The 69,413-nt window shown below is 44.3% G+C and overlaps 6 protein-coding genes across 15 annotated transcripts in view; 3 read left to right on the top strand and 3 right to left on the bottom strand.

Annotated features, from left to right (window-relative positions):
- Nucleotides 1-27,038: 27,038 nt before the first annotated feature.
- cdca8 (cell division cycle associated 8) lies at nt 27,039-30,491 on the bottom strand. Of its 2 annotated transcripts, none has more exons than XM_019883279.1 (11): nt 30,369-30,491; nt 30,027-30,119; nt 29,738-29,866; nt 29,348-29,388; nt 29,195-29,270; nt 28,614-28,681; nt 28,450-28,532; nt 28,148-28,243; nt 27,902-28,031; nt 27,685-27,771; nt 27,039-27,506 (listed from the first exon to the last, which is right to left on the bottom strand). In XM_019883279.1, exons 2-11 carry the CDS (start codon nt 30,115-30,117, stop codon nt 27,477-27,479), a joined length of 831 nt encoding a protein of 276 aa, XP_019738838.1. In that variant the 5' UTR covers nt 30,118-30,119; nt 30,369-30,491; the 3' UTR covers nt 27,039-27,476. The 2 variants fall into 2 exon arrangements, with proteins under 2 accessions (XP_019738838.1, XP_019738839.1); XM_019883280.1 differs by lacking the exon at nt 30,369-30,491 and adding an exon at nt 30,204-30,305.
- Nucleotides 30,492-30,562: 71 nt separating this feature from the next.
- On the top strand, nt 30,563-32,076 carry airim (AFG2 interacting ribosome maturation factor). The gene is made up of 4 exons (XM_019883282.1): nt 30,563-30,995; nt 31,152-31,331; nt 31,409-31,527; nt 31,710-32,076. Exons 1-4 carry the CDS (start codon nt 30,727-30,729, stop codon nt 31,748-31,750), a joined length of 609 nt encoding a protein of 202 aa, XP_019738841.1. The 5' UTR covers nt 30,563-30,726; the 3' UTR covers nt 31,751-32,076.
- A 95-nt stretch (nt 32,077-32,171) lies between these two features.
- On the bottom strand, nt 32,172-33,143 carry cldn35 (claudin 35). Its single transcript, XM_019883281.1, has one exon. The coding sequence runs from the start codon at nt 32,897-32,899 to the stop codon at nt 32,210-32,212; it is 690 nt and encodes a 229-aa protein (XP_019738840.1). The 5' UTR covers nt 32,900-33,143; the 3' UTR covers nt 32,172-32,209.
- A 1,318-nt stretch (nt 33,144-34,461) lies between these two features.
- ago4 (argonaute RISC component 4) lies at nt 34,462-50,557 on the bottom strand. Of its 4 annotated transcripts, none has more exons than XM_019883257.1 (19): nt 50,344-50,557; nt 45,903-46,074; nt 45,683-45,803; nt 45,318-45,499; nt 45,022-45,158; nt 44,254-44,388; nt 43,986-44,073; nt 43,708-43,855; nt 43,482-43,601; nt 43,177-43,338; nt 40,827-40,975; nt 40,491-40,675; nt 40,204-40,363; nt 39,916-40,087; nt 39,675-39,818; nt 38,790-38,924; nt 38,582-38,683; nt 38,230-38,429; nt 34,462-38,139 (listed from the first exon to the last, which is right to left on the bottom strand). In XM_019883257.1, exons 1-19 carry the CDS (start codon nt 50,360-50,362, stop codon nt 38,031-38,033), a joined length of 2,640 nt encoding a protein of 879 aa, XP_019738816.1. In that variant the 5' UTR covers nt 50,363-50,557; the 3' UTR covers nt 34,462-38,030. The 4 variants fall into 4 exon arrangements, with proteins under 4 accessions (XP_019738816.1, XP_019738818.1, XP_019738819.1 ...); XM_019883259.1 differs by having other exon boundaries at nt 43,210-43,338; XM_019883260.1 differs by having other exon boundaries at nt 40,827-40,960; nt 43,210-43,338.
- A 762-nt stretch (nt 50,558-51,319) lies between these two features.
- On the top strand, nt 51,320-64,774 carry clspn (claspin). 4 transcript variants are annotated; one of them, XM_019883286.1, is made up of 25 exons: nt 51,320-51,611; nt 52,117-52,234; nt 52,454-52,833; nt 53,061-53,210; nt 53,298-53,360; nt 53,445-53,517; nt 53,625-53,727; nt 53,907-54,481; nt 54,574-54,762; nt 54,924-55,078; nt 55,164-55,333; nt 55,588-55,637; nt 55,737-55,936; nt 56,098-56,617; nt 56,741-56,774; nt 56,981-57,053; nt 57,157-57,287; nt 57,421-57,488; nt 62,115-62,208; nt 62,326-62,447; nt 62,529-62,659; nt 62,842-62,962; nt 63,486-63,556; nt 63,727-63,888; nt 64,420-64,774. In XM_019883286.1, exons 1-25 carry the CDS (start codon nt 51,585-51,587, stop codon nt 64,543-64,545), a joined length of 3,906 nt encoding a protein of 1,301 aa, XP_019738845.1. In that variant the 5' UTR covers nt 51,320-51,584; the 3' UTR covers nt 64,546-64,774. The 4 variants fall into 4 exon arrangements, with proteins under 4 accessions (XP_019738845.1, XP_019738843.1, XP_019738844.1 ...); XM_019883284.1 differs by having other exon boundaries at nt 63,483-63,556; XM_019883285.1 differs by lacking the exons at nt 62,115-62,208; nt 62,326-62,447; nt 62,529-62,659; ... (2 more) ...; nt 63,727-63,888; nt 64,420-64,774 and adding exons at nt 57,700-57,821; nt 57,903-58,033; nt 58,216-58,336; ... (1 more) ...; nt 59,101-59,262; nt 59,794-60,148 and having other exon boundaries at nt 51,322-51,611; nt 57,421-57,582.
- Nucleotides 64,775-68,759: 3,985 nt separating this feature from the next.
- The window catches only part of c19h1orf216 (chromosome 19 C1orf216 homolog), a 2,549-nt gene continuing 1,895 nt past the window's right edge, over nt 68,760-69,413 (top strand). The window contains exon 1 of one of the 3 annotated variants that reach the window (XM_019883287.1): nt 68,760-68,911. In XM_019883287.1, coding sequence (XP_019738846.1) covers nt 68,775-68,911 — 137 coding nt within the window. In that variant the 5' untranslated portion in view covers nt 68,760-68,774. The other 2 variants (XM_019883290.1, XM_019883288.1) reach the window with 2 other exon arrangements.

Genomic DNA, 69,413 nt, shown 5'->3' with positions numbered 1-69,413 from the left:
GGTAGCAAGAAGCATCGTACTGACCGTTAGCACGGTCCACAAAGACCAGTGGGAACTACTGCATTATATTATGTTCAAAGCAGAGACGTCTGTGAAGGAGAAAGGTGCAAAGCAAGAAGATTGGGAGCTTTCGCATGGAGCTGCACAAGTGTCTTAAACCCCCGTGGGTCCAAATGCAAAGCTCAAACCTTGTATCTGCCTTTCTTTTTGGCAGCTTGTTATGTCCGGTCCACTGTGTAGAAAGGGCCGAGGTGACTATCACGCTCTGACTCAGACACCAAGTGGCAATTGCACTCCCGGATTGCACAAGTCCAGACCAAGCAATAAGCAGCAAGGCCGGCTGACACGTTGATGACCCGCTCATCATTTTTTTTTTCCTCGATGTGAGTTAAGACTGATGCACAAGAAGGTCTGCACTTTACACCTCCTCTATAGCTCGCCTCATCATTCCGGGCCTCGTTTTCCTTGAGGAGAGCCGCATCAGCAATGATCATTTTGCGTCAACGGATTTTCATGCCTCCGCATTGTTTCAGCGCGAATAAAATAAGTCACAAACTCGAGCAAGTCACGACAACGGAGCGGACAATAAAACACTTGATTCAGTTTGAACCAATAAATTAAGTATTTGATGCGCTTTTGAAATTGTTTTTATTTGGAAAAAGTTTGATACCAATCAGAATGTTAGGCTCCAAATAAGGTAGATTAATTTATATTAATGTTGTCAAGATCACTGATCTATTTTCTCATTAATACCACTGCCAATGTTTTTTTCTCTCACATCACAGAAAAAAAAAAAAAATCAATTTTTGCTCACGTATTTCATTTCCAGGAAACCAGCGTTAAAACATACACAGCGTAACCAAATTAAAATTGAACTGTTCAGGCTCTATTGAATCGCGTCGTATCCCTCCAGATGACGTTACATGCCAAATTGAAAAACATGCTATGGAAAAAATTCCTGCCGCATAAAAACGCATCAGTCTCAGTTGGAAAGGCATTCGTTGGTATTCTGTTACCGGGGGGAAAACAAAGCAGCACCCTCGCAAACGCGCACACACGCCCACGCACGCCCACGCACGCTCATGAATATGAAACAAGGGCATCACGATAGACGGCTTCGTATTGCCAGATTGTCCTCCCAACAAAAACTATTTCATTTAAATTATGACATATGCAAACTGAAAACGTCCAGTAGGACAAAATTTGGGGCTGGATTAATTAGGAGCAAATTGACTTTGTTTTGGAAAATCGTTTATGACTACAAGGGCTCCATTTTTTTCAGCTGATTACCTCATTTAAAAAAAAAAACTAATTAAATTTCAAGGTTGATTTTTTATTTAAAAAAAGTGGATCCAGAAATGTATGTATCCATCAGTGAGGGGAAAGGATGCAATTGAGGAATAATCATGCATACTACTGCCACCCACAGGACTGTGGTGGTCCTACAGCAGTTTGTACAAGGACATTTGGGATTTTTTTTTTTGTTTGTTTTTTTAAACATGATTATGTCAAAAACTAAATAAGAATCTTTATCAAGGTTGCGCAGTGTTTTATTATCCAGTGACCTGGTTTAGCAACAAGACTTTGCTAAATGGAGTGAAGCTCCTAACCCTTTATTCCACTTTCATTGCATCTTCCTCGAATGTCAGCATCTGACTGATTCATATGATGAGTTTTATTTGAATAATAATAATATAGCTCGCTTGGTGTTGCTTTCAAGTCGCAGCGGTCCACAAGTGAGATAAGAATGAAGCGGGAGGTCAACAGGTGGATTGCTGCGGCGTCTGCGACGATGCGAACTCCGCATCGGTCTGACGTGGCGAAGAATCACGGACATGAGTGGGCGGAATGAGTCTCTCCCGTCCCCCCCACAGGGTGCCCACGCGCTACCTTCAAAGTGCGCTAACCAAAAAGTCTTGCCGAAGCGCTGCCGTTGCAAAACTTTTCCCAACAAAGTTCAACTTTTTGGAAATGTTCTTCTAGCTTTGCGCTTTTTCCTTGAGCGTGTCTTTAGGAAAACTCCAGCAGCCGCCACGGCACTACAACCATCCACTAAATCGCAATCTGTCTTACTGTCAAAATCAATTTCCAACCACACTTGACAACCTGAAACAATCTTTTTTTTTTCTTCATGACTCTAGAACAGTGGTTCTTAACTTTCTTCGAGGTACCGAACCCAACCATTTAATATTCACCGAACCCTTCATTGGTGAAAAAAAAATCGTGTGAATTCTTCAAAAAATGCAACAACCGCTACAATGTTGAAAGCAAAGGCGGGAAACCTCCTCGCCCTCTTCTTCCTTGTGGCTTCTTCTCTACCCAACGTGATTACCGGGAATTTGTTCATTTTGGCACTACATATTGCAGCGTGTGATTAGGCCTCCGAGACAGACGAGAGCAAAGCACACAGAGCACGATGTATGACATCGGGTTTTTTTCTGCCTGGCTGCCTTTGGCTCTTTTTGGAGAGGTTGTGTTGAATTACACCAAAGAGCTGCACGGGGGCAAGACTTCTGCGATGTAGCTTAGCTCGCTACAAGGTGAGTACACAGCTAAATCTAAAAGGATACTGCAGGGCAACAATAAAACAGCCACGGAGAAAGTGCGTCGGGGCGGGTGGCGGGGGACCGAGCATCGGGGAGGAAAAGGCGGGCGGGTTCAATGAGAAACAACACTGAAGTGTTAGAAAGACAAGGACAAAAGAGTTTCCCTCGCCTGCAGCATCTTCCTAAGACATGACTTATACATCACTTTCAGTCCATCAATCACAAGACTCAAAGCATCGATCCACATGTCTTTATACCTTTGGAAAATAGAGTAGATGCAGTGTTCCACTTGACTAGTGTCATGTATCAAGGAATCATACATATCGGTACTTAAAAAAAAAAATTTTTGTTTGTTTGTTTGGTTTTTTTTGGGGGGTTTTTTTGCCCCTGGTGTCACCATTTATTATCCCGACTCAAAGATACGAGGATTCACTGACGAATCGCCAAATTTCGACTGTAATTTCGAAGGCGAGCGATTTCAACTTGGCATTGTGATTTCAGTGCAGGTAAGTGAGGCTTTTCAATACTTACTCTGCGACTAAATGACTCAACAACCAGCAGACGAATACGGAAGAGGCTAAGGTGTAACATTACAAATGCTTTTTACGCCGCCACGCTCACGACGACATTGCATCCCACATTTCTCGCCGTCAGAAATAAATACCGTATTTTCCGCACTAAAAGGCGCACCTCAAAGCCTTTCATTTTCTCAAAAGCTCACAGCGCCTTCAAATCCGATGCACCTTGTGTATGGTCATTACGGTAATGTTTCGACCCCAAAATGGCTCCTTGCTAGAGACATGCTAACAACGCAGAGTTCAAACTTAAGGCGATCGGGTTACGCGGTTGAACATGGAAATAGAGCAGCGGCAAGAGAGTTCAATGTTAACGAGTCAATGTTATAAACTTGCTGTTGGTTAAGTGAACTGTGTCGCGGGTTTATTAAATAAGTTTTACTGACTTCTGATCGTCGCTATATAAATCAGGGTGTAGCGTAGTGTAGTGTACTGTTGGCATTTCCTTGAGCATAGCGCCATCTAGTGAATGCATGGTAGATTGCATCTTATAAAGCGGGGCGTCCAATATATGAAAAAAAATTACAAAATAGGCCATTCATTGAAGGTGCGCTTCATAATCCAGTGCGCCTTTTAGTCTGGAAAATACGGTACCGTGCTTCGCACATACAAAAAGAAAATCACACATCCACACACTGCGTCAAAGACGAAAAGCATTTTTTTCCCCCCCTCGGAGCCTTCTTGCTTGCTTTCGGATACCTTTAGTACGGTCGATATAGCTCATTTGTAAAGTTCCTTCCGAAGAAAGGAAGGGAACTTTTTGAACCCTGAACTTTTGTTTCCCTCTGGACACCAAGCAGAACATTCTCTGTGAAATTAAGTTACTCTTTGGTGCAATTCTCCCTGCAGCAATGCAGGATAGAGGCATTAGAAGTTTTGTGCCTTTCCAAAATGCCTTCAACTCAGTGGAGGTAAAAAAAAAAAAGAGAAAACATAAAAGTATTTTTGGACACAGAATTTTTCCAAAGCTTAACAATTAAACTGCAGTCACTTAAAAGAATGAACTCGCGGGAGGGAGCCGCAGTTGTCACATGCTCTGCTTCCCTCAACCATGCAGTCCAAAAGCAAACACTTCTGACAGTTGGCATTGAGCTTCAATGTTACGGCTGCGCCGAGCCAAATAAATGTGCGTGTGTTTACGAGAGATAGGGGAAAAACACACATCAGTCTATCAATGATTACTGTTGTTTTTTTTTTTTTTTTTTGTTTTTTTTAACCGAGTATTCTACCGAATGTGTCTTATCCCCAGTGACGGATTCAGCTCAGCAGCGTCCATTTGGAGGGACAAGGCGCAATCGTACACGCAACAGAGCCACAGCGCCACTGCACTCAGTCGCCTGACTGGACATCGGCAAATTGGCGAAAAATCAGGTCCCGCACGGTGAGAGCGATGAGAGGATGTAAACAGTTCGGTTTGACGACGCTCAGGAAGGCACGGAAATTCAAGTGTGTGTGTAATCTCGCTTTGAAAGGCTACAGAAAGCATGTACGGGCATGATTAATGATGTACTAAATATCGTGAGATAAGTTGCTTGAACTTGATACAAAGTCATTCAAACGTATTCGTATAAAATGGTTTTTTTTTTTTTTTTTTTTTAGCATTTGGCCTAGATTTGACCGTTACCTTCGAACGACTTTGCAGTATCTTCAAGCGGCATCGCCCAGTCAAAACTGTTCACTCCAGATTGACAGACAAGCAGTCCAGGGTGTGCCCCGACTCTCGGCCAAAGTGAGCTGGGACGGACGGTTCCAGCTCAACCGGGACCCTAACGAGGACAAGCGTTCTGAAGAACGGATGGAGTGACGTTTCAATTTCTACAATGGGTCAAATGAACGAAAATATCATTTATTTATCAGCATTGGTCCGCCCCAGGGTGTGCCCCGACTCTCGGCCAAAGTGAGCTTGGACAGGTTTCAGCTCAACCGGGACACCCTAACGAGGACAAGCGCTCTGAAGAATGGATGGAGTGACGTTTCGATTTCTACAATGGGTCACATGAACGAAAATATCATTTATTTATCAGCATCGGTCCGCCAAATCATTTCAGGTTTTATTTCATTGAGCTTATGTGCTAAGGTCATTGGCGCGTGTGTGATCACGCAATTTTTTTTCTCCTTTAATTTTGTGAGGCTCTTACATTTTCTCTTAAATTAAAAATAATTGTGAGTTGTGGGTTTTTTTTTTTTTTTGCAAAAAGCCGCCTCCTCGCCCGTCGTGACACTCACACAACACTAGGTTGCGATTGTCAATATCGCCACAATTTTTCATCCGCGCTGAATTTTACTGGACCTGGTGGCGAGACGATAAAAGGACAGTAAAACTTAGTTTGTCAGTTGCTTGCCTCGCGAGGAGACACAAAAACAAACGACGAGTGATCATGACTTATACCGTGGATATAAATCAGAAAGAAAAAAAAACTTGGTTGGTGTCTGTGTGGGGAAGAGCTGTGCTGGATTGAGCTTTTGGGGGTTGGGGGGGCTGCTTCATATTCCATCACTGTTGTGAGAGGATGATGACCTGCTACATCAGGGATAGACTTCCCCGAAATGTATTCCTTCACCTCATTCACTCCTTTCCCCATCTCTTAATTAACCCCCCCCCATTTCTTCACCTTTTTTTCCTCCCTCATTCGTCTCATTCCTCTTTGCGTCTTTCACTCGAGCTCTCAATCTCTCCGCCTTGCTGCGACTCCACACGGCTGCCGCTGATTGATGACGAGACAAATCTCCCAAGGACGGGCACCTTGTTAAAGTCGGACCGCGTGCCGTCTGTGGGACCAAATGGAGACGGAAGGACTAAGTTAGTCTGATTACTTTGGCAACCTGATAACGAGGTTCGAAAAGGAGGCAATTTCCTGAAAATGGATGGAATATTTTCAGAAGCCCTCCAAGTTCAGTTTGGGAATTTTTCAGTTTATGAATATTTGATAATATATGCGAAAATGAACATGCAGGCAAATTCAATTTGGACTTGGGATACGATTGTATTTTGCTTATGGATAGTACTGAATGTGATTTTTGTCCTAGCTGTGGATCAGTTGACCGGCTAACTCAACTTCGGTCCACACAATAGTGTAGACAGAACAACTTTAAACAACACCTCCAATCTTGTCACATAAAATGGACTCCAGGTTGGCTGACATGTACTTTTTTCACCCTGCTTTTTGAATGTTGTGCCCAATAAAAACAGTTCGTGGTCCAGTAGAACTTTAATTATTGTTAAGACTTGGATGAAGATCAGATGAAATGTTATCCCCAATTTGTGCAGAAATCTAGGTAGTTCCAAAAATTTGAAATAATTTCCCTTGCAACTGTATTGTTATGGCACCATGCTCTTGTTTTACACCCTTGTAAGGTCCTTTTTTTAGCACCCCCCGCAGAGGCAACGCCACCAGAGGGCTTGCAAGATGGGCGTGTCAACTGTCATTTGTAGAGAAGTGGGGGCAAAAGGGAATCTGAGGGATCCTCTGTCTGTGGTCGCCCCCCCCCCCCAACCCATGGGGGTGGGCTGAGTCATTTTGGACAAATAGTGAGAAGCTGTGGTCTGATTAATGATGTGTAGGTCGATGTTTTTTCTCTACTTCACATTGGCCCTGAGAGAAAGACTGTTGCCGTTCTGTTAGATAATTTGTGTGGGGGGGGGGGATGACTATATAGTCATATATCTTCAATTGTGATACATACAGATATTTAATTTAAATAAAGTTCATACTTTTACGTTTACAATGGGCAAGTGGGAAGTATTCAGTAGGCATTCTGGAAAATATTTTCAGATGTTGTCATAAATATATCCAAATATATGTTTAACATCATCTAACTTTTTGTAATTTTGCCCTCTTTCCTTTGAGGATTTAGTGTTTTCCTTCGTTTTACCCTGGGGTAAACAGACCATAATTGAGCAGCCGGTCAAACAAATCGAAATAATTGTCGTAGCATTTGTGGATGGGGGAGAAAAGGACAGGGATGAACGATGGAAACAAAATCGGAGAGGCAAGGCGATGCCACGTTTGCATTTACAAAACATAGACGCCTTGTCCAAACAGATGATTTCTCATTGCGTTCCACTGGCGGGATGAATAAAACAAGCACTCAGTCGCGAGCCATGAGTACCTGAACAAATTGTGATGAATTGGTGTCCTCCGCAGTCAAATGAAGAGAGCTTGTTTTGAAATCAGCCAGCCACTCACAAATGGAGATTAATGTAAATCGCTTTGATTTAATGCAACCTATTGAGCACTCTGCGAGTCTGATCATGACTAAAGCATGGTCGTCCAAGGCCATTCGCAACTTTGAGGAACTTTTCCCTCCGCTCATATCAAGACTCCTGGCTCACGACTGCTCGGGGCGATCCGAATTAAGAAAAGGATTTGATCCCGCGAGTCTCAGACGTACAAAACGGAGGCCAGCGTCGTTAAACTGCCTTTAAATCCCCATGGAACACAACACTAGCATCATTAGTGTAAACGCAACCTTTTTTTGGGGGGAGCGGGGTGGGGGGGTCGTGTTGACTATGCAAACATTCAATCTCGCATTCTCGATTGCTATTCTGTCCTCTTTTTTTTTTCCCTCACTTCCTCTTCATCCTTTCCTCTCCTTCTCTTCTCCCCAGGCCTTCCACCGACTCATTCAACATTTATGGCTGTCTGGAACATACGCTAGCAGCAGAAAAACCAAAGGGCGTCTAGTCTTATCCTAACGCCAGCAACCAACACGGGTTATTTGGTATCTGACTAGGCGGGTTTCTTTTTTTGCTACAAACGCTATATTACATCAATTCTCTGGCGGCATCTCACGGCTGAAGACTTTTACTGGAGCAAACAGTGTCTGGAGCTCAAAACAAATCTCCCCCACGGGGGCTTCCTCTTAATCTTGTCAATTTCGCCTGTCATTTGAATGTAAATCACAAGTCTGCTTTGGATCGCTAATGCGGCGCGGGGTGCAGGATGGCGGCTGAAGCTGCGGTGGAGCACTGTGATAATCTTAGAAAACGTGCAACTGCCACACCAGAACAGATTATGACACTTTTTTTTTTCCCTCCCCCAAGCAGGAGTGTTATATGAATGTTCCCATCTTTAGTCACATATTTCTTCTCTGAAATTGAATCGTAGCAGCTTCTCTTTTCACAGATTTGCACTCACAGCCATTGCAGTTTTTCCCTCCCAGCTAAATGACATTCCATTGATTCAAATTGCTTTTTTTTTTTTTTTTTTTTTAAACCAAAGGAATTTTTTTTTTTTGCTTTTTTGGGTTTAAAGTTTTTTTTTTTTAAACCAAGGTACTATTTTATTTTTGCTCTTTCGGGATTAAAGGAAAAAAAAATCTCAATGTGGCGATAAAGCGTCCTGTGGCACACTTGGCGAGGAACACCGGCCGTTTAGTCTTGTCCAAGTGACATTTGAGAGAATGAATACTTCGTACCTCCGGGAAGCCACAATAAAAGAGAAATGTATTTGATTAGCATGATACGGTGTGAGAATGGGCCTCTTCGAAGATTGAAGGAACGGCAATAGGCTTTTTTTTTACGCTTCCACTTCACTGAGCTCTTTTTATGTGGCGCGGAGCCTTAATGGGCAACCATTGACATGCTAAGCACATCTGTAGTTGCAGAAATAGGGATTCAGCAGTTCATATTTCAGAAGTTCTTTCACTCCTATGCCTTCGGCGTGGCCGTTACATTCAGCCAGGTATGTTAATAATGAAAGGTGGTTTTCTTTGGTTGCTAATCTTTCTTATTTGCTTTTTTCAGCCACTTAGGGCAATTTCACTCGATCTTGTGTTTGAATACATGGCCCAGTGGGTATTCAAATGAGATGAAATGGGATTATAATTACGTGAGAACCCTCAAAGAAGGCAATCCACGCGCAGTGCTTTTCTCTCAGGCACCACCGCAATCACTGTGGGGGAATATTAATTACTGTCAAAGCACTGTGAATGTTATTAGGATTTCTCATTATGTATCTTGCAGTCGCTGGTATGACTAAAAGCACAGGAGGGGGAGCTTAAATTTCTGCATGGGTCCTTTTTTAATCGACAGCGGAACGTACAAAGTCGAACGGAATCTATTCTGACACACTGTTTGACTTTCAACCTGTTCTCATTTTAAAAGTACGTTTTCCATAGGAGTGTAAAGAAAGTGACAGTATCACTGAGCAGGAGGAGAGAGGAGCATCGGCGTGAAGCACAGTTGCGCATTTGGACCTGAGAGTCGTCGCTTGGAATTGAAGCGGATTTACACGCGACAGGAGAAGTGAACCAATCTCTTTGGTGGGCGCGAGAGCTTCGTGTTTACTTTCAAACTGAGCTTGTAGCAGACGTGTGCACATTTTGAGCCTCACGTCTCGGACCCACTGGTGAAAAGACAGTTTGATTCTCTCATCTTTCATCGAGAACTGCTTCAGACAACAAGGCGTATGCTGGAATATGCTTATGATTGCATGACTGTCCTTAACGTATTTTCGGTGTTGTTATAGTACCGTATTTTGTTACCACATTTTCCACACTAAAAGGCGCACTGGATTATGAGGCGCACCTTCAATGAATGGCCTATTTCGTAATTTTTTTCATACATTGGGCGCACCGCGTTATAAGACACAATCTACAATGTCTCCACTAGATGGAGCTATGCTCAAGGAAACACCATCAGAATGATCAGATGTCAGTAAAACTTGTTTAATCGCTTTATTACAGCCACAGCTATTGCGAAAGCGCTATCTCAAAGATGTATTGGATGTACTGTATGCACAAATGAACCGGGTTACTGCCAATTCATAAGCAACACTTGTTTTTTTTTCCTGCTTTCTTGGCTTTTGTGGAAATTTCTTCTCTTGTTCAACCTCGGCCTTCCTCCCACTCTGCCCGTCTTTCCCTTCCTCCCACAGGCACAGTGGATCAGGGCTTTTCAGGTGATAAATACCTTGGACCAAGGGCTCACCAGCCACCGATTCCTGCCACTTTACTGTGTCACATTGTGGCCGAGGCCTCATTAAAAAGGCATTAGCCTCCTCTTGGTCCCATGATGGCCATGTCTGGTTCAGTCCCTGCCGCAGGGATTTATTTAAAAGTGGCGGCTGGAATAGATAAGGACAGGAGAGTTAGTAGAAGAGAGAGAAACTGAGAAGGAGGGGGAACAGGGAGGAGATCTAATGAAAGGGAATATTTGGTCGGAGTGACAGAAGAGTGGAGGGCATGGCGTGTCTGACGATGAACCCAAATCTGGTTGTCCAGGGACAAAAAGAAGGTGGGCGCGGCGATAACTAAAACGAACCCTCCTGTGAGTTCATATGCTATCCCATTCTAATTGAAACCAGCCAATTAAAGCCACCCGGGTCTCACCTTGACAGGGTCAGGAGGGAAGGATGTCAGGGGTTGGCAAGAGGATGAAAGGGATGCCGGGGCTGGACGAGATGGGAAGAGGTGAAAAGCTGAGGTGGAAGGAGAGGGAGGAAAACACAAGGGGAAGCATTTGCCGCGCATCATTAGTAAATAAGTAGTCGGAAGGGAGGCGGGAAGGAGAGAGGAGGCGCACAGGGTTGAGAGAGAAGAGGGGGGCCGAATGCGGTGGAACATGGAGGAAGCCCACTAACTTGATCCCACGACTGTAATGCAGGAACTGCGGAAGCCGATGAAACATTCGATGATTAGTTCTTAAGTATATGTGGTATTCAAAGACAATTCTGCCATCGGTTGAAACGTCACCCACCATCAAGTTCACTTCAATCTAACATCCATCCTTTTTTTTTTTTTTTTTTTCATACTACTTGTCCTCATTAGGTTTACAGGTGAAGTGGAGCCTATTCCATCTAAAATCCGGCAAAAGCCAGGACACAGTTTAGTCTGCAATTGACCGAACAAAAGAAGCTTAGCAAAGATTCAAACCAGAACCTCTCGAGTGAAGCAAATGTATTCACCACTACAGTGAAACTCCACTACAACGAAACCTACATGGGCGAAAATACCACCTAGTGTGAAAAAATCTTCATGCATTAACACCATTCCCGCTTTACTGCCCCCCATACAACGAAAAAAAAAACCCTGTTGCGTTAGACGAAATCTTTTTCTCTGCTCTTGCCTCGCGACGAGATTCACTACAACGAAGTCGAATCCAACAGCGACCTCTACTGCTTCGTTCGGAAACGGCAACAGCAACCACCACACTGGTTTACGCATGCGCAGTAGTCCAGGAAGTATTTGTTTTTGTTAGTTTCAGACGCAGCAAAAACGTTGCATTGCTAAAATGGCTACAAAACAGATCTTTGGATGTCAAGCAGCTAAGACGAGAAGAGCTCTGACGCTGGAAGAGAGGGTAAAAGTGATCAAAATGAAAGACGGAGGAAACAAAATAAGACATTATCCAAGAAATTGAGGTAAGTGAAAGTGAATGCTGATCGTAAATTTCACAATTTCTTTCCCTTTTTGTCTTTCTACACTGACTATATGAAGTGTCAAATAAGTGTATGATTATAATTATGCACTATTGGAATAAAAATAAAGAGTGCACATATGTTGGTGTGTGTGTGTGTGTGTGTGTGTGTGTGTCCATCTGAGATCAAATTTGCTACAGTGAAAAACCCCCTGTTGTGAAAAATGTCTTGCTGCAAACATGATTTCGTTGTAGAGGAGTTTCACTGTATCACCGTACTCCTCCAACAAACTAGCAACTAGCAAAAGTTCATTCAGATCTACCACAAGGATAAAGTAGAAGACAGAACAAATCCACTCACACCTTCATCCGGTGTGCTTAAAAGCGCATGCCCGTTGAAAGAGGCAGCCACTGACTAAATGAGAGAGTAAAAGATGGGACGATAAAGTCAAGACAACATAAAATACCGTGACAGTCAGACAAGTGTTGCGACAGATTTTGGGTGGGCCTGACAAGAGATGCAAGCTGACAGACTATTTATCGAAAGCTCCGATTCAAATGACGCTGCCCTCTGCCCTCCTTCCCGTGATGGATGGAGGAAAAATAATTGCGTGGTTACCTGTCACCGCCAACGCATGTGTGTGTCCGTCCATCGGTTGACAGGTTGAGGAAATAAAGCACGGGTGCGGGTGGCTGAAATGCAGGATGGGGTCAGACAGTTGAGCATTACTCAGGTGCTGAAGAATCCGGTCTGGGTGGTAAAATAGCTACAGACAGATGGATCGGGGTGTCAGTTGTCAGGCGCACCTCAATCTATACGCGGTTGGCAGTTCAGAGATCAGACAGGAGGCATTGAGGGAAACTCGTGTACCAATGCAGATCAGAAAGACGGGGTCATGCGCACGCGAAGTCTCAGGTGGAAGATCAGCTTGTTTTTTTTTGTTTTTTTTTTAATGGGGTGGGCGGGTGGGGGGGGGGTCTTTTTTTGTACAGTTACATACAGTATAGACAAACTAGTTTGCAGTCTGTGAGTGGTCCAAAGAAGTTTGACTTTACTGTCCTTCAATTCAATCTGGTCTCACATATTTAGCATAAAGTCAGTGTTGGAATGCGGTTGAGCTCGCTAATTTGCCCATGATCATTTATAGCATGTGTCAAACTCAAGGCCCGAGGGCCAAATCCGGCCCGCCAGGTCATTTTATGTGGCCCGCGAAAGCAAATCATGTGTGTCAACTTACTAAAATCTGGACCGAAATGTTAAATCACGTGTAATAAATAACGTATTTTGTTATCCTGTTTCCACTCACTTGAACAATAATTGAATAAACTATGATCGTTGACTTGACTGATTTCAAAACTCGTAATCTATTCATTTGTTGTGTACAAGTAATAATTTTGTGGTTTCACTGTCATAATGGCCCTCCGAGGGAAGACGTAACTCCAAATTGGCCCGTGACTAAAATGACTTTGACACCCCTGATTCAGAGCATAATTTGGTTCTCTGCCAGTCTGTTACTCTCTGACTAAGGTCTCTAATTGGAAGCAAAAATCAAGCCTTGAAATACTTCATTTTGTTCATCTGTGAAAGTTCTTCAACCGCCAATGAAAACCCATTCGGAACATCAACGGTAACCATCGAATAAACATTAGCGACGCTAAGAACATGCTTCTGGAAAACGTTGACTGCAACCACAGCACATTTAGCCTGCTGCTGTCTAACAGTACGTGCGGCACATCTGTGCTGCCCAAACATCGGACCACAGACCATCCCACTGCTTTGCAATATGAAGCAGTTTTTCTTTTTTTTTTTTTTAAATCCTTATTAATAATTAATCCATCCATATCATGTTTGCTGCACTGGGAGCATCAAATAAAAGGGGCTGCAAACTTAATCTCCTCTTCTCACTGTTATTTCTGTTTCCCGCTGAGAGTTCTTACCCAGAGCCCGCAAACTTAATCTCCTCCAATAAGCTTTTTTTTTTTTTTTTTTAAAGATTATTTCTAATAAACGAATCAGAAATGCGTCCTTTCTGTGAACCGCGTATCGATCGGGTTCTCGTGTGCCAAGCAGCAAGTCGTAACTTTTACAACTTTGACAGACTGTGGAGAACTCAAGACATCCGAAATCCGTTCTTTGTTGTCGAGTTGAACGTCGAGATCACGTCGCGACATGCTAAAATTGTTTAGCAATTGTAATGGGAGTTGTGTTATTTAAGAGAGAATGTTAGACTTGACATAGATCTGATCGGCCGGATCAGACCAGCAGATATTTTGCATTTTCACGCAAAATCGGTGATCAGTTGTCATTTGCCGATCAATTAATCAATGACGGGATCCATAAAATAAGACATGACAGTAAACCCAATCTTATTCATTCCAGGGAGAGACTGTGCTGCTTCTGGTTTATCAGATTTTTTTTTTTTTTTTTTTTTAATAGTTTAAAATATTTTGTGAGGGTTATCAAAACTTAATAACAACCCTCGTCAGCCGAATCGGGTGAGTATAGGAGAAAAACTTAAAACAACTTGGGCCAGTTTCTTTCGACAGACAGTCTGATACTTTATTAATATGAATCAACTTTTCATCATCCATATTCATATTTAACTCGGGATGTTTGTCACCAGAGACGAGCGTGTATGTTTTAATCAGCAGTCTCGCAGTCACTTCAAGCTTACTTACAAATTCATAACTTCTCCTTGTTTATGTGCAACATCTTTTTAATAATCTCACCGCGCATGGAGAACAGGACGGGGACGAGGGAGGATGTTGCTGAAATAGTCGGACAGTAATGAGACGACAAGAGCGCCGACATTTTTGCTGACGCCTGTAGAATCCCCCCCCCCCCTGCCAACCCCCCCCCAAAGTAACTAATAATAGGCTTCCTTACACCCTCTCCATACATCGCACTATTCCTTATTACTTAATCCCTGCTCAGCAGGCATGACGTTCCCATGAGCGCGCTCCTGTATCACCCTCCCAAAAAAAGGTCAAAGTTGAAAGGCAATCAGTTCCCAGCCTTATTCCCTCACAGGTGATTTACTTCCTGCGTCTGCATGCGAGAAGGACCCCCGGGGGAAGGTGGGCCACTTCCACGGCACGATGGTCAGGGGGCTTGTTTACGAAATTAAAAAAAAAAGAAAAAAAAAGATGGTGTGCGGTCGTTATGAGACCCTCATAACGGGGTTAATGACAAAAAAAACCTTCATGGAAATTGTTAGCAGTAAGAGGGGAAAAAAAGGGAATCGATGGCCTCGCTGGATTACAATTCAAGTATCGTCAAGTCTCAATAATATGGTGATTACTAATGTAAATTACAACTGGGCAAGGCTCACCACACTGCAGCCTCGAAGCACTTTATGGTTCAACAAGGCCCCGGTTTCTACTAATTGAGCTGTTATCTTTATTTGCAGTGGTCGCTGGGATATTACAAGATGCAATGAATGAGCATTAAAATGGTAATTGAAAAGGTTTTATTCGTTGCAAGATTATTTTCGTGCGTTTATTGGACGGCTCAACCAGCCAGTAGTATGCAAGTCTGCCTATTAAAAATCTCACACACCAGAACTCCTATCACCCAAAAAAAAAAAAAACCTCCCTCACCAAAAACTAGTTAAAAAATAAAAATAAAAAAAGAACTTTACATACCCTACCCCAAAAAATTGCAACTGAAATACACCAAAAACCTCTCTCAGGCACATAAAAAACTCACACTGATAGAACTCTCACTCACAAAAAAAATAACATGAACCAAAAAATCTGTTATGCACACAAAAACACTCCCACCCAAAAAAATAATTAAAAAAAACACAAAAAAAACAAACAAAAAAAATCTATCACACATTATGAAAAAAAACTCACATTTAACAGTTTTAGATGAGATGGGTAGCTACGCAAACTCCACAGAGGTCGGGCCGAGTGGAGATTCAAACCCGAAAATTTATTTGTGTTATTTGACATATCGCCACACAGATTTCTACAGATTCTAAGCTGCTTGCAGCTGTGACATTGATTGCATTAAAATATTAACAAACAAAAGCCCAGGTGTATATTTATTCATCCAGGAAAGTGAGATAAGTGCTGCGTTTGTGGTCTATGATTAGTTTGTAATGAGAGCTGTGTCCTTGTTCGCCCTCAGCCTATTAAAACGCAGTATTTCTCAAATTCTCCCCTGCAAACTGGAGATGGGTTACATTACGTCTCTTCTAACATCATGGCTTTAATCAAATTCCATATTGTTGAGGAATACTGTTGCTATATTTGAAACTACAGTGGACATAAGCCTCTTGGAGTGGTTATTGCATCCTGGCAGTCTTTTGACTTAAAAGTACAGCCTCTTGTAAAACTGAGCAACCGACTCTATTGACATTTACGAGCACTCCAAAATACCACGAGGACACCTGGTGCCCGCACTCAGCTACACTTTCTCTTCGTCGTAAATATGCGAGCTCTCCTCCATGGAAGTCAGTGAGATTGTAGTGTGATTTTTTTTTTAATTCATTTAACTCATTCACTCCCAAAGATGTATTTAGATGTCTTTTCAGACGCCACACATTTAATCCCGGCTTCTTCATTTTATAATGACTGTACTTGAAAAGGGTCTGATGGCCAATGGCCAGCCATATAAGTTGTCACTTCCAAAAGTTGGATGTTAACCCTGTGCTGGCCAATAGAAGCAACTAAATCCCTCGTGGATGGGTTTTCCATCTCACCTCCAGTTTTCCAATCTGTTTTCAATCTATTGCTGCCAAAATGTAATCAAGTCTAGATCTTGACAATATTGACCAGTCTGTTGAATGATGTCAAATTCTATCGAGCTGCACTTGGCAATTATGTGCACCCATACAAACTCATATTGGTGAAAACAATGCACGTGCGAAGGCTAATAGCTTAGCCTAATGTACTCCTCTGCCAGTTCAATTAGATTGTCAATTACACAAACTCTCCCGCTCTTATATTTGCCTTTAATATGTGCGCGATATCGAACGGGCACAGTGGAAACGCTTTGAAAGTCTCTCAATCCCCGCCGTTGAAAGTAATAACCCTTTTCATTAGTGTGTTGTCACAGAAAGTGCACATTGCGAATAAACCAGACAGATAATGTGGGTCATTATAAACATGTCGGTGCATTTTATCCCGATGGACAATAAAATGGAACATGCCGTAAAATGAATCAACCTACTAACAATTGAATTATTTATTAAATGTATCATATATGCGGTATGTATCACATCATTTGGTCTTCTTAGCAACATGGTGAGTAATGAGCAGTTGGTATGCACTAAGTTGGGAACAAAAAATGTTACATAAGGTATTTTTACATTGTACTTTTTTTTTTGTTCTATCTTCCGTTCTTGCACACCCACGTTTCCCCCGTCTCGGTTACACCTCAGCCCACCCCCTTCTGTGTAAAGCCTATAAATCATATGGTGATAGATTAGCCCCGCTGGGAATGTCCCAACCAGAGGCTCCGGCGGGCCCCGCTCACCAGATACACTTCTTTGTTCTGAACCCACATGACGGGAGGAATGATATTTACATGAAGGCCACTGATCCCAGGAAAGGGAAAAGAATAGGTTCCATTCACAGAAACACCTTCCCGACATGGTTTGGTTTGTCGTCAAGCTGCTTTTGACTCAACTTCCGTGCACTGCCATGCCGCATGATCTTTATTTCCCGAAATTCCTGACGGCCGCCCCGCCCGTGATAGCTATTGACACTCAGTGGAATGTCTAATTGGGGAAGGAATGTTATGCAAGTGGGTGTAGCAAAAGTGACAAACAGAATGGTTACAGGGTGCAAAGGTCAAAGGTTAAAATGTGACTTTTAGTAACCTGGAGTATCATTCTACCTTTTCTCCAGAGCCTTCATTCGTTTAGGTTCAGCCACTCTTGGGGGGGGCGGGGGGGGGGGGGCGATCTCCCGCAAACATGTGCAATTCTTAGTGACAAGCTAGAAGGCTTTTTAATAAATGAAAATAAGAGGAAATTTCTGCCAGCCGACAGGAACCTGGAAGCTTTTCGCCGGTTGCCTGTTAAAAGTGTCTCGGTCTGTATTATACTGTGGCGCTTTTCGGGGATGGCTCCAGATAAGAGTAAATAAAGCTTTTATTGCCTTGATTCCTCCAACGATAGACCTGGCGGTGTAATATAGCCACTGGGATATCAGGGGATTGGTGAAAAATAAGGATGAGAACAAGGTACGATGAATCCCACCCCCCCCCCACCCCACATCCCGCCCCCACGGTGAAGCAGACGGAACAAAAAGCTTGCAGCAATTTAGAACATAATTTCTTATTACACGTAGCACACAAACATTGCAAATTGTTGTCAATTAACATTTGAATGACGCGTTCGTCTAATGAAAAAAAAAAAAAAAACGTCAACAAACCACTTTCTCATCATGAGACAGGCGTTAATCAAACACGAAAATGGCAAGTGAGCCTTGTGGTAAACATGCGGCCGCGTGTTGTTTTCTCTGCGGACCGCCACAACGTTAACACGTGACCCCCCCCCCCACCAATCCCACCAGCCCATTATAATAAGGTCATACGCGACAGAAAAGCATTTCCCTTCATCACCTCCGTCTGCTCGCTCGCATGTAGCACAGATGACACTTATCGATCCAGTATTAAAACTGCTAAAGACCCAGCATTTAATCAATACAGTGCCACCACTCCGAAAATTCCTTTTGTGCAAGAAAAGCTCTCAAGCGGTTTGATTAATGTCTGACAGCACGGCTGAGTGCTTTCTGAAAATTTCTATACACTTTTTTTTTTTTAACGTTGATGTCCAATTAGCATGATAATATGACAACCACTTATTGCTTATCTTGACTTTATTCATGCTTATTTATGACAAACAGCCGGCATTATCCAGCCTCCCTTGGTCCATTTTAGTATTTCCTGCTTTAAATAGCCACTTTGATAGGCAAAAAAAGGAGTCGGTTGTGTTCACTCCCACAATGGCGCAAACCACCCTTTTTTTTTTAATGCACGGGCTCGCATGCCTAATTACCAACAACCAGTCTAAGACGTCTGATCACGTACTGATGTGCCACGCTGGATTTAAGCCGACCCTAAAAATAGGCTTTGTGGAGTCAAAGATTGTGTAAGAAAACAAAACTTTGATCATATAAAACTCTGCTGAACACGATCCTCCCTGGCAAATGAGACGCATTAGCCAAATCAGTCTTGAAATGCTTTTCAGACAAATACAGAATTTATTTACTTAGCGCATGTGAGTGACAGACTATGGCCTCTTCCCACTTCCATCCAAATTCAGGTTACCAATCTTGGATTTTGATTTGCAACAAGTATAAAAAGAATCATCATTATGATGGTAACTATGGCGATCATTATGGTGATCTACAGCCTTGTAATTCCTCTCATCTGATTGCGCTGGAGTACCAAAATTCAGCAGGGGAACAAACTTCCAGGGCTAATTTAGCATCCTGATGTGGGAATGACGGCTGTTTATTTCAATTAATTTTCAATTCACAACTTCGACAGCAAAGAGTATTTAAAAAAAAAAAAAAAAGACGACACCCATCCAAGAGTGCTGTACTCTGACCCTCGCAATTTCCGTGGAATTGTTTAATCCTCCCAGTGCGACGTGCTGCTTGACAAGGAAATGTTAATTACCCGTGTACATTCGACGCATTCTCTTGTTGACTCTTGACTCCAATTTGCACATCAGTGGATTGCGATTTTCAAGCGCCGCAATCTTCTGAAGGCTTTCGGAGGGTGTAAGGACGCCGCTTGCTTCAACACCGCCACAGGCTGCGAGTCACTGTGGTACAAGCCAATGAGGTTTTGTTTTTTTTTTTTTTTTGTCGGCCATGTTGATCTGTTTTCTTATAGCTTCCTGTGCTTTGCGAGGGAAAAGTCCCAGCGATGTTGGTATCCAGGAGGAACAGAGGACAAAACAAGAAAGGATATCAGAGAAGGAAAGAGCGGGGAAGCAAAGCGGCGTGGTGTTTATTCGGCAAAGACTAAGTCTTAGAAAAGATATCCGACACAGATAAGAGCTGCGTGTGATTAGGAATGCGTAATGCTGCAGACTTTGGTTCAAATCTTCCAAAAGAGGGAGCATATGAGTAGTTGCGCTCATCAAATTAACAGCGTTGTTTACATCGAAGGGTCGGCGTGTTTCTTTCAGAATAAACGAAAAGGGCACCACTTCAGGCTGGAGTGCTAATAAACATTTTCCACATTTTAGTGCTCACCCCGGCAAGGATGTGAAGGTCAAAAGCTCTGTGATGTATAACAGCCAAACTGCCAGCTCAGCATTTTTATTTCATTTTTTTTTTTTACACACACGCCTCAGCCTCCCACGAACAGAGATAAACATCAGGGAAAATGATGGGAGCATCGCCTTGACTCGCGCGTCCGTTAATCTTTCCGACACAAGCTTTTATTCGCTTCAAATGTTTTTTTTCCACTCATCCAAAAGTCATCAGTACATCATTCGCTCATTGCTAGCATTTATACAACCATCGATACCAAGTGTCTGTGCCAAGAGCAATTTGGGGATTGTATGATCACTTTTTTTTATTAATTACGGTATCTCTTAAAAGGGAGAAACTGAAAGATGATGCAATTTTTTTTCTGCTTGCATACGTAGTGCTGCATATTGTTTAGTTGGGTCTTTAAAATATCTGATCTCCATCTAGTGTGAAATGTAGTCCAATCCAGAACTTTTTTTTTAATTAGGCATGTTGTGATGACATCACTGTGATGACATCACAATGCATCCAATAGAACAGAAAATATGGCAGCGGGGTGATTTCAGAGTGACATAGAGGAGAAAAAAAACGAATGCAGCATTCCGAGTTCTTTGACACAAAATGCCGCACGACTACCCCCTGCCGATTACTGCCCCAGACGTACGTTTCCCCAAATCGCTTACCCAATGCCGAGTTGAGGTATCCGCAGACCAAAATTCCAGTTTCATTTTTAATTTAACATAAAGGGTTATGCCAGGATATTAAACAGATGGCAAGTGAAGCGTTGGGAGCCAGTAGACCGTTCTTAAGTAAATAATTGTTTGAAATACTCACTGTGCTGTCACTCAAGTTATATTAATTAACAAAATCATCTATGTAGAACGTTATCGTATTGAGAGTGCGCATGTGTGTGTGTGTGTGTTTGTTTTTTTATTGGGAATGGAGGGATCATTGTGTTGTAACTCTTGAGGTAGCGCCCCTAATCATATCACTCACCACTGCTTCTAATAAAAAGAGGAGCTGGGAATGAAGATAAATTGACCCCCCCCCCCCATCGATTTATTGCATCAGAGGTCCGCTGCCACAAATCCAAGAGACAGGTGTTTCTCAAGCTTTCCAAATGGCCGGCTGTGGAATTTTGTGGGTCTCACAGGACCAATACAAACATTACTAGCTCTTACGTGACATATTCCACGTCCAAGCTTCGAAGGGAATACGAGAGTCCACCGTCGCTTTTTTTTTTTTTTAAAGCAGGATGTTATGTTTTTTTATAGAGCAAAAAAAAAAAAAAAGTATGGATGGCACACGTTTAGAGGTTGTGAGCGCTCGCGCATCCAAATGGCACCTGAGGGATGTCTTCCAATAGCCGTAAAGCATTTGATTGACCACGCTGGAGAAATACAATTTTTAAGATGTGTCAATGCTGTACGCCGATCAGTGTTCACGACCGAGGGACAAAACTTTACATAGGAGCAATGGCAGCATCATTCTCCCTGAAAACCTAATTGTTTAATCCATATGCAATTAAATGCGCCACTACCCCCCCCCCCATCCCTTTTTGAATGATTAATAGTTTACAGTTGCTTACGTAAGCAAAATCTGACATCGCCGGCTCTCTTCAAATCAATAAACGTGTTCAGGAATAACTGACAGTGCGGTTATAGGAGCGTTATTTTTTGGGGGGGCCATTTTTGATGCAGCTCTTGGATTGTACATAATGTGCAAAAGAAGATAATGTTGCCGTACGGTCATGAGCAGAAAACTTGCAATTCTCCACACAACATAGCGCAGATGACAAATACAATTCTTTTCCCCCCCCCCCACCCCCCTACAGTGTGAATGGTTCGACATTTGAACTTAAAAAAAAAAAAAGAGGGACCGTTTTGTTCAAGGACAGAGTCTCGGACCCTTTGCGTCCTTCCCAGTCTCCTAATGAATTGGTTTTAGCCGCTTTCGGAGCAAATTATCCTTCCCTCCCCTCCTAATTTTCCAATTTGCTATGTCATTTATACCTAATTGAGGGCCGCACGGGGCTGCATTACTCTCACAAATAGGGCGATATACTTTATTGAAGGTCTGCTTTATACAGAGGAGCTGGTAAAAGCAAACATCAATTGTAAGAAGGTATCGAAGATGGGGATTTTCCCCAAGAGGCTCTTGCAAAGAGGCTTTAATTATTTCTCAAAGGCAATCCCCGGGCTATTGCTACTCGCTACCTACCGCGACTCATTTTATGGCCTCGCTCCTCCTCTTTCTGTAATGGAGATAATTAATGAGGTGAGAATTCACTTTATTTCATCCCTGCTCCGTCGCCTTGCCGGGAATTTGTATCACGTATTCATCGAGCCAAATAAGAAACGAGTTTTCAATCCGCCCGAGTCCGGCCTGAAAAGAATGGAAAAGTTATCTGCCTACATTGGGCATCATCTGTTTGCGTCTTATTAATCATAAAAGATTTTTTTCTCATTTTTACGAAATAACACATTTAATTGGAAAGTGTTTACATTTACAATCAAGAAGAAATTATGATTATTTACACAAAGACAAGTCAGGAACCAGACTCACAGGACACCTCCTTCGAAACAAGATCTGCATCGTACCTTTATGAGGACCCCCCCCATATGAAAAATGGTTAGATATATGTTATGAGGTAATATTTTGGTTGTCTTACTTAGCGCATGCATATTTCCATTTTTATACTATTCCGTCTTCGATATCAAGGCCATTTCCATTGAAGTGATATGAGTGCTTTGTGGTAAATTAATCTGAACTGTCAATCAAATACAAGCATTATAACCCCCCCCCCCAAAAAAGAAACTACTTCATGAAACATTTTACATGTTTGTGCCGTGAAAAACTGTCATGCCTCCAGTGGCTGAAATATGTCTCACCAGGTCATCGTAGGGCTTTCCCACACTCCAACAATGAGGCGCTCTAAAGTGGCCACTCCAGCCCCAAACCCCGGTCCACACTCTGGCTGTCAAGTCAGACAGAAATAAACTCCTCCTCGCTCTTCTGTCTTCACAGCCAACAACGAGGCACTCTAAAGCAACCACAGTGGCCCAAAGAACCGGTCCACAGACATCGATGCAAGCAAAGGCACTCAATTTGTTTAACAATAGGTTGGATGAGGTCAGAAATCTGGTTTCGAGCATCCAGAGGCGTTAACGATGGGGGAGGATGCATATACTTGGACTCAAGACACTCAGCGTCGACGCACCCTTTTAGTTCCAGCCTCTACTGTAATACAAGCTACTATCTGAGGAACGACGATGCATTTCCTGTCATCTCACAACGTTCCTATACGACACACATACACGCCGCAGCTCTCCAACCCCTGCCCCCATGAGTACGATATACACATATGTTGATATTACAGAACAACAATCACCATCCAACATCATGTCCTTTGCTGAAAAATATCTTCGTTTTTAGTGTCGCCAAGGGAGTCCAAGGAAAAGCTTGTCCGTGCGCCATCAGCAACTCTCGCTTCGCTTCCTTCGGAGCCTAATTTCCATCGTTTTTTTTTTTTTTTTTTTTTTTTAATGGCAGCAGATGTTCTTTTCAATCCCACCTGTCATTAGGGACCGCCCATCAAAACACCATCAGGACCCTGCTGCTCACCCCAACAAATACGTGTCTAGAATGCAACACGTGCGGGGGGGCCCCATCCAGTCTGCCGTTTCACCACGTCATCATTTTTAGGTTGTCAAATGACATTTTCATGATTTTTTTTTTTCCTGATGACAAACATAGCAAAAGAAGGGTTGTCAACCCGTGGTTGTTTCACTATGGATTGAGTGAGAGACAGTGGCAGGAGGCGATGTAACTTTGTGAATAAATCGATTAGGAGAGCACTTGACGGATGGGATTTATAGGCGGCCCCGACGCGATGGAGAATTCATTTCTCCGGGAGAACGTGCCCCCAACAGGTTCATCCGTCTTGGCGGGAAATTTGGCAGGTTCCCCAGCGTTGGGAGCTCAATTAACCAAAGGGCTTCGGCCGTCAGGGGGAGAGAACAGCTCTGTCGAGGAATATGCACGGAACGGCTAAAGCGAAAACCAATTGTGAGGTTGAAAACTGTAAGAGGATAAGACACGGAACAAGTGAACGATGTATCCATGACAACATAACTTACTACAATGCTAGAAAAAGCAGCAAAAATCTTCGCTGAGCAAAAGAATCCATCCAGAAATGTGGCGGATACCCGCACGGGTCGAAATGTGATCATTCATTCAACCCAGAAATAAGTGGCTCTTCTGAGCCAAATCCATCCATTTTCAACATCGTTCATCCTGAACAGTATCGCGGGGAGTTACTGGAGCCTATGCCAGCTGACTACACCTTAACTGGTCGCCAGTCAGTCGCGGGGCACATGTAGAGACAAACATTCACACCCACATCCACACAATGCCACTGAGTGGGAACCACAAAAAAAAAAAGTCTCAAACCAACCAAGCATCTTTTACCAACATATATTCAAATGAACGCACAAGCCTGCGCAGAAAACAACATGATGAACAATCAACAACTGATTTGAAAAACCTCCTTCTGCACACAACTAATAAAATGAAATTAAGATGTATGCTCATGCAGACATTTGCATGTCAGCCTACATGTGCACCGCCGGCGCAATTTATTTTTTTTTAAATTAAATCCTATGTAAGTCAATTTCTTGGATCAATTTGAAGTGATATTAGATTCGTGTGGATCACAGTTTGTAGCATATTTACAATTTAAAATACTACGAGAGATACTGACTCGCCCTCTTAAGGTCCTTTTTGAAAGCTTGTTCAGAAATGTTTTAGACACACCCAAATCACGGTCCTTAATTAATTAGAGGCTTGAAATTGTCCTTCGACACACACACAAAAATGGAAATCTAACAACAATCTGCTTCTTGAAAACGTTTAACCCCCCCAACCCCTCGCCACGCAATATTGTTATCATACGACAGATGCGCAGTTTATATTTTGACCGTCGTTGAGTCACATTGTGTCAACCAAAATATTTGACCCCAATTTGCCAAGCTGCCATTTATGATATCAAGCACCTTGATTTGTTAGAGACATTTCACAAAACTGAACAACTTTAAATTTCAAGTACTTCCCCAAAGGCTTAAATTGAGCTATGCTGAGTCAAATCGACGTTCTCGAAAGTGGTTTTAAATATTTTCATTTCGTTTCGTTTAATTGAACATAAAAATATCGTGACGTAACTGAATTTTTTTTTGTTTACCTGCCGTGAGAGGTACTCAAGTTGCGTATCCGGGTATGGTCTCCAGTCGCGATATCTCAGATTCCAATCCTTGATTCCTTACATCACAGCGGACGATTTATGTCATAGGTGTCAAACTCAGGTCCTGGAGGGCCGCTGTCGTGCATGTTTTCCAAGTCTCCTTGTTGCAACACACCTGATTCAAATGAACAAGTTCAATGTCGGGCTTGCGCGGAGCTTGCTGATGATCTGATCATTTGAATCAGGTGTGTTGCAACAAGGGAGACTTGGAAAACATGCAGGACAAGCGGCCCTCCAGGACCTGAGTTTGACACCTATGATTTATGTGGAAAGCGTTGCTCGGCGGCCTCAAAATCTGCCCCGGCACCGCTGCCTACTTGCTTATTGAAAAGCCAGCCAGCCATGCAATACGGCGATCGTACGGAAGGGGATTGGGGCCAATTAAGAGACAAAAAAAACAAGGTTGGCAAATTGTCACTTTTACGTCACTTTACTCTTTAGAAAGTCAGAAATTTCACTTAAACTTAGAATTCTGACTTTTAAGTCTGAGAGACGAATTTCGACTTTAAAGTCACATTTCCGAGATAAAAGTAAGACCCTTGCCAACCTTGGTTTTTTTTTCTTCATTGGTCCTTATCCTCTTCCGTACAATCGTCCACCCAACAAGAGAATTGGGGGAGGAAAAAAAAAAAAGATACGACCCATTCAGAGGCAAAATTGAAGATTCAGATATGTAGAGCAGGTGTGCAAAAGACTTTCGCCAACAAGGGAGTTGAACCGCATGCACTGCTGACCACAACATCTGTCGTTTTCGAGGCTATGGAGGTGATTTTTTTTTTCTTTCGGAAGCACCGCAGTAGTTTGCGCGGTGAGTGACAGCAGATGATCAAGTGCTTAAAGATGAGTACAGATGGAAGCGGGGCCAGGGTTGGTCTCTGTCAGGGGCAGAGTTTCAGTCCCATGCCTTGGTGGCATATGAGGCACGAGAAGCAAGCGGGAATAGTTTGAGAGCATTTGTGCGCTCGACTGCAGAGACTCAAGGTGAGCCCCGGCCTGACCCATTGCCACATCCCAGGTGAAAACCCCAACGAGGTCTTTCGGCGTCATAACGAGCTTCTAATTGGCAGTTCACTTGTCCCTGAAGGTCAGAGTGCGTGTTCCTGTGCCAGCAGCGGGAGAGGCTGCCACTTCCTGCCAACAGCCGTGTTACGCCACTCACGAATATCCCTCTGTGCAAACAAAGTCATGAAAGGACAAGGGAACTTGGATCAGAAGCAAAAAGCAAGAGTTTACTGAGGATAAAGGGGAAAATGCAAAGTAGAAATCTCCAATATATTATTTGTCAATCTAGGAGGTGGGCAAGTGGTTAGCACACCTGGCTCACAGTTCTGAGGCCCAGGGTCTGAATCCCAGCTCAGGCTTTGCTGTGTGAAGTTTGCATGTTCTGCAAGTGCTTGTGTGAAATACGTCAAGCAAACACATGGGCCACATCTCATTTCTGTTTGCAAGCTCCCCACTCTCAATCTTGAGACATGAGACACTCGTTCTTCATGATGGCACTTCATGGAGACGGCAATTATAGACTTGGCTTCCCCTTTTTATACACCCCCCCAGCCTCCAGCACCAAGTCATCTGAGGAAAAAAAGAGCTCAAACTCACCCCTGACCCGAATGAGGGCAAGCAGTGTCGACAATGGATTAACAAGATACCTAAATATATTCATTTTAAGAAAATGAATCAAGCATTGCACGAAGGGTGAATGTTGTGAAATTATCTGAAATATCTATAACTACTCCGAAATGGAGGCATTTGTTGTTTGAAAATATTAAGGGCAGTCAATGAGTCAGCCCTGCACAAAAATAAGTCAATGAATAGATGCTCCCATCTAGTGGCATTTTTGCTGCAGTTCAGCTAATACATTCTAATCTAAAGTGCCCCCTCTTGCGACTAATACAACGTATTGCAATTGCAAAGCTACCAAAAAATATACACTGTGTATGTACAGCTGAACTGTGACTCCTTGACATGTAGGTGAAATAAATACCCACAATTACGAAACCATGATATAAATAATTGTCATACATTCGGTGTTGGTGCTCAGTTCCTTTCTGTATTATGTACATTCAAATGAAAAGGCATACAACCAACAAAGCATCAGTTTAAAAGGACAACTGAGCCACGTTTAAAAAAAAAAAAAAAAAAAAACATCCAGGCTTTAAGAGTGTGAAGCAAAAATAAGAGACATGGTTGAGTGCCCCCAAGGTTGAAAGTAGAAATTACAGATAAGACCCCTGACATTACAAAATGGCTACAGAACACAAATGGAAAAATGTATGCATTTAAAATGCATATTTACACACGGACAGCAGTTAAATGAGTGAATTCCAAAGAATGTGTTGGAAAACAAATAAAGAACAGCACTCTACAACACCAAGACAATCTTTTGAAATAGACATGAGGGGGGGGGGGGCAAATGAAAAGCATCCAATCTTGCTCACTATTTTACAAATCAACAGGAGGCGGCTTGCTGAGATCTAGGATTCACAAAGTGACGTGAGTCGATTCTGTTGGAGAAAGAGAGAAAAACGATTTTAAAACGAATGGCACTCCAATCACTATATATGCATTGTTTAAATTCAATACGGGCTCTTCCAAACAGGCATCGTCCCGCGACGTAACGTGTTAGCTCTTGGGCGTGTAGCGTCAACCTAGCATCATCCAGATATGGTGGCGATACACTACCTGCAAACGGCGAATGCTCCTCAAGGCCGTTTCACCCAGCATGGACAGGTCCACTGAATCCACCTGACTGGCCAGCAGCTGAATACTCTGAAAGGAGCCCCACAGGAAGGTAATCGCAAAAAAAGATTCACAAGTACATGGCAGCCATTTTCTTTTTCAACCGATGTCACCTTTGGAGGCAGATTTTATTTAAGGGCAGGTTCTAAAGTGCACTCACCTCTCCATTCCCAACCGGAACATTGATGACAATTTCTTCATTGTCGGCTGAGATGGGGGAGCCGTTGACGGAAATGCTGAAGACCCTCTCTTTGTGGCGAGGAACTCTCACAGCTGGAGTCTTGGGAAGCCTGAGATCGGGAACATTTGAAAATTGAGTCACGCGTTTGGACCTTTGGCCAAACGACATCCTCACAAATGCAGCCGCGAGCAACGCCAGGTGCGGCGCCACACGTGGAGCAGTTACCTGGGGTCAAAGCGTGGCGTGATGAGGGGAGTTGGGCCCATCAAAGAGGAGTCCAGCAGGGTCCTGGCAGGAGTCACCACAGGATTCCTCGATGATCTAAATTTAGAGAGCACGTTAATCAAGACAATACTATCTTGTAAAATCTTTTTTTTTTAATTGAACCCACCCCCAGGATGTCCTGAAGTCGATATGTGTGTCATTATTATTATTATTGTGTGTGTGCACTACAGCCACAGTTATTTTCCACACCTAACAATTAACTGGAGCACAAAGTCAAAGTCACAAACTCATTCCTGTCCTACCTTGTGATTGGTGCATTTTGTTGGCTGACTGACAGAGCTCTGGCTCGTTTTGATGTCGTCGGGGGCTTCCTTGAAGTTTTCCCCTGAATGCAGAAGAAGTGGTTACAGACAGACACTGTGCACAGATGACGTATGGTGCATGTCAATCAAAATGAGCAAATCACCTTCCTCAACGTTCTGGGTGTGTTTTCATCATTCGGACTGGATTTGGTTGCGGCCTTCTTCTTCGACACTGTGTGTGTGGTGGCAAGAAATAAAGTCATTGCGTCTGCTTTTAAAAAGCATCAAGAGGCTAATTCCATCTATTTTTTTTATAATGATAATACATAATCTCATCTCCACGAATATGATCGAAAGGTGACAAATTATGGAAAAATATCTTTTTAATTGTTTGTCAACAAATACCGGATCTATCTTCGCGACCAGTTCTGCGCTTCCATAACACAGTGAAACAGCGCTTAAACATTTCCTGCTGTGGAGGGAGTCTCGGGGTCTCCAATACTGCCACAAGTCGCTTGATTTGTCACATGACATTCTCCTATCGTCGCTAAAAGTGGTCGACGGAGTCGTTAGGTTGGCAACACTCGATTAGCACCTTAAGTGAACCGTACAGGAAGCAAATATTATGTGCAGCATATTTCTTGACCCTTTATGTATTTATACCTAAGAATGACGGGGACACCAGGGAACTGTTTTAAATTGTGTCCATCATAAAATATTGGGGGGAAAAAAACTACTATCATACTTTTCTTAACTGCTTTCATGAGAACTGCATGGTCTTCTGCCACAACATTCTCCACAATTGCTGCCTCCTCTTGCCTCTGCGAACAGATATGACAGATACTCTAAGCAAGGTTAAAAAGGAAGACGAAGCCCGGGACACTTAATCGCAACTCACTTTAGCATCATCCGCTTCCGGGGACTTGAGTTTCTCAACCTCTGCAGATAGACAAGGAAAACGTTGAATTGGTTTTCCATGTTTAAACCACTGCACTATAGTGCGTGATTGTGTGTGTGTGTGTGTGGGGGAACCGACCCGATGGATGATCCCAGCCGCGTGCAAGTGTTTGATTCCGCACAGCATCTGGTAGAGCAGGTAGGACAGCCTCTCGTGGTCCAGCTCCATCTGAATCACCTGGCAGAGGTTGGCGTGTGTGTTTGTTGGTTGTGTGGTGTTTGGGGGGGGGGGGGGGGGGGGGGCTTGTCTAACTTTGACAAATTCTAACAATGAGCAAACAAATGATGGCTGGCAATAAGAAGTATTAATGAGATGCAGTACTACACTTACTGAAATGTTCCATCCATGTCATTTTGCGAACATTGGCTGGGAGCTTAATGAGTGCCACATTATAGCTGTTGCGAAGATCTCTCAACATCTGGTTCTTCCTCTCTTGCAGCTGTCCAAGTCTTGTTTTTACTGTGAAAACAATATTTCAAATTAACGAAAGAAACATCAATGGACACAAACACTAAAGAACGTACTCAAGTGGACAAAAAGAAACAAAATGACAGTGATGGGTAAGCATGATTCCGAATAACTATGTCTAACTTTTCCATCCTATTCAACACATTTTTACCTTCACTGTCGAAATCATCCAGAAATGCTTCGAGTTTGACCATCTTGGGTGTTTTTTTCCCTTGCTTAGTAGGTCTTTTCCTGGGAGCCATGACTGGATGTAGAAAACAAGCGAAAGCAAAACGTTTTAGTCGTAAAGTACATAGCAAATAAAGAAAACATTGACAAAATAGGCTACCATGAATATGCAGCAAAGTCGTTATGCTCCTTTGAGCCGCATGGAAGTTGCAAGCTATTTTCGACTTTAGCGTTTAGATTCCGATCGTCCAAACCGTTTCATTCGGCCAACAAAATCTACAATGCTCCAACATTTCAAGTGTTGTAGGTTTATAAGCAATATTACCTGAACTCTTTTCGCTCACTTTCCCCTTTTAAATTGCGTTCTTTATGACCAATTCCTCCTTTCAAGGCGGTTTGCAAACCGTAGTGTAATTTGAAATGTCATTCGGGGAGTGGCTAATGCAACAAATGCACCAATCAGCTCTCGATTTTGACGTCACTTCCCGTTGAGAGCAGGCCAATGAGGGTCCAAAACGTCATCTATTTACAGTGTCTGCCCGGAAATCGGCGAAAAACCAACATGGAACCATGTGAATTGTAAAACAGGAGCGACTTGCATTTTTTTTTTTTTTTAAAGGGAACCCGATAGAAATGTGTTGGTGTCTATTCGATGTGCACCAATTGTTCAGATCGATCCCAAAATGTCGAAATCTGCCCTACTAACCATCCATCAAGCATTGAGGAGAAGCTTCCATAGTCTGGAAAACAACCAAAAATTGTGGAAGAGCGTCTTAGCAGAGTGCATCCCTCTGATGGCATCTCTAGAGAACTTGGCAGAGCAGTCGCGGGCGCTTTCCAACGTCCAGATCTCCAACACGCCGCTCAAAGACTTTCCAGAAGTGGAGGAACTGCTGCGTTTCAAGCTCTCGCAAGCTATGGATACGGTCTTGTGCAAACTCCATGAAAATATGTAAGTAGATATGCGTCACTAACAAAAACAAGTGGACAAAGATGGTGGTAAATGGTCAAAATTTAATGCAATTAAAGACATTAGGTGACCTTCATCGTTGTGGTCCATGTGCTAGTTTTACACTCCTGTGATTATTCCCCTGACTTTTTCTCTCAGGGCTTCACTCCAGTCACTGAGAGACTCTCTGACAAACCAGGTCTCGACAGTCGTCCAGTTGTATGAACAAAACACAGACACTCTGGATTTGGTCACAGTAACCGAGCGTTCAGCCACCATCCCATCAGTCGTCGACATGCTGGAGTGGCTGCAGGACGCAGAGCGTCACTATCGACAACAGTATCCTCTTGGCGAATGCTTGGATATGGAATTGTATCACGTAGTCTGTTGTGCCCATCCTCAAATCGTGCATTCAGATTCGTGAGGAGGAAGACTCTGCTGCACGCACTCAGTTCAGGCAACCTCAACTTTTTGGCAACGGCTACCAAAAAATGGAAAGAATTGGACACTCCCGGCGCAGAGGATCAAATCACAGGTTGATGTTAATTATTAGTTCATGCTGTTAACATTGAAAGAATATGTGCTACACTCTCAAGCGCATTGATGTGAGTTCATGTGATGTTTCGTGTGAACGAACGACCGTTAAAATTGCCTTGGTTGAATGTCGGATCTTGCTTGTAAGGCTCATGAACTAATCCCTTCTTTGTCCAATTTCAGATACACTTTGCAAAGTGTCCTTCTTCGTGGAGTCGAGCTAAGCGGAGGGGAAACGGACACGGGCGCAACGCTCGCGCTCTCCGACGGCATCGTAACGGCATGAGTGCGAGTTTCAGAAGAACCCATACAGAATTGGGAGATTTATTCACCAGATCGATGACAAGAGATAACAATAGGGTCTTGTTTTGGAACGATGAGAACAGCTTCATTGTGTTTCCTTTATTGACAAAATGTCTCCCAATGAAATACTGTATATTTAATCATACGGCACACAAAAGGACAGGGACACACCCACATAGAGGCTGTAAATGACAGGAAATAACTAGTTAGCGAAACATAACACATTAAACAATCATCAGAAACCTGAGTGTTTTGTTTTTTTTGTTTTTTGCAGAACACAAAAGTAAATAGGCAAACATCAATATAGTCACTGAATAATTGAATAGCTTATTTTTGTTGTCATTTTGCCATTGCTTCTCGACAGCTGGAATGTCTTCTCTCTACACGTATTCTTTAAGTGGGAGACTGGTCGACGTGATGGTTTTGGGGAGGTTGGGCGCAGGCGCGGGTGAATTAGCAAAGCTGCGACCCGCGTAGCCCCTGCGGTACCTGCCGCCCCGCTGCGCGAGAGGGCACGTGCTGCTTAGCACAGCTCCACCGATCATCAAAATAACCGCGGCGGCCCAGCCCAGATAAATGGCCTGCCCGAGCTCACGTTTATGCATAACGGGCACGTTGGGGTTGTAGAAATCCTGAATGACCGTGTTAGCGGTCCAGGAAACGGGAATGAGAACGCACAGGCCCGTCAGGATGAAAAGAATCCCACCGGAGAGCGCGATGCCCGCCTTAGCTTGGCGGTCATCTCCGGCGCAGGTGGTGCACTTCATGCCGCAGCAGGACACGGTGCAGGAGAGCCAGCCCATGAAAATGGCCAAACACATGAGGGCGCGTGCGGCCTGGATGTCGGGAGGCAAGGCCAGCATGGAGTCGTATGTCTTGCACTGCATGTGACCGGTGGTCTGGTAGATGCAGCTCATCCAGATGCCCTCCCATTTGATTTCTGACGTCAGGATGTTGCTGCCGATAAAGGCCGACACCTTCCACTGAGGCAGGGCCGTGACCGCTATCGCCATGATCCAGCCGGTCACGGCGCAGGTGAAGCTGATGAGTTGCATGCCGGTGTTGACCATGGCGACAGCCGAGGATTGGCCACGGCGTCGGAGCTGAGCGGCAGTTTTGAAGGATGGAAATTGTTCTCTGGTCTTTGTCGGGATTAAAATCTCTCGAGTGTACTTATTGGCTCCCTATCTGCACCCAAGTGACTTCTCTCAGCTCACAGTGTCCCCTTCCGCCTGGCATCCAGTTGCTGCATCGACCAAGCGTAAATCTCCCCATCCACCCCCCATGACTTTCTCCTGGTATCAAGACATCCATCCGGTGAAAAGGATCACAGTGCCACACACTTTCTCCTCCCTCTCATTCCTGAGCTTGACTCAATGCATTATTGAGTAGGCAATAGCTGCGCGGCCACCTGTGGCAGCCCTCGGATGCAGGATTGATGCGGGGCACAGCGGAATTGAAGTTCAGCAGAGTCCGGAAATTGGTCTGAGCCCCGACTTTCCTCGAGTGGAATTCCCAAGCTGCGTTGTGTTTCAAGTTTAACAATCAGACTTGAGTGCGAAACTTTACCTTGATGGGTCCGGCTCGCACCTCATGTCAAGCAAGGTTAAATCTGCTGCCCTTATTTTCAATAAAAAATATCCACGTCGTCTTGTGAGCGATTCCCAAAAGAAAAGATCTTCGAGAAAGGTGAAAACACGCAGCGGGGACTCTTCATTCAACGTCGTCGCTGTGCAGATAACAAGCAATGTGGGCTCCGAGCCTTGATGAAGCCACTTCAGACTTCAGCTGCCGCTCGGCTTTACCCTTCCCCCCCTCCTTCCAACCGCCTCGAATGCTAACAGTGAAGATCTTCCATTCGACCTGCTATTTCAACACCGAATCCGACCCCTTTCGGACAAGTGTGACCTGCCGTCTTCAAATGTGGGGGGCGCAATACTGACCGTGTCCTCCATTCACATGGATGCAGTGGGTAGGGGGTGGGGGGGTCGAAGGGCAGGGGTGGGTAACAAAAGGAGGTAGAAATGGATGGATGGTGGGTGGATCGGTTGATAACAACATTGGGTCCTCCACAATGGGGATGTACGCGCAGTTTTACGTCATGGCGCGTTTCTTTTAAAAAGGAGCAGGTCCAAAAGTTGCTTTTTTTTTAACACCACAATGAAAGGATTAACAGTCATTTTGAAAATAGCAAAAAGCCATAAGTAAAAACGTTGGCCATTGTACCCTGAAAGAAAAAAAAAAAAAGGTTTGAGACCCTGCCGTGTGATTTCTACACGATTGTGATGGAATTGTTTTACGGGTAAAATACCCAACATAAAAAAGGCATTTTAAACTTTTTAAATCAATACTGTTCTTCTCCCCCACTTGCATTATGTACACCCAACCTCCATGTGCTCATGAATTAAATATGTCATGATGAAGATCTGTGTTTCGGGTTTCCTTCTGTCGCACAGCTCACCGAGGGAACAGTGGTCATGACAACAGGTTGGGACAGGGGGGGGGGGGGGGGGGGGGGGGGGTGTCAATGTGAGGTCTCCATTGTGAGATTTGTGGGCAGAAAACGCCCTCTAGTGACAAAATGGATGCACACAGAGGCCTGACAGAGCAAAAATGATCAGAAGACACAATGTTACGGGCATAAAATACCAATTTATTACTTTGCACATTAACACAAGAGTTCCCTGCAGGCTAAAAAAAAAAAAAATGTACTTGAGCATTTTGTAATAGCAATACCGTGTGAATGGCCCAATACGAGGGAGGGGGCTCTACAACATGCCCCAGCTCTGCTCAGAAAGTGTTGGACAGCTCCATCCATTGGATTGAAGAATTCCAATGCTTTCTATTGCTATTAGGGAACACTGACAAAATTGTAGAGTAGAGCTAAAATGACCCCCCCCAAAAAAAAAAAAATTTTAAAAAATACAAAGAACTCCATTAAAGATAAGTGATATAACAAAGTGATCATGGGAATTTGAACAGCTTCTCATGCTCTCTCCCCATTTGGGACAGAAATTTCATTTCTAATATGCGACTTGTTAGGGGGTGGGGGGTGTTGCCATGGAGACAGGAGACACCCCAAAAAAAGGCTCGGCCACAGGTACAAACCAGGAAGAAGACAATGTGGAGGCTCACGACTGTAACTAGGTAAAGAGGAGAAGGGGGTGCTCTTAAACTGGCCCGTATTTGAACAAAGTACCTCGTTTGAATTTGAACGTGGCCCAAAGAGCAGACCCCCCTCCCCCCACAACACGTCTCCGCCTTACAAAACAAAATTGACATTGTGTGGGAATCTTAAACAAAAAACAGATATTGCTAAACAGTTTCAACAAAGTGATCAACATTTACACCCAAAAAGATTGATTTTTTTTTTCTTTATCCTTATAAATATGATTCCAAAAACGTGTTTTTTTGTTTCCTTTTAAGTAGGAGAATAGTTTGGCATGCAGGCAAGCAAAAATCTAGTTAATGAAAAGGATCTAAAGTCTATAACTATATCACCAAATGCACATCCCCACTGATTGATACAAGCAAATGAAACGTGGTGGGGGAAAAAAAAATAAAATACAGGGACGACAGTAGACCAAAAACCACAATGGCAAGAACGACAGCTTTGTTTTTCCTGCATTTTAACCATCCAACTGGGCTATATTGCTTTTGTGCTGCCATTTTACAAACAGCACACGATGGTTAATCCGACTTTGCCTTCGGCGAAATATTCAATCGGCAAAAATGAATATTAAACCACAGCCCCCATTTGCCTTCAAGCGCCTCCTTTCACTTCAAGTTCCGGACAAGCCTCCCTCTCTCTCGGCTTGATGCCAACGCGCACGCCTTCAACAGGTAAGTGCTCAAACTCATTCCGAATAAACCTGCTGCTTTACGGGTGGTTTATTACAAAAGGGTTTTACCTCGAGCTGTACCCCCCTGATGAGGCGTGCGCGGCGACTGCCAGCCCGCACACTGTCGGCTTTCCAGAAGCAACGCTCGGAGGGCGCCGCTTGCGCAACTACCTAACGGCAAACAATGCTTTCAATGGGTGTCAAGGGGGTGTGCTCACGCTAAAGTCGATTCGTTCAATCCAGTGTTTAAAAAAAATAAAAAATAAATGCATGAGAAACTCACACCTTGTATAGCAAAGACTTTAAGAGTTAAAAGGGGTATACATCAAATACAGTCATTGAAACTATTTAATTAGGAAAAAAAAAAATCTCATTGCCTATTGCAAACCGCTTTAAAAACAACCCTCCCCCACCCCCAATCTAGCTCCACTACAAGTACGATCCCTGATTGTCTCCAGCCAACTGGTCAAAAACCGGCACACAGTGACACACAGAGGCAGATCTGTTTCATCACTACGGAGTGCTACACAAAAGCCCCAAATTGCCACAAAGCTTCAAGCTGTCCTTGGACCAACAAAGGAAGCATGAGTTTATCCATCCCAGGGGGGGAGTTGGGGGGCACATCTCCTCGCCATTAGCCGGGATGCTACAACAAAATTCCAACCGCCCTTGACCTGCAGCCCCTGAACTACTTGGAAAAAGATTCACCGCAACTGACTTAAAAAAAATGTTTTAAAAAAAGTCAAAAATCACAACAATTACAACACCGACAACCACGACAACGTCATCAACGGTAGCACTAAATTCTAAACAGTTGGGTTTTTTTAAAAGATAACCACAAAAACATCCTTATATTAAATTTTTTTTACAAATCTGATTTATTGATTCGTATGTATAAATGCATAAAGGTAATAGAGATCGAGAGTGTCCTCTGTTACTTGCCTAGCGTCCCGGGTCAGTGCAATGAATTGGCCGTCATTTGGAAATGAGACCTCAATAGATAACAAAAAAATATATATACGACTGATTTCTGGCGCTAAAAATTACCACTAAAAGATATTAAAAAAAATATTCCAGCAGTCTCATCATAAAGTCTTTCAGATAATCAGGTCCAAAGAAAAATCCAATTCGTCACACCGCTAATACGACCACTGTGCTGCCGTTTGGGTTTTTTTTTTGTCGCCAAACAGGTCCCGACCTCTGACATCACTGTCCCTCAGATGAAATGTCACGCACAACTGGAAATCAATCGTCGCGCGTGTGCAAATCCCGCTCGTCGTCGTCAAGGTGTTACCCGATGTGAATCAATACGTGACCCAGGACTGCTAGAAATCCCCCCACGACGCCTCAAACGAGGCCTGCTGAAGTCATTTCTCTCAAAGCTGCTCTAGAGATGTAAATATACTTTTTATATGTACTGTACGCGTGAATAGAAAAAAAACAACAACAAATCTGAGGCATATACAGCAGTTATCTCCTCAATTTCCCTTTACAATTCAGTGGCCTGCCATGAAAAACATGTGGACACGCAAACGCACACGCACTCAAACCGACAGCACAACGTATTTACAGAGACGCGCACGCATACACCGGCTACTCGTTCGCAAGGATGGGAGGAAAGTAGGAATGGGTATGGACACCCAGGTCACCTCGTTTGTAAAAGACTCACGGAGGAAAAAAGTTAAAACACTCATAAAAAGGAAAAAATATATATCATATATGTATATATATACTCATTCTCAAAAGGTCAAACCCCCCTCCATCTCCTTATTTGGAGTTCCCTCCCGACCACCCAATAAAACCCAAGACCTTGTGACAGATTTTGCCCTGGTGGGCTTTGAGGTAAAAGTAGATCAGAGTCCTGCTTAGCTGGGAGAGCGAAAGAGCTTCGTCGACGCAAGTGGTGCCGAAACACTCCGTAGCTCAGTGTATCTTAAAAATACGAGTGCAGACATTCAGATTCAGAAAATAAAATAAAATCAAACACAAAATAATGGCTCAATTAGTAGTAGTATGTATGTGTGTGTCTGTTTTTTTTTTTTGTTATTTTCCTGTCATTTTCCTCTGCGCATTGGAAACCCCTGCGGGTTTGCAGTGCTGAATTGCTGGTTCGGACGGCGACTTGACTCGGGGGAACACTGGACTGAGCCTCGTTTCATTCGAAAGCTAGTGGACACAGAATCCCGTCCAAAAAAAATGTCGCTCCGGTGCACATTGAGGGGAAATGGAAAAGTGACTGTGATGAGAGGGGACGAGACGACGGGGAAAAGACGAGCGGTGAACGGATTTGAAAAATAATAATGAAAAATACAGACGGGAGTGGAAGTCCAAGTGTGGACGGGCGGATCGGCTCCCAAGTTCAGGCGAAGTACATGGTGTGTTGGGTGTCATAGTGGATCTGAACCGCCTTGGCCAAAGCTTGGGGGTCACGGCCGTTACTCTGGCCTGACACATGGCTACCCTCAGCACTGCAAGACCATAAAAAAAATAAAAAAAAAAGAGATAAATGTTAGTCTCGCGACACCAACGAACAATTTCCAACGTTTTTGCAAGCTCACCTGTCATGGTCTTTGTCCACCAAATGGTATCGGGCGCGGAAAGCCACCAGCCTGGCGTAGTAGGCGGGCGCCGGGATGGAGACGGAGCGCGTGCAGCGGACGTACGTGTGGCAGAGCTGGTAGGTGAGGAGCTGCAGCTCATCGGCCGTGAAACAGTTGTCGTCCCACAGGACGTGGTAGTGGGACGGACGGCTGGTACCCTGATGCGGCAAATGGATTTGACAGTGGTACCTTGACTCAGAGTTGACATCACGTCATCATCCATGAACACAAGTAGCACTGTATCGTATGAACTCAGAATGGAATTGCGCTATAAATTAGTTTTTTTTGGATTTACAGTCGATTGCCTCACCTGAATTCCAGCGTGGCTGCACAGATAGAAATCAAACTCCGACGGATGTGTAATGGTGCTGTCCACTGTGGTGCCAGCTGGCACGTTACCACTCTTCCCAACCTAAAAGTGACACACGGAAAGAACAACTGTTTATCGTGTAGTTTTACATCATAGAATGAATGTTCGACATTTAAAAAAAAAAAAAAAAAATGCAAACACTTCTGACCCTCTCAGCTTTGTCAGAGCAGAAAAGACGCGTGTGGTGGCGTTTCTGCACCACAATGTAGGTAATGCCGGGCCGATAATCCTCCTCCAGACTGATGCACGCCTTCCTGATAGCTATCAACTCCGGCCATGCTACCTGAAAACATTAATTAAAAAAAAAAAAAAAAAAGGTGTAAACAGCTGTTCATAAAAAATTTAAAAAATTGTTAGTAGCAGTGTTAATCATCAAACAATATTTCCCATACACTGTATTTCAATATACAGTTTCCTATGGGAACATTTTTTTTTTATCATGGGGAATTACAATAGGTTCTATAATAACCTGGGAGTTTGTCTTTTTTTTTTTAAATCATAACTAGTCATTCTAAAAATGGCAAAATTGTAGCCGTTCACCAAATTTCCAGAAATTGATCAGCCTGTGGGAAACATTTCCAGGTGTGAGCATCGGTTAGGGGTGGCCGAACTACAGCCTGATGCAAGATCCTGCAAAAAAGGTTCGGACGACTGCAGAGGCACTCGCAATCCCTGCAGAAACTTTTTATCAACTTGTCTTTTATACAATGCATGGGCTGAAAGATTTTTTTTTTTAAACAAATCCTTTTTCTTTTCACATACGCGTGACGCACTCCCCGAAGTTTTCTTGAAATGTTTTCATTCCACAAGGCAATCAAAGCAACTATTTCACTCAGCAGAAAATGATTTGTGTGATTTGCTTTGTAATCTTCGGTCATTTCCCTTTTAAATGCCGCAGGTGTAGCTGATAAATAAACCAGTTTGAGACTCATATAGCAGTGATCTAAAAACAGTCAAAAGGAAAGCATATTTTCTGCACTCCTCCACGCATAATTAGGAACACGACAGACTGAAGATGTGCGCAATGCGGAACCTGTTTCATCTGGCCTTCAGACACACCGCCCCGGTAGTAGATGATACGAGTGGGCTTGAAGCGCGTGGACTTGTAAAACTGGATCAGGAGCTCCCGCACCATGTTGGTAAGATCTTGGATGACCTCCTGACTGAAGAGCTGCTCCTGAAGAGACCAGAAAGTCTTGTCGTTTCCAAAGACAGGGTGACATTGCTTCTGGGGTTTAAAAAAAAAAAAAAAAAAAAAAAAAACGCTTACAAACCTGGGACATGTCTTGACGGGACGTCTGGACTCTGACTGTAGCGCAGTAACGGCTGGGGGGGCCATCCATGCTGCCCACCACCGCCGCAATCGACGGCTTCTTCCCATCACCCGCTGGAGGGTGAGTGACATCCGCACCCAGGAAGATGACGGGCTGCTGGAACACGGACGGCCTGAAAAAGTCAAAACACACCCCCCCAAAAAAAAAAGTCACGGATGAGCAAACAATTCTTTTCATATTTGCATGAAACCAAACCAAGACAATAAAACAAAGAAAGGCTTCTGAGACCTCTGGTGCGGCACGAGGACGTTGTTGATGCCTCCCAGCTTGGCATTGATCTTGAGGCAGAGGTTCGAGAGAGTTTGTGGGGACGTCTTGACCACATTCTTCACCTGAACACACTGGGTGGCCATGCCGAGGAGGGTGTCTCCCACCCGCTTCACCTCAGCTGCGGAGAAGAACCCACAGGTGACCAAATTGCCAAAGCAAAAATTTTTCAGCCTCATCTAGTTTTACCTCATGCAATGGGGCAAAATAATAAATAAATAAATAAATTTGATAAATGGTGCGCTTACCGTAGACGGGCGTTTTGCCCGGCAGGATGACAACAATTAGCTGCAGACCCACATAGGACATCTTGAGGTGCTTGAACATGGGCTCCACACTGTCCGCTCCTTGCGCGTATTTACAGAAACACGGCTGGCCCTGAATGGGCATCCCGGCATCCTTTGAGATCTTACGCAATTGGTCGGTGAAGCTCCTACCAAAATGAAGCCGGGCTCATTAGCGATCAGCAGAAGACAGCCGAGGCTCTCCATCAAGCGCCAACAGCGTCGCCCGGACTAAGCGTGCCTTCAAGCGCACTAAAAGCTGAGCAAGCGGCGTTTGATTTGATACAGTCTGGCACTCACTTCAGCAGGTCCTCTCTGCACTGTTTCTGTGGCGCGAAGCAGGCCACGGCCCAGACCTTGATCTCGATGCCGGCGTAGAACTGCTTGCCCCTCATGTCCCACACGCCCTGATTGGGCGTGGCCACCGTTTTATTCTGCGGAGAGAGTCCCTACCCTCTTAGTCAACCCCCCGGTTGGACGAGCCGATACACGAGGTTGCTTGCATGAAGAACAGAGCGCGCTTTGTTTTGTCTTCCAATCAAATCCAGTCGCATTGTGGGATGACTTGCACACAGAATATCTTCACTAAGGTTGTAAATCCAAAAAGCTTTCTACTTGGTTAACAAGCTTTACCAAAGTCTGTTAAGAGCCTCGTAGGCCCCTGAGCAAATCACCCAAGTTATTAATCGTGGCCATTTGGCGGCAGCATTGGCGAAGCATTTCTGTAATTCTGAAAGAAATACCCGAATACAGACTTGGATTGAAAGTTTTAAAGGACACATGTGGTATCAGTCAAGGATTATGTCGAAATGAAATCATGGAGTATGTTACAAATGAGCCTTTCCTAGATCAAGTGTGTATCCAGTGACTTTAGGCAGTATTGTTTAGGCAGACAATTGAAACAAAACAGCATACATTTTTAAATGAAAATCGATACTATTCATTCATAGCAATGAGAAATTTAAAAAAGGCTTTGACAAGTCCACATTTAAAGGTATTCACTGGAAGCCGATTAGACTTGCTGTCCCAGGTGGCAAACGGCCAAGCGTTCAACTGAGAGCGGAAGAAAAGAACGCCGGCAGGGGTTGAGAACTTCAATCAAACAATTTGAATGACTGCAAATCAAGCGCAAAATAAAAAATGGGGAAATCCTCCCGAACGCTAATAGAGAAATCAGGATTACATTTCGTGTCAGCAGAATGTCAGTTTTATTTCCTGAATGAAAGCCAAATTGACCCTCAAGTGGCTTAAAAAAAAAAAAAAAAGATTTTACTGCTGGCCACGTGCTGGGTGATAACAAGTCTCATTGACATCCCTGTGGCAACGCATTCATCTCACACCCACTTCCTCGCAATCCCTGAATCCCCATTCAGCCTCTCTCACCAAAGAGGAGCATAGTGCTGGGTTAAGTTGACAGGCTCGAGTGTTCAAATATGGATGCAAACATCTCAGCATTTCCACATGGATCAGCACGAGAACATTGACAGCCATTTTTTGTTTCAAGCACGCGATTTAACGACCTCTCTCTAGATGCGGGCCGGATGGCTGAATTGAGATTCGGTGGGTGAATCAGCAGTCTTTTCGTGATTAGACCAAAGCCACCCATATCATAACCCCCCCCCCCCGCCCCATACACGTTAAGAAATTAAACTTTGTGTACATATTAACATCTTTACTGTCTATTAAATCTGTTATTTGCGCAACAGCTTGGTCCTCAATGTGGGACTAATAAAAGGTCATCTTCTGCGTTTACAAATAACATACCATAGCTCCACAATTAGCGCTGTATTAAAACAATACCATTTAATGCATCATATAATAAAGTTAATTAACGTGGAATGCAATTGAGCACATTGGCGCACCCTCGCCAACTGTTAGTTTCTCGCATGGCGCCTTTGGAAAACTAACTCCTGGTAGCAAGGATCTGCACACTGAGACTGCTGAGTTGCACCACAGGATTCCCCCACGCAGGGCTAGTTCCAGGTCTTGCAGGGCAACTTTATTTAATCGCTGCACTCGTTACCGCATTTTCCGCACGATAAAGCGCACCTTCAATAAATGGCCTATTTCCAAACTGTTTGCATATACAGCATATTTGACAATAAAGTTGTGTCCAATCCAAAAAGCCAATCCAAAAATATAGGGCGCACCGCATTTTAAGGTGCAGAGAACAAAAGCCATAATAGTGGCTGCGGTTGCGCTATGCATCCACTAGATGGAGCTACGCCAAATATAGCTTTATTTATGTTGAGCTTTCACAACTGGCCACAGCTGCAACAAAGCGCTTGAAAGAGCTTTGAAGATACTACGCCCAAGAAATCAGAATATCCATCTATTTAGAAGGCACATCGGTTTATAAGGCGCACAGTCGATTTTTGAGAAAATGGAATGCTTTCAGGTAGGCCTGACAGTGCGGGAAATACGGGAGTTTTTTAAGGTGATGTTAGGCCTTTGATAGAGCCATGTGTGTTTATTTTGATTCAGCACGAATAAGGTGAGCATGAATATCGGTAACTCAATACGTTAACTAGTCCTGCAAACCTGGAAAGAAAAGCCCATCGTCCAAACATTCGCACTGACGTAACGGCAACCCAGTTCATTCATCATTTGGCTCGTCTCCCCAAAAGTGTCGCCCCGTCCCGATACTCACCCTGCCACAGTCCCTCCCTGTGTCTGTACTCACCCGGCCCCCATACTGTAGCATGGGCGCTGGGAGCACTCGTCCGGTCACCTCGGTCATGTCATTGTGCACCACAATGCCAAATTCCTTCAGGTACGGGTCCGGGCCCCCGACCATGCTGTTGCTTTTGACCTGGGCGGCGTGAAGAGAAGGAGAGGATAAAGAGGCGGGGGGGAATATACGGTAATGTGGTTACTTTGTGTTCGATGCGCACGCAAAACATTTGACAGAATCCCCCCGCAGATCCAGTGGCAATTCCAAGAATCTTTACTCACCAGTCTGCTGATCTCTTCTTGTCGGTCAGGGGCGGAGCGTGCGGTCGCTTTGATCATGGTGGACGTCTGGTTGTCTGTCAGTTTTTTTATACAGCGTTGTCCAGCTACGATGTTACAGACCTACATTGCAAGCACCCATACAAAAAAAAAAAGTGAGCACTCATTCAGAGGAATTTTTTTTTTCATTTAAATGATGTTTAAAGTGTATAAAGGAACTCTTCCTCACCTCCAACGGCAGATAAGTGTGCTTCTGTTCCTGCCCGACTTGCAGACAGGGTAAATGTGGATACTTGAGCTGCAGATTGTACTTCTGCTTGAAATACTGAGCGACGGTGCACTCCATTGCCTGGCCGTTCTCAAGCTGTAAGGGGAACCTATCCAGAAAAGGACAACGCGGATCAACGGCAAACAAACAACACAGTCCAATTCGTCTTCATGCAAATTCCCAAAACAAAACTGCTTGAGATTGGAAGTTCGAGGTGACGATATCTGGAGGTCATTTACGTTTGGTGGCTGGCTGGCCGGCGCGTAACATTGCACACGCGATACTTCCTCTTCATCTGACCGCAGTGTGTGACCTCCACTTTCAAGCCTGTTCAAACAAGAAAACAGCGCGACGGCAAAGCAAAGGAGCAGGATTCAATTTCCGCAAACTTTCCAGTGTGCCAGTTGGAAATACAATAAAATCTTAACCGGCGAGGATGTAATGTTACATGTGTGCATCTTGCAAAGGTGAAAGCCTTTCACATGACACTATTTAGCCAACGCTCACCTCTTATTTCCTTGGTAAATTTGACACGCTGCGAATCCGTCAGGGGTTTGGTCTGTTCATTGATGTTCTGTATATCCAAAACTTCGCACATGAATTCAATCACGGGCTGAGCACGGTAGAAAGCAGTGGCCGACACTGGGAGGATAAGAGAGATGCCACATCCAAGAGTACCCATTCATTAGTAGCACATCACAAGCAGAACAATTTCGTGCATGAAATCATCGCAGGGGTGCGAGGATGGGATCGAGTGGAACAGGCAAAAAGAGGAAAGCATGATGTTTATGATGTACAGATGCTTTTTTTTTTGGAGGCTTCGAACAGATTGCAGTCAGGCTGAAGGTCCTATTTCAAAAACAATATTTGGGTCGAAATAGTGCATCGGACTTTCCGTAATGGAACCGCCACAAATCTTGTGCACATATCAGGCCGATCCTCATAACAATAGACCAAGAGCAAAAAGACTATCGAGCTGGAGTTACCCGGGAGGTTGCTGGAGTACAACAAGCAACTTTTCGGAAGTGCGAAGGTACAATAATTGTTCACCTAAACGTGAAGCTTCGGTCAAGCTACACTTGGGACTTTTAATTTAATTAAACTGCATTTGTGGGAGGTGTTGAAAAGACGATGTAACACATGATTAAAGAAACTACGTTTTTGCAGAAAAAAAAAACACAATCACCCTAATGAGACATTTAGAAGATTTCCCTTTTTCACAGTAATTGTATTGTGAAATCTGAAGTCAGCCACAGAGTTGCGGCACAGGCTTACCATCGATGTTGAGCATCATGTTCCACATAGCGGGACGGACGGACTGGTGGAAACCAAACCACACTTCCCTGCCTCCGCCCAAAGGATGGTAGTAGCCCTCGGGAGGAGAAAAAAACGAGCGGCCCACTGGAGTGTATCTGTGGAAAGAGACACCCAAAATAAAAGAATTGCAGACAAAAAAAAAAAAAATCCGTTGCATAGTGTGGAATCCAGCTGAAGACTCCTAAACAGTGAAATGCCATCAGAAGTGAAATGTACTGAATGACGTGTTGTAAACAGATAAAATAAATGAAGACCTCATGGAAGGGAGATGCCGCGTGATGACATCCAGAGCCTGAACCGAGTCCTCCGGGACTTCGTTCAGGTGACCGGACAAGGCTTCAAGGAGCATCTGAAGACTGACCACGGACACCCACTGCAGGGACACCTTGAAAGTTTGATCTTTCCCTTCGCCCGGTAGGGTCACCTCCAGATCCACCTAATCGTGACGGAGAAACTTTAAATCACAGAGCAAGGTGATGGGTGACAACAGCAAGACAAGTAATAACTGCCAAAAGGGCAGAGAGGAGGATTAAGAACTCGAGAGTGGTGCCTTATGAGTGCCCCGTTGACTGTGTTTAAACCATTCTGAGTAAAAGGGGAGCTCATTTGAGAAACTAACCCTGTCTCTTCCGATTGGCAGTGGATGTGCTGTGTACATATTCCTCTTCCCGTCATAGCCAGGCTGTCGATCTCCAAAAATTTGCATCTTGAAGTGCCGCACCATCGTGTCCACCACCTCTCTGGAAGGCAAGAAAATGGGTGTAAAAATTACACTGGAAAAATCATAACACATTCTTAAGAAGGGGGGGGGGGGCGGATCCAAATGTATGCAAAGCTACCTGTTGACCCTCCGCGGCCGCTTCTCAGGCTTGATGTCAATATCATAGTGATAGACATCAATCTTGGGAATCTGCACTTGGAAGTGGTTGGCCAGGAGACGGATGGGTTTCCCCACCGTGCCGAGGCCGGGGCGCCGCGGAGGCTGGAACAGAGCGGTAGGGGCAGGCGGGCCTGGAGACAGGAAGGAACAGCCATTATGGGAAAGCACATTGACGCACACTGCCCAGGACATAAGAACGATTGCAGTGCAGATTCTTGGGGGGGGATTAAAATAAGTCATACATTTTTAATCAAGATGCCAAACTTCAACTGTCTCAAAGCCAGGCTTGTTCACCATTTCATCAGGGTGGCCTGCGCTGAAATAGGCACACGCGCACGCACACAGAGGCACGGTGCAAAAGTGCCGCAATTGATCCAGAACTGCGCCCCCCTTGACCATGTGGGTCAAAGAGGGGCCGGCGAAACAATGCCCTCCAATTATCAGTCAGCCCACCCCCAGATCCACCCAGACATACGAGGGCACCCACCTCAAACACCGAGACAAAGCCGAGGCTTCTCTCAGACAGACAGCAGCAATGCCATATGGAGGGGTGGTGTGCAGAGTCTGGGATTACCGTTACATTTTGTACAAGCCGCAGATATCTTTTTTTTTTCACTCCCAGTCCAACTTAGTATGATTTACTCAGCTTTTAGTCACATTCAGCACGTCATCTATGTGAAAAGAAGCCAACGATGTGCCGTATCGCAGCTCCCTCCTCCACACACCGAGTCATCTCCCTCACATCGACGCTGATTTCCAGCCAAATGGGGAGATGAACGCATCGTAATAGTAGTTCTGCCTAAACATGATCACTATGTTTATCTTCACTTTGAATTCATTGGACACGCATGACCACGCAGACGTTCAGTGTCATCAGCTTTGGTGGTAGGAAGGGCAAAGGGTGGGGGGGGGGGGGGGGGGGGGGGGGGGGGCTGCTTAATGCTTTTTTTCAACTGCCAGCCTAATGTGGGGGTCCCGCTGAACTCCATGGAGCCGCACGCTCCAGTTAACAAGTGAGGCGCGAGAGCACAGACAATCAGGACCCCATTGCCTCCCCCAAAACACAGTCGCCTGTATGACCCGATCAAGAGCGGGCCCCCAAATGACGCACTCCTCCAGCATAGTAGCGGTAGTTTGATTGCTGCCTTGCTATTGTTACCTTTGTGTGACTGTCTGCGCGTGACTCATCCTTCTTGACAATGCGCGGTGCCTTTCTTTCCCGACGTGGCCTTGGTCGAGCTGCGACACAGTCTTGTCGTAACATGCGAGTTTAAGTAAGCTCGGCACTCTACTACAAATGCGCCGCACACATCCACATATTCCAAATTTTGCCGGGGTATAAAAACTTCGAAGCCTCAGTGTGCATTAGACATCTTCATTTACTTGAAGCATAAAAAGAATAAGAGCTTCAATCGATCTATAGCTTCCTCTGCTGGTACTTGAAAAACCCAGCTAAGGCTCATCACAAAATATGACCCCAATAACTAGTCGACATCTTTTTTTTTTAGTACTCCAACCTAAGCGACTCCCTATTTAGAATGAAAGTGAAACCCACTTTTCCTGAACACAGTCAATTCGGCAATTTTTCTGCTGATTATGTAGTCAGTGTGCGTCACTCAGCTTGCATTTAAATGGCCACCTAATGTCCAAAGACCACCGGGGAGAAAAAAAAAAAAAAAAGCTACTTTACCGGTAAGTGGCACATTTCTGCTCTGAATCTGGCTTCCATCGCCATCATGGGGAGTGTAGGCGGAATGGCGAGAGCCATGTAAACACGCCGACATTCCGTAGTCCGCTAATGGATTCAACAAATGACAACGGCGATTGAAAGGTGTGCATTTTACTGTCACTAAATACAGCTTCCTATTAATTTGGGAACCTGCACGATACGAGCCGTTTTCCACTTGCATGCCACTGAACTGCACCCAACAGCACTGTTTGGTGGTAATGGGACTAAAAAAAAATTTTGTAACACTTCTGACCCTCCCCCTGCATTTACATGTGCAGTGATGAAGGCACAAATGTATTATGTTCATGTTGATGTGTCCCTGGTAACCACAGCGTGATGAAGCAGTTGGAGAGCCGAGCCTCTACTGAGCATGATGATGATCGGACCAGGTGATGACTCAGAGACTGAAGCGATCTAAGCAGCCAGGGCACTGATACCCACAACTGCAAATACCTGGATTAAGGAATTTCAGTTCATGAGATCCAACAACAACAAAAAAGCAGTAGCCAAGTGCTGCTGCCCTTACACTGACAACATGTTGAAATGTTGTATTTTCATTGCAAATGAAGCCATGACATTTGGAGATGCATTAAACTTCATTGCATGGGGAGGCTTTTAAAGAGCGAGCCAAAAACAGCATATCACTGCAAATCGTCACACCAAAACAGTTAAGATATAAATGTGATATTATTTCGTGGGGCTCGAAAGCACAGCATGAAGCGCCTCTGTCACCGAAATGCACAGGTGCTGTCAGTGCAGGGGTGTTAAATCATTACGTGCAGTGCCTGTCAGAATATTTTGACTTTCTCCTTTATTCTCTCCTCCCATTACGGCAAACTGCTTCTTCCTTGACCGCCGAACCAAATTTTGGTGGTTTGATAATAAGTAATACAGAACAGCATACTGTATGTGGAGCCTCAAAACCCATTAGAGCAGTGGTTCTTAACCTGGGTTCGATCGAACCCTAGGGGTTCGGTCAATCGGTCTGAGGGGTTCGACGGAGACACACCCGACTCAAGATGTCAATTAGGTATGACACGCCCGCTTGGCAATCGCTGGCTGTAGATGATCGCATTAAATTGCTTGTCCAATCAGTGCTGTGGGAAAATTTAGTTCGCTCAGTCATGAGAGTATGTCATACAATTTTTCAAAAAAAAACCTACACTTATGCCATGTAATTTTATTCAATTTTTTTCTGTTTTTAATAAATGTTTTTTTTAATGTCTTAAAAATATATATATATATATATATATTCCCCCCCCCACAAATGAAGGGTTCGGTGAACGTGCATATGAACTGGTTGGGTTCGGTACCTCTAAAGAAGTTAAGAACCACTGCATTAGAGGGTTGCAGGTGTTCTCGTTGCAGCACGCCTGGAGATGCGCGGTGCTCATTTGCTTGGCGTGCGGGTTGCCTACGCTCATTTTATTGTGCTATGGTCCACTTCATTTGCATTCTGCTGCAAGTTTTCTGAAATTGTCACAGTGCATTATCTGGTTTGATTACAATTTTGTGAAAATCTGAATAGTCGAGGTAAACAAACATGATAAAGCTTCGATGGTGTGCGTGTGAATACACACACCTGTGGATACTTGTCCAATTGACTTTTTTTTCCTCCGCATTCCCTTGGACATTCCACCAAACTAGGATCTGTTAATACATTTCCAATTTCGACTGCCCACAAAAAAAGCACACCAATGCATTACGGGCATGCCTCTCTTTGCGTGCTAATACATTTTAGAATTATGTTGATCTGCTCTCAACAAAGCAGTCTATTACAAACAAGAGGAAGGATGTGTTTATGTTACAAAAAAAAAAAAAGTGGGGGGGAGAATATTTGCAGCTTGCAATTGTTAACGCCGAGTGTTAAGGTGCACGCTTCCTTGCAATAACTGCACAGCCGGGAAGTGGCTTTGTTATCATATAGCAGATGAGTAACATGGAGCATGCCTGCAGCCTTGTGATGGTGAAAAGCGCCATCCATCCAGCCCCGCTGTGTCTTCACATGCGCATGGCAGCTGGCCAGGCAGAGGAGCCCGACGCAATAACACGGCCGCTAAAATCTCTTGTTGAATCGCCAGCGAGTTGTTAAACGTCTTAGTTTACCTGGGCAATCTTTGCGTTTTTTTCCTCTTTTTTTGTTGGTGACGGATCTCGAACGAAGGCAGCCCCGGAAAGCAAAGCACGCTGTCCCGATGGCTCAAAAATAAAACGGCTCGAGAGTAAGGGTGGGAAAAAAATATGTGACACGATTGACTGAACGTCAGCCAGACGGCCTGTTGTCACTGTCCAAAAACATCGTGGTGTTAATCGAAATGAAGAAACGTGTGAACACACGACGACGCGGAAGGAAGGAAGGAGGTCCTAGTTAAATCCCCACTCAACACAATACAGGCTCCGACACGACGAGACGTGCGTGCCTCACATAAATAAAACCACACGGGCATGGCCGCAGAACACACACAATACACACGTATTCGACGTTCGAACACCCCACGTCGATAATGTCACGCAGAGAGACACGCGGGGTGGGTCTGTGTTTGTTTTCCGTCAGTGCTTCGAGGCCTCACTGCAGCCGCGGCCCCCAGTGAAGCCGCACACCTGAGCCCGCGAGTCGCAAGCGCGGATCTCTCCGCGTAATAGCTCGCCTCTCATTTGTCTCATTTCTTACCGGGTCCGAGCGCTTCCATTGCCGAGGCCTCTCTCTCCGACTCTGTCCCGGCCTGGCGGCTCCGTACCGACGCTGAAATTGGGGGCGGTATCGCGAAGCTTAAAGTGGCTAATTTAAGAAAAAAATGGAATAAAAGACAGCGAAGAGTGCTGTTGACTGGGCTGGCTGACCCCAACTACTGATACTGCCGCTTCTGGCGTTGGGGATTTGTAACTGCGCATGCGCGAGTGGGAAGCCCTCAATCGTAATGTGCGCATGCGCGAGTTCATCAGGTGCTCATCAAACTTTAATGACGGCTGATAACGCTAACACATAATCGACAATTAGTCGTTTAAATGTTATCATATGTTTAGCTTCATAAATCCTAATATAAAATGAAGATTATCTTAACAGCTGGATTTAATTCTTATCCATTTTACAGTCAAAATCAGATTTATCTTTTCAGCCAAATATGTTAAAACAGGGTGCTGTGCTATCATTGTATGAGTTATTAAACTTTGTAACTCCCTTTGTTGTGGGCTATTTGAAAATAAAAAGATATTTAAAAAAAAAGAAACTTAAGTTTACGCCCATTTTTACCTTAATTATCAAATGAGATTTGTGCACATATAAATAACAATTAGCAAGGTGTCATCTGTGTTCGTAGTACACTGTTATAAAAAGAAATCAGTAATGTAATCATTACTTTATTTTATTTATACAGTATATATATTTAGAGAGAGAGAGAAAGAGAGAGAGTTCCATGTTGTTAATATCTAGGCCCTCAAAATATGTTAATCATTATAGGGAATAATCGTAAGGGTTTTTTTATACGTAATATAATTATTGCTCCTTGGACCTGAATAATAATCACTTTCCACACGCCTCGATCCCGCCCGCCGAAAAGGTCGCGAGATTTAAATCATGCACGCACAGGTTGTTTAAATGTAGGCGGGACATATGTGTCCTAACGGACCAATAGAAAAGCAAAACGACACCGATTGACACCTCGCTGACGAAAACTATAGTCCAGCTGTCACGGCGCGCGAAAGATAAAAATTTGTGCTGTGAGAACGGGCGGGAGGACGAGAGGCAACCGAGCTAAAGGCGATCTCATTGCAGATTAACGACTAAATTTTCCGCCGTTGTTCAGGCATGAACTTTTTTGGATGCTTTTTGACGCTGCCAAAACTTGACGAGACTTTTGATTTCTCGCCGCTGGTTTCTTTGTGACAAGCGTCGAGTAGCAAGCGGGCAACGAGATGAGCCTGGTCCTTTCTCAACAACAGGTGAGGATATAATTTTCACCAGAAGACATTTTCGCCTGTTGTGTAATAAACTAGAATGTATCAATTCCTTTGTGTGATCAACATTTCTTTGCTATTGTTAGCTTCAGCTAGTTAGCGAGCTAGGCGACTTTGTCGCAGCTAGCTACTTGTAGATTGCCTCGGCCGCTCCCTTCATCGTCTTGGTTGAACAATGTTACATAGCAACCGTGATTCAATTGTAATGTCAGTAATATTTCCCTCACCCAAAATCGAAATGGACACCAGACAAGTTTCCTTTCCACTTAATGATACGAGGCCATCGGCAGCTAACGTATGTGCTCATTGTTTGGCTTGCTGCAAGGCGCCACTCATGTCCTCAAACAATCTTGCACGCCAAAACGCATGCATGGTTCAAGCTGTAGCTGAGAGAGTCCTTCTGAACTGGCTAAGTTGTTCTTTAGGATGTACATAGGACCCCATCGGATGTGCAACATGTGAATGTTCTTTTTAATGTATGTCTACTCAGGCTGAAGGTCTTCCTTCCGCGGCCCCCTCGGAAACCGACAGCGATTCAGACAGTGGAATGGGCTCTCCAGCAGAGGAGATTGTGCCAGAGATGACAAATAACAGAGAGGATCATCCAGGTGAAGTTGCACAACAATAGAGGTCGAATGAGCTGCAGATGGGTCAAATGTTTGCGTGAATGGAGGCCGTGAAGGTCTCAAAGAAGACACTTTTGTAGATGGCTTTATTGGCCATTGATGCGTATAGCTTTCATCATGGATGAAGAGTACATATTATTTGCAAAAGAGCATCTATGCTCACAGTATTTGCACTTTTTCCCCCCACTGTTGTATTTACAGACTCTGATGAGGAAGAAGACATTCAAGTTCGCCGAAAGCCTCGCCGTCATGCCATCAGAGACAGCGACAGCGAGGAGGAGGAGGAGACAGCTGGGGCAGAAACATTATTAATGTCTGCTTCTCGTGGAGAGGAGATAGAAACAGATGAGAAACAAGCGGTTGAAAAAAGCAGGAGAAGAATTTCTGCTCCCGTAGATGACGAAGACAGCGAACCCGAGCAGAAAGTGGATGAGAACAGGCGGAACACTCAGAAGGGCGCCAAAACAACTAAAGATCCAAAAAAGAGGGAGAGGAGCCAGAGGCACCGAGACAAAAAGGAGACACATAGTAAAACGGTAGAAAAACTGAAGACGAAAGAGAGATTCTCCGACTTGAACGAAGTGAGTGATTTTTGGCGTACAGTGTGGTTACTTTTCCATCTACAAGGCACCACTTCCCAGTTCTCTCAAACGTGGCTTTCACAGTGACCCTTTAGCTTTCCTTGAATCAAACGTTTGCGCAATCCTGCTTACAAAAATGAAACAACTTCCCCAACAATCTGTACAGAGAGGAAAAACTGCTTCCGGTGTTGCATCACACCGATAATGACAAGCCTCCTTGCGCGCAGGGTACGCATCTCCTCAGTGCCCCGAATGACAGCGGCTGCCTGTTGGCTGACACGGATCTCTTTGACGCCGGTATCGATGACGAGCTAGAGGAGGAAGAGTCACTTGATTCAATTCGAGCAGCTGTCAAACAAAAGATGAAAAAGCAACAGGTATGTTGAGTTGAACATGACTGTCTAGATTTAAATCAGTTCATATTCAGGCCTTCATGTGGTTCTTTTTTCCAAATATGAATCCAGGCACCTTTCCTGGATGAAGAAGAGGTTGGCAGCGGACATGGAGTGGAAAAGCCCCAGCGTGCAGTAAGCAGTGCCGAATCACTCGGAAATCCTAAACGTAAGGAAGACCAAAATATGAGTTTGACTTCCTATTTTGTGTGCTCTTAGGAGAGAAAAGCTGCACGTGCAAGTAAAGAGGCAATGAAGCAGCTCCACAGTGAGTCTCAGAGGCTGGTCAGAGGTCAGTTGACACACATACACACACACACACACACACACACACACAGTATTTGTCATCAATCAACCTGATGCTTCAATCTTTGATATGCGTCTCTTCGTCTGATGTAGAGTCAGAGCTTGGCTTGCCGTACCACATGCCGGAGCCAAAGACCATCAGCCAGTTTTTTAAGAAGAGAGCCAGGCCAGGGGGACCTGCCATGGCTCTGTTGAAGTAAATGCAAATATGTTGTGCATGGGTCAGGTTAGCTTATTAACAGTCTTTTGATGGCCGGCTACTACCTCAGCCTGACCAGTTGGGGTCTTCATTTTAACATTTTGCTGCTGTCGTAATTCGCGGCGCAAAAAAAAAAAAAGTCTTTCTTTTTTTTTTTTTTTTTTTTTTTTTTTTAGATCTCGACAGTATTCTGAAGTCATGTTGGAGAAACCAACACCACCGCTACCTGCAGTCAACCCCACCAGCGAAGCCCAACAGGCGCCCGCAGAGCAGGACTCCGCTCCCACTCCTCACGACGCATCCTCTCAACTCAAACCGTTACCCGAGCCTGCCGCCGCATCGTCGCCGCAGCAGGAGAACCCGACGAGTCAGACGAGCGACGCCGCTGCTGAGATCTTCAGATCCGACGGGGGATTCGCTCCGATGCTTTATCTCTCGGAGAGTTTGCAGGAGTCGCTTTCAGCAGATGCTTCGATGAAACCCACATTCGAAGAAGGGGGTCTTTTGAAACAAACCGAAGCGCCGTCGAACATCCAGCGAGCAGAGGCCGGACCCACAGCTGCGGTCGAGCCTCAGTCTACATCTTTTGCCGATCCCGTCACTGTCGAGCCTTTCGCGCCGCTGGCAAGCAAGCCAAAGATGGACAAATTAGCCCGACTAAAAGAGCTAGGACTGAACCCCCCGCCTGTTGCTAAATTGTGCGCCAATGCAGGAGATTTTATACTCCTCGATCCAGCGTCGCACAACCCAGGTCGGTCATGCTTTTTAAAACTTAACGTCACAGCCGCCGGCCCGTCATTCCTCTTACCTTGCATCACCCTCGCTCGATATTTGCTCAAGCAGGCGTTGAGGCTCTGAAGAAGCGCTACCTTCGTCACATCCACGCTCCGGTCCGGCCGAAGGGAGAGCATACGTTGCAGCTCAACATCATCCGTAAAGACAGCACGGCGTCTGGCAAGGAGGAGTTGTGTGCCGAGTCTGTCACCGTCACCGTTAAAGAAGGACAAGAGGACCCAGCGCCAACCAAACCTGGTATGAAATCAAATGTGGACATCATGCAAGTGATGTCTCGTCTCAAATAGATCTCCAAAATGACACGGGCATGAATGATGATATCGCGAGGGGCCACTGTTTCCTGCTTCGTTTTGGAGCCAGTGTTGTTCTTTTGACAAATAGTGGCCTCTTTTTCACAGGAGAGAAATTGTTGACCCTGAAGCAGCGGCTGCAGCTCGCCATGGCGCAGCGGAGGCAGGAGGAGCGAGTGCGCAAGGCCGAGCTGAATCGCCTCGATAATGAAGACTGTGGGGAGGAAGAGGAGGAGGCCGAAATGACAGACGAGGACGATGAGGTGGGCGTTTTTCTCGTTACCTTGGCGCCAATGTGGTTTTGCCCCTTCTGCTATTGACGTTCACTTCTGGTTTTATGTTTCGCAGGGTTTAGATGAATTGTTGGGAGGCGATGACGAAGAAGAGGATGGCAGCGGGGTGCAGAGTACACGAAGTTTTTCCCCCGTGGCACTGAATTGCCCGTCAGTAACTCCGGACATAATGAACACTGATGGCACCCTCATACTGTTCCCTGGCAACTCCTGCTCTCGCACCGGGTAAGTTGGTTATATATTTGCAGTTCACCTGCGTAGTCACTTTCCGATCCCGACACTTTCCAGTAGCTGAGAGAGAGAGAGAAAGAGAGAGAGAATTATGACTTTGCTACGGCATTCGTGATGGCTCATTGTGACCTCTGACCTTGCCACCGTAGTCAGGGAAATCTATCTGCTGTGTGCAGATTTTATTTTTTTTTTTGTGTGTGTCTACTGGTCACTGTGTACACCTTCAAGTACTTTGTTTTCCCTTTAAGTGATGGTGGAAGGAGATCTGGAGCGGGACAATACAGTGCGAGTAAAATGGGTAAGCTTGTTTGATTTCCAAACTTATTACGATTTTTTTTTTTTTTTAACCCTCAATGACCGAGGTTTGACACGCGAGCGTTGATGCCGTTGTCTCCAGAAGAGGACGACTCGCTGTCATTAATGAAGGACATCAGCCACAACAGCAGCTTCGAACTGGCCGGATCCATGATCACTTCCTATCAACCGATCAGCCATCAGCGTCCAGGGAGGGGCGCTTGCAACTCCAACTCCAGCTCGCTGTTCCGTTCGCCGTCTCCGTGCCTCTTCAGGCCAAGCATCCTCAGCTCCGCTTCCAAGGTGGGACGCCAAACGTGAAATTCTGGGCAACGTTTGTCTTGCCAGAGATTAAAAGGGGTGTTTCAAAATGTTTCACATCAATTTCGAAGATCTAAATTCTTGACATGTCACTTTATTTATTTTTATTTATTTTTTCCTACCCTGTCTTATCTTTCTGGCAGAGCTCTGGTAAACTGTCCGAGCCTTCGCTGTGCCTACCAGTTGAAGACTCCCAAGATTTGTACGCCCCTCCTTCCCCGGTGGACTCTGAGCCCCGCGGTGAAGTCGCCGGACACGGCGGTCTGGGCGGAGACTCTCAAGGTCGCTTCTCTCTCGAGGACGATGCCCACTCCCAGTTACTCGACGCCGATGGCTTCCTGAACGTGGGTCCGCATCCCGGTGCCGTCCACTCCCACAAGAGAAAGTTAGTCCTGGACAACCTGGATGAAAACGCAATGGACGCCAACATGGGGGAGCTTTTAGGAATGTGCTCGGGTGTTTTCGGGACGGCGCCGAGCGGCGAAGCGGCACCGGCCGCCCGTGAAACGCAAAGGGTAAAACTTCTCGGATTATGCTCGGGCGCATTTCCAAGCACACAGGCGGGAGAGAAATCACAGACTGATCAAAGCAAGGAGAATGAAGACAATGAAAACAGCATGGATGAACTACTTGGCCTTTGCTCTGGCAAATTTCCGAGCTCAGGTACCTTCCTTTTCTATAAGAAATATTCCTCCGCTCGTATCATTATCCTGGTAGTAATATTTTGCGCCAAGCACTTGTTAGCACAATTCCTGATAAGGTTACTGTTTTGCTGTACCTTTTTAGGTTCTTCCCACAGGAGTTCACCAGCACGAAACAGGTATTGTCGTTATTATTTTTATTTTATTTTTTTTACCCTGATTTGTCGACTGTTAACCCTTTGAGTGACGCCGGCTACTACAGTGGACAGTTGTTCATGTCATAGGGCGCATGAAAGGGTTCAACTCTGAATTCATGCTCTCGATTGAGAAGAGAGGAAATCGTGTGCGGAAATTGACTCTCGTGACGGGATTTTCCACCTCGCAGGACGGAGACGCTTCAGGATGAGAAAGAGGAGGAGGAGGAAGACGACTGCGAATTTCGGCTTCTCTCCGACGTGGTATGGACAGTTTATCTACCCCAAAAAAAAGAGGCAGAAACATCGCTGGGATTGTTTGAGATTCCATTCAAATCCAAGAACAAATCTGAATTTGTCATTACAGGAAGACGACGAAGGTGATGAGGATGAGGAAACGGATGCTGATGAAGAGGACGAAGAGAATCATGAGGTCGAAGAGGAGGAGCTGAATGGAGTGTTTGCACCCAATCTCGCGAAGAAAAAAAAGAAGAAAATGTAAGTGGAAAATCAAGCCGAGGGGGAAAATGCAACTCGGCTTACAGTGCGATTGTTCGACGTGTCGCGCATACGAATATCGATGTGGATGTTTTGGCTTCCGTTGACCTGCAATTTTCTCCACCTTTTGCAGGCGCCTGACCGACTACGTGGACTCGGAAGCTGAACTGTCAGGCAGCGACGAGGGCAGTGGCGATGAAGATGACGACGGAGGGAGCGAGTACGAGGAAGAGGAGCTCCTGGAGGAGCTTCCTTCCGATGAAGAGCTGCACCACCAGGTCAACAAGATCCACATGTGAGGAAAATGCGACTTTCCGTTCGACTCGCGCGCGCATTCTACAGACCCTAAATTCAAAACTTTGAACTGTCAAGTCAAATTGTTGCGTTTAAAAAAGTTCACGTATCCTGACAGGAAGCAGATCATGGATGATGACAAGCGACGCTTGCGGCTGTACCAGGAACGCTACCTCGCCGATGGCGACTTACATTCCGACGGGCCCGGAAGAGCTCGCCGCTTCCGTTGGAAAAATCTCGGTTTGTGACAGGAGGGAAGCGGACATGATTTGCGAGGCTTCTTCCCTAATTTTCATATCACCGATGGTCATCGCGTTGCAGATGAGGCCTTCGACACAGACAGGACTGGAGCCGAGGGTGAGGAGGAGCACGAGGATGATGATGACATGGATCAGATTGAGATCCAGAGGAGGAAGGAGAGACTGGAGAGGGAACAGTGGCTCAGAGAGCAGGTAGAGTGAAAAAAAAAATACTGTTCCTGCTTATCCTCCCTTCATGAGGGTGAAGTGACTTCAGTTTGTACGCAAGTCAGAACATGCCAGGCTAACATTAGGAGTCTGAATTACTGGAAATATTTGGGGGGGGGGGAGAAAACGTACTCATGTTGACGCTTCATTTCCCCGCGTCTCTGCAGTCCCAACAGAAAGCCAAGAAAGCGGCAGATTTGGAAGAGGAGGACGGCGAGATTGGCGAGGAAGATAGTCAGTTCCTGAAGTTGGCCAAGAAGGTGACTGCGAAGACTCTGCAGAAGAAAGGTCCGTTTGTTCCCGAGCCTCATTACGGTGGTACCTTGACTCACAAACATCCGATGAGAAAGTTACCAGCTGTTGCTTTCCGCAAATGTGTGCGTGTATATATAATATAATTTGATTTATATATTTATTGGGGTGGGGTGATGATCAGGAGAAATACAAAATGAAAACACTGCACCTCCTTTTGTCACTTTCTTGGCCACGCCCCTTAAAGGCACATGTCAGCACACAAATAGATTTTTTTGTTTTGTTTTGTTTTTTTGGTTAAAATACTTTGAGCAAAAAAAATTGTGGTGTGCTGGAACAGATTAATATATCCCCCCCACGTCAATGGGAAATTTGATTTACTTGCATTTTGCAAATAAAGCCTGTAAATCAAGGTACAACCGTATTTTCACAACGATATTCGCAAACACATAGCAGTTGAATCTAATGTCTTGAAGATACAAATCCAGAATTTGGGTGTTTTTTTTTTTTTTTTTTTTCTTCCCCCCATTGAGACTTTTGTTCTTGATTTATAAAGCAGAGCTTCCTGTTGCGCCGCCGCCGCTGCTGAAGACATCATCAACCCTCAATCCCTTCCTGCGATCCTCACAGGTAGGTCATGTAAATAGAGAGGAAAATACAAATGTATGTATTCAATTCCCGATTAGTTTCTTCATCTATTAGCACTATTTCACCATATGCGTTTCGAGGTACGCTGTATATTGTTAATGTTCAATATCAGATAAATAAGAGTGGGGTTTTTTTTGTGTGTCTCCGTGAAGGTTAAAAGAGGCTCCTTGTTGAGTCAGCCGCGGGCTGTCCTTCAGAAATTGGCGTCCATAACCGAAGGAAACCCGCTGGCACCCAGGAACAGTCGTGCGTTCCTCTTTCAGACGTTGTCTCCCGAGAAAGACGACTCAACCCGGGAAGCGTCTCAAAATCATGTGAGTAGACAAAAGGGCACTCCACCAAAAATGTGTCACGTCCTTTTTTTGTTTCACATCATGGCGCAGACAAAGGAAAGCTAGAGACTTGTTTTGGAACAATTGTTTAAAAAAAGAGCCAGACAAGCCCCCAGTGCACATTTGTGGCATGGAAATTCAACAAAGTGAAGAGGTTTATTTTTAGGACGGCGTTCAATCAATGCGATGCACAAAATCACATCTTTAAATGTGGTGACTTGTTTTTGGAGCGTAACGTGCCTTTCAAGACTGAAATACACCGTATATTTGTGTCGTATGAAAGAAGTCGTAATGGAAAAATTGGAGCGTGGTGTCCTTTTTCCTTTTTTTTTTTTCCTCCCAACAAAAATGAGTAAAATAATTTCAGTTTGATCGGTGAACTCAAGCAATCTAACATTTCGCCACAAGGCGGCGCCAAAGCCCGCATTTTCGATAAGCAGACAGCCGCATGAATGTGAACGATTTTTGAGATTTTTCACCAAATTTAAGGACGACTTGCGTTTTGTTCGACAGACAACAAAGAGAAGGGGGAACACGGGAACCGTGAACCCGGCAGCCAAGAGGGTCTGCAGGCAGGACACATCTGCCGGACACACTAAGGGACCCCAGAGAAGCATTTTTAGCTTCTTGGACCACTGAATTTGGAACATAGCCTGATGAGTATTAACATTTCTACAACATGACTAAAACTCGTGTTTGCTTTTTAAATGTTTAAATTCATGTTGTGTTCAATTGATAGTCAGCTAATTGTATAAATGACTTTCTTTTTTTTTTGCTTGTGTGTACATAGGGATTGTTTTTAAAGTCTAAATTGTTGGGTTTTGTATAATGTATTTCATGTAAATAAAATTATATTTTAAGACATTTGTGGAAATGCTGTTGTCTATCTTGGATCGTCACATAGTTTCAAAAGTACTCAAACTGTATTGTTGAATACGCATCACTAATCTTATTGTGGGTGAGAAGCTGAAAACACCCCCGGGGCACCAACCACTGACACACACATTCACACCAAAGCACAATTTGTTTTATTGAGAACAAAAGTAACATCTGCCGCTGTTGTGAAAGCGCTATCTAAATAAAGATGTATTGCATCGTCTCGCAATGTTTGTTTTTGGCTCATTTACTGAATGAAAGAATCTTCTTGACGCCTAAGTATTCTCGCCATTCCAATCCTAATGTTTGAAGTGGCTAATAATAGGCACACATTTCAACAAGACCCTTTTGTCTATCCACCTCATTAGTTGCTATGGCGATTAGGAGACAAGTGGCCTGCGGTTAGGATGCCTTGCAGGAGGGCCCGAGTATACATCATTAGGAGCCAATGCTAAGGGGAGCCTTCACTTTGTTTTTTTTTTTTGTCAAATTTACAGTATGTATCGTTTTATTTAACCTTTTAACGTGGTTTTTGCATCACATGGGTCTATGAAAAAAAGAATAGTCCAGATATGTTATTATTGAGCCATGACTGTGCATTTCATTGACATGAAGCGGATTCCAAATGCCAAGGGTCTTTTTTGTGGGGTCAAGCGAGCCAATCTAATTAGATTTTAATAGGATCTTGAGATTGATATTCATTTTTTATTTCCATGCTTTCTCTTCCTCCATTCCTCCAACATCCCAAACACACCCCTTAGCCCCCACTCCCCAGGAGGGTGAACCGTGGGGTCAAAATCTGTAAAACTTAACACAAAACCTCCGTGAACTCCCATTTCACACAAGAGCGGGAAGGTTACACGTTTTGGCACGGAGGTCCGAGCTTCTAAATATCTAGAGGACACGGATCCGCTTCCATTCTGATTATGAGGATAAGAGAGGACAGAGGGTGGAATAATTGAAGAGAAACAAAAGCCGCAGCACCCAAGGGTGTGTTTTTTTTCTGTCTGCCATGCAGCATCCACTTTATGCATGTGGGATAAAAGTGTAATTATAGTTCAAAACAAGCCATGCTGGATTTCACTTTCGCACGTCCAGGCTAGTTTGGCTCATTTTGTAACTGTGCTGGCTCACTCTCCTTCTCTTGGTCTGTGTTTTTCGCGCTCTCTTATGTGCATCTCTTCTCCGCACTGGCGATCTGACAGTGTGGCCCATGGGTGCTGGCCGCCCTCGGCCGCTGTCACAGCCCGAGACCTCTGCTGGAGCAGATGTGGAGCCGAAGCGGAGGAAAGTGGGTCACGGTGCTGCAGGCTGTGGAAGCATTCCAAAAAAAAAAAACAAAAAAAACAAAGTCTTATTATGCACAAGGTAAGTTAGGTTCCTTTTTTCTTGTGTGGAAAGCGTTAGTGTGAACATTACGGTAACAGGCCTCAATTCCGCTGATATGGCTTTCTCCGCAGTGGAGCTGTTTTGTAACTTTTAAAAGAGTGAGATGGAGAGAGTGATGATTTTGCGTGTGACGAGGCCTCGGGCGTGTGGCTTGTGTTTGATGTATTTTTTATGGGCTTAGGCTACTGGTGCACGATGGAGAGGGGAGGGAGAGACGAATGATGCCTGGAGCTGGTGTATTTGAATGTGGATGTTGTTAAAGGAGAAGCAAGAAGGGATGGATGTGTGTGTGTGTGTGTGTGTGTGTGTGTGTGTGTGTGTGTGTGTGTGTGTGTGTGTGTGTGTGTGTGTGTGTGTGTGTGTGTGTGTGTGAGTGCGTTCGTGCAAGCGGCGAGAAGAAGAGGGGATGAGTTTTTCCGCCGCCAGCGACGACATGTCAGGGGGACGAGAGCGGAGAGGAGAGAGACACTGAACACTTGTTAAGTCTGTCTGATGTTGCCTCTCGATACCACACACATACTTATTCACCGCCCCCCCGCCCCCCCCTACCTCATGCAGTGGCGATGAAGATGACGACGGAGGGAGCGAGTACGAGGAAGAGGAGCTCCTGGAGGAGCTTCCTTCCGATGAAGAGCTGCACCACCAGGTCAACAAGATCCACATGTGAGGAAAATGCGACTTTCCGTTCGACTCGCGCGCGCATTCTACAGACCCTAAATTCAAAACTTTGAACTGTCAAGTCAAATTGTTGCGTTTAAAAAAGTTCACGTATCCTGACAGGAAGCAGATCATGGATGATGACAAGCGACGCTTGCGGCTGTACCAGGAACGCCACCTCGCCGATGGCGACTTACATTCCGACGGGCCCGGAAGAGCTCGCCGCTTCCGTTGGAAAAATCTCGGTTTGTGACAGGAGGGAAGCGGACATGATTTGCGAGGCTTCTTCCCTAATTTTCATATCACCGATGGTCATCGCGTTGCAGATGAGGCCTTCGACACAGACAGGACTGGAGCCGAGGGTGAGGAGGAGCACGAGGATGATGATGACATGGATCAGATTGAGATCCAGAGGAGGAAGGAGAGACTGGAGAGGGAACAGTGGCTCAGAGAGCAGGTAGAGTGAAAAAAAAAATACTGTTCCTGCTTATCCTCCCTTCATGAGGGTGAAGTGACTTCAGTTTGTACGCAAGTCAGAACATGCCAGGCTAACATTAGGAGTCTGAATTACTGGAAATATTTGGGGGGGGGGGAGAAAACGTACTCATGTTGACGCTTCATTTCCCCGCGTCTCTGCAGTCCCAACAGAAAGCCAAGAAAGCGGCAGATTTGGAAGAGGAGGACGGCGAGATTGGCGAGGAAGATAGTCAGTTCCTGAAGTTGGCCAAGAAGGTGACTGCGAAGACTCTGCAGAAGAAAGGTCCGTTTGTTCCCGAGCCTCATTACGGTGGTACCTTGACTCACAAACATCCGATGAGAAAGTTACCAGCTGTTGCTTTCCGCAAATGTGTGCGTGTATATATAATATAATTTGATTTATATATTTATTGGGGTGGGGTGATGATCAGGAGAAATACAAAATGAAAACACTGCACCTCCTTTTGTCACTTTCTTGGCCACGCCCCTTAAAGGCACATGTCAGCACACAAATAGATTTTTTTGTTTTGTTTTGTTTTTTTGGTTAAAATACTTTGAGCAAAAAAAATTGTGGTGTGCTGGAACAGATTAATATATCCCCCCCACGTCAATGGGAAATTTGATTTACTTGCATTTTGCAAATAAAGCCTGTAAATCAAGGTACAACCGTATTTTCACAACGATATTCGCAAACACATAGCAGTTGAATCTAATGTCTTGAAGATACAAATCCAGAATTTGGGTGTTTTTTTTTTTTTTTTTTTTCTTCCCCCCATTGAGACTTTTGTTCTTGATTTATAAAGCAGAGCTTCCTGTTGCGCCGCCGCCGCTGCTGAAGACATCATCAACCCTCAATCCCTTCCTGCGATCCTCACAGGTAGGTCATGTAAATAGAGAGGAAAATACAAATGTATGTATTCAATTCCCGATTAGTTTCTTCATCTATTAGCACTATTTCACCATATGCGTTTCGAGGTACGCTGTATATTGTTAATGTTCAATATCAGATAAATAAGAGTGGGGTTTTTTTTGTGTGTCTCCGTGAAGGTTAAAAGAGGCTCCTTGTTGAGTCAGCCGCGGGCTGTCCTTCAGAAATTGGCGTCCATAACCGAAGGAAACCCGCTGGCACCCAGGAACAGTCGTGCGTTCCTCTTTCAGACGTTGTCTCCCGAGAAAGACGACTCAACCCGGGAAGCGTCTCAAAATCATGTGAGTAGACAAAAGGGCACTCCACCAAAAATGTGTCACGTCCTTTTTTTGTTTCACATCATGGCGCAGACAAAGGAAAGCTAGAGACTTGTTTTGGAACAATTGTTTAAAAAAAGAGCCAGACAAGCCCCCAGTGCACATTTGTGGCATGGAAATTCAACAAAGTGAAGAGGTTTATTTTTAGGACGGCGTTCAATCAATGCGATGCACAAAATCACATCTTTAAATGTGGTGACTTGTTTTTGGAGCGTAACGTGCCTTTCAAGACTGAAATACACCGTATATTTGTGTCGTATGAAAGAAGTCGTAATGGAAAAATTGGAGCGTGGTGTCCTTTTTCCTTTTTTTTTTTTCCTCCCAACAAAAATGAGTAAAATAATTTCAGTTTGATCGGTGAACTCAAGCAATCTAACATTTCGCCACAAGGCGGCGCCAAAGCCCGCATTTTCGATAAGCAGACAGCCGCATGAATGTGAACGATTTTTGAGATTTTTCACCAAATTTAAGGACGACTTGCGTTTTGTTCGACAGACAACAAAGAGAAGGGGGAACACGGGAACCGTGAACCCGGCAGCCAAGAGGGTCTGCAGGCAGGACACATCTGCCGGACACACTAAGGGACCCCAGAGAAGCATTTTTAGCTTCTTGGACCACTGAATTTGGAACATAGCCTGATGAGTATTAACATTTCTACAACATGACTAAAACTCGTGTTTGCTTTTTAAATGTTTAAATTCATGTTGTGTTCAATTGATAGTCAGCTAATTGTATAAATGACTTTCTTTTTTTTTTGCTTGTGTGTACATAGGGATTGTTTTTAAAGTCTAAATTGTTGGGTTTTGTATAATGTATTTCATGTAAATAAAATTATATTTTAAGACATTTGTGGAAATGCTGTTGTCTATCTTGGATCGTCACATAGTTTCAAAAGTACTCAAACTGTATTGTTGAATACGCATCACTAATCTTATTGTGGGTGAGAAGCTGAAAACACCCCCGGGGCACCAACCACTGACACACACATTCACACCAAAGCACAATTTGTTTTATTGAGAACAAAAGTAACATCTGCCGCTGTTGTGAAAGCGCTATCTAAATAAAGATGTATTGCATCGTCTCGCAATGTTTGTTTTTGGCTCATTTACTGAATGAAAGAATCTTCTTGACGCCTAAGTATTCTCGCCATTCCAATCCTAATGTTTGAAGTGGCTAATAATAGGCACACATTTCAACAAGACCCTTTTGTCTATCCACCTCATTAGTTGCTATGGCGATTAGGAGACAAGTGGCCTGCGGTTAGGATGCCTTGCAGGAGGGCCCGAGTATACATCATTAGGAGCCAATGCTAAGGGGAGCCTTCACTTTGTTTTTTTTTTTTGTCAAATTTACAGTATGTATCGTTTTATTTAACCTTTTAACGTGGTTTTTGCATCACATGGGTCTATGAAAAAAAGAATAGTCCAGATATGTTATTATTGAGCCATGACTGTGCATTTCATTGACATGAAGCGGATTCCAAATGCCAAGGGTCTTTTTTGTGGGGTCAAGCGAGCCAATCTAATTAGATTTTAATAGGATCTTGAGATTGATATTCATTTTTTATTTCCATGCTTTCTCTTCCTCCATTCCTCCAACATCCCAAACACACCCCTTAGCCCCCACTCCCCAGGAGGGTGAACCGTGGGGTCAAAATCTGTAAAACTTAACACAAAACCTCCGTGAACTCCCATTTCACACAAGAGCGGGAAGGTTACACGTTTTGGCACGGAGGTCCGAGCTTCTAAATATCTAGAGGACACGGATCCGCTTCCATTCTGATTATGAGGATAAGAGAGGACAGAGGGTGGAATAATTGAAGAGAAACAAAAGCCGCAGCACCCAAGGGTGTGTTTTTTTTCTGTCTGCCATGCAGCATCCACTTTATGCATGTGGGATAAAAGTGTAATTATAGTTCAAAACAAGCCATGCTGGATTTCACTTTCGCACGTCCAGGCTAGTTTGGCTCATTTTGTAACTGTGCTGGCTCACTCTCCTTCTCTTGGTCTGTGTTTTTCGCGCTCTCTTATGTGCATCTCTTCTCCGCACTGGCGATCTGACAGTGTGGCCCATGGGTGCTGGCCGCCCTCGGCCGCTGTCACAGCCCGAGACCTCTGCTGGAGCAGATGTGGAGCCGAAGCGGAGGAAAGTGGGTCACGGTGCTGCAGGCTGTGGAAGCATTCCAAAAAAAAAAAACAAAAAAAACAAAGTCTTATTATGCACAAGGTAAGTTAGGTTCCTTTTTTCTTGTGTGGAAAGCGTTAGTGTGAACATTACGGTAACAGGCCTCAATTCCGCTGATATGGCTTTCTCCGCAGTGGAGCTGTTTTGTAACTTTTAAAAGAGTGAGATGGAGAGAGTGATGATTTTGCGTGTGACGAGGCCTCGGGCGTGTGGCTTGTGTTTGATGTATTTTTTATGGGCTTAGGCTACTGGTGCACGATGGAGAGGGGAGGGAGAGACGAATGATGCCTGGAGCGTGTGTATTTGAATGTGGATGTTGTTAAAGGAGAAGCAAGAAGGGATGGAAGTGTGTGTGTGTGTGTGTGTGTGTGTGTGTGTGTGTGTGTGTGTGTGTGTGTGTGTGTGTGTGTGTGGGTGTGTGAGGGTGCGGACCTCATACCAAAAAAAAAAAAAAAAATCACTTGCTAATAGCTACTATGCTTTCTTACATCTGAGATTGGTCATCAGTTACAAGAAAATGATTTAAGGGATTACAGTTGCATTATGGGTGGCATTAAAACATTTCCATCTTCCAACTATTGTTTCATTAATTATAGCTAAACAAATTCATCGGCGTTTTTAGGTACAGTATGACTTTGAAAACCCCCAGCCTGTATGCGCCCCCCCCTACCTCATACCAAAAAAAAAAAAAAAATCACTTGCTAATAGCTACTATGCTTTCTTACATCTGAGATTGGTCATCAGTTACAAGAAAATGATTTAAGGGATTACAGTTGCATTATGGGTGGCATTAAAACATTTCCATCTTCCAACTATTGTTTCATTAATTATAGCTAAACAAATTCATCGGCGTTTTTAGGTACAGTATGACTTTGAAAACCCCCAGCCTGTATCGCAAATTATTGTTCCCCATTGAAATGAATGGAAATTGAATTAATCCGTTCCAGGATGCCCTGCAAACACCAATATTTTTTGGGGTATGTTTTTTTCAGGAAAAAAATTGCCTTCAACAATATTGTACTATATGAAAACTCCGTTAGATCAATAAATATTCTGTACTACAATTAATAAAATAAGTTTATTCAACACAAGTAAATTTACTTAGAACCAAACAACTTGATCGTCAAAACCTTCGAAGAACAAATTGTCAGCATTTAGTCAATAGCATATAGAAAAAAAATAAACATTGATAAATCAGTCCGGATCGACGTACTTAAATTTTTCCTGAATCCTTGAGCTTTATAGGACAAGAAAGTGGATACTATACAACCTACTATGAGGCAGTAGAGCTGTGAGATTTGTCACACTCAAAAGGTTCTGGTAAACCTGGAAAAATAAAACACATACTGTCCATGTTTTTTTTTTGGGGGGGGGTAGTTAATGTTGTCATTGATTAATCCAGCATCTAAGTACACTTCACAGGCTTTTTCTACTTTTACTTCAGTAATAGAGTTGAATCAGTACTTGCATTTTTACGTGTCTTTTTTTGTGTGTGCATATATGGTACTTCTTAAATACAGAGAGTGAAGACAGACCTTTGCCCCATCTGGTGATTTTGTTCTAATTTAAGCCTTAAAGTGTTTGCATAATTTTGAATCATCAGACCAAAGATGGCTTAACTCGAGATTCACACTGTGCTTATTTTGTACGATTCTGTATTTCCTGGGGACATCGATGAACTTGATGAGCCTCTTGATGTGATTGTATAACTTATCATGTGGCTATTTCAGTCGACAAGCAATACGGTGAAGGAAAGAATTTTTGGACCTTGTGCTGAATTTGTGCGGTTGCCCACTTCAAAAAGAAATTAGCAGTTGTTTAAAATATTGTGGATTTTATTGAATGAAATATGTCAAGTCTGGTCCAGAAACAAAACATAATTTAGTTTTTGCCTGACCAAACGTCAACCATTTGCTGTGGGTTTTGTGACTGTACCAGCTTTTTGCGGGTCTTCAATCTTGGAGACATTATTCATATGCGGGGCTTGACTGGTACAAAAAAAAATAAAAAAATGAGCCCTCGCATTTTGGCTTAGACCTGACCGTGTGTACAACCATGACTGAGGATCGTATGATAAACAATGCACTCACAACTATGTTTCCTGAGAGCAGAGGTGTCAAACTCAAGGCCCGGGGGCTAGATCTGGCCCGACATCTCGTTTTATGTGGCCCGCAAAAGCAAATCAAACATGTCAATTTTCATGATGCTAGCTAACATCTGTACCGAAATGTTAAATTCTCATCTGTAATAAATAAGAAGGATACTGCAAGCATTCTCTTGTAACCAAACCCGTCATGACAGTAACTGAAACAAATTGGAGGAAACATTTTTTCTTGACTTCTTTATATGGTCTGAGTCATAACGGCCCTCCAAGGGAAACGGTAACTAAAATATGGCCCACGACAAAAATGAGTTTGACCCCCCCTGCCTTCGAGGAAAATAATAATTAACCATATCAGTCCTAAAAGATGCCGCCCCACCGGGCATTCGCCCTATCGGCTGTATGGCATACAGGTCAGTGTGCCTTTCTGCATCCCAGCAAAACACAACGTAAAAAAAAAAAAAATGCATCCAACATGCTTTGTCACGCTCCTCTTATTCTTTCGTTTCCTGCCCTCCCAGCTCAGTCGTCCACGTCTTTTTTTTTTTTTTTTTCCTGGAACCGCATGAGTCAGGAACAGGAGGGGGGGATGAGGGAAGAGGAGGATCGACAACACCGCGTCGGAGGAGGGGGGAAAACGTTAGGAAAGGCGCAGCGTCGGTCCAACCTCCCACGTCCACCGAGCAGCGAACCCGGACGAAGGTAAGAAAGAAATCACAAGCGCATGCAAATGAGGCTGAAATGTCAGTCAAGTGACTTAAGCGAGCAACAAATAGGAACGGGGAAGGGCGGCTTGTGTTGTTTTTATCCAGGAAGGGGGAAAGAGACGAGAGAACACTGAGATGGGGTGAGTGTTACATAACGCGCAAGGGAAGACGCATTTGGATACGTTTCGTTGATTTCCGCGCTAACACACTATTTATGTTATTACGACCCATTCTTTTTTTTTTAAAATCAAACATGAAGCCCGTGAGCGCCATTAGTCGTCGTTTTTCTGCTTTCTATAACCATCTAGCCAAATCCACGGAACCCCTCTTAAAGAACCGGAACGCCCATCTTGCTTCGACTCTATTTGGGTATTTTTCCTTCTCATTTTTAATGGTTGTATTATTATACTGGTATTTGATCTCTGGTCCGCGCGTGCCCAGTGATGAGCTGTCCTTCAGCACCGCGTGAACGCGCATGCACTCAGAGAGAAGGGAGG

This window comes from Hippocampus comes, unplaced genomic scaffold (assembly GCF_001891065.2).
Source record: "Hippocampus comes isolate QL1 unplaced genomic scaffold, H_comes_QL1_v1.1 scaffold87, whole genome shotgun sequence".
NCBI lineage: Eukaryota > Metazoa > Chordata > Actinopteri > Syngnathiformes > Syngnathidae > Hippocampus > Hippocampus comes.
Note: the sequence above shows the minus strand (reverse complement) of the source record. Positions and strands in the feature narration are given on the sequence as shown.

Excerpts from the sequence above, each read along its gene's own strand:
- ago4 (XM_019883257.1), bottom strand. Across the intron at positions 43,339-43,481 it reads AAGAAGAGATCAGCAGACTG|GTCAAAAGCAACAGCATGGT; the intron begins GTGAGTAAAGAT and ends CACGCCGCCCAG. Across the intron at positions 38,925-39,674 it reads CTGAAGGCCAGATGAAACAG|GTAGCATGGCCGGAGTTGAT; the intron begins GTTCCGCATTGC and ends TAATGTTTTCAG.
- airim (XM_019883282.1), top strand. The coding sequence starts at position 30,727 with ATGTCGAAATCTGCCCTACTAACCATCCATCAAGCATTGAGGAGAAGC. Across the intron at positions 31,332-31,408 it reads GAGCGTCACTATCGACAACA|ATTCGTGAGGAGGAAGACTC; the intron begins GTATCCTCTTGG and ends TCGTGCATTCAG. Across the intron at positions 31,528-31,709 it reads CGCAGAGGATCAAATCACAG|ATACACTTTGCAAAGTGTCC; the intron begins GTTGATGTTAAT and ends GTCCAATTTCAG.
- cdca8 (XM_019883279.1), bottom strand. The coding sequence starts at position 30,117 with ATGGCTCCCAGGAAAAGACCTACTAAGCAAGGGAAAAAAACACCCAAG. Across the intron at positions 28,244-28,449 it reads CAAAATGCACCAATCACAAG|ATCATCGAGGAATCCTGTGG; the intron begins GTAGGACAGGAA and ends CTCTAAATTTAG. Across the intron at positions 28,032-28,147 it reads ACGCCACGCTTTGACCCCAG|GCTTCCCAAGACTCCAGCTG; the intron begins GTAACTGCTCCA and ends TCCCGATCTCAG.
- clspn (XM_019883284.1), top strand. The coding sequence starts at position 51,585 with ATGAGCCTGGTCCTTTCTCAACAACAG. Across the intron at positions 54,482-54,573 it reads TCCAGCGTCGCACAACCCAG|GCGTTGAGGCTCTGAAGAAG; the intron begins GTCGGTCATGCT and ends TTGCTCAAGCAG. Across the intron at positions 62,963-63,482 it reads GAAGACTCTGCAGAAGAAAG|CAGAGCTTCCTGTTGCGCCG; the intron begins GTCCGTTTGTTC and ends TGATTTATAAAG.
- cldn35 (XM_019883281.1), bottom strand. The coding sequence starts at position 32,899 with ATGGTCAACACCGGCATGCAACTCATCAGCTTCACCTGCGCCGTGACC.